This window comes from Carettochelys insculpta, chromosome 6, assembly GCF_033958435.1.
Source record: "Carettochelys insculpta isolate YL-2023 chromosome 6, ASM3395843v1, whole genome shotgun sequence".
Taxonomy (NCBI): Eukaryota; Metazoa; Chordata; order Testudines; family Carettochelyidae; genus Carettochelys; species Carettochelys insculpta.
Genome location: NC_134142.1, coordinates 124967501 through 125028187, shown reverse-complemented (window position 1 = coordinate 125028187; position 60687 = coordinate 124967501). Strand labels below are relative to the sequence as shown.

General features: G+C 58.8%; 4 protein-coding genes and 1 long non-coding RNA gene across 9 annotated transcripts in view; 3 read left to right on the top strand and 2 right to left on the bottom strand.

Moving 5' to 3' along the window:
* Positions 1-302: 302 nt before the first annotated feature.
* LOC142015203 (uncharacterized) lies at positions 303-23410 on the bottom strand. The gene is made up of 9 exons (XM_074998619.1): positions 23349-23410; positions 22817-22966; positions 22466-22536; positions 22045-22171; positions 21214-21303; positions 19698-20981; positions 10625-11729; positions 4597-4685; positions 303-3699 (listed from the first exon to the last, which is right to left on the bottom strand). The coding sequence occupies exons 2-9, from the start codon at positions 22905-22907 to the stop codon at positions 2174-2176; spliced, it is 4383 nt and encodes a 1460-aa protein (XP_074854720.1). The 5' UTR covers positions 22908-22966; positions 23349-23410; the 3' UTR covers positions 303-2173.
* Positions 23411-26910: 3500 nt separating this feature from the next.
* FBXL19 (F-box and leucine rich repeat protein 19) lies at positions 26911-40381 on the top strand. Of its 2 annotated transcripts, none has more exons than XM_074998316.1 (12): positions 26911-27082; positions 29174-29378; positions 29853-29996; positions 30369-30455; positions 30884-31084; positions 31422-31454; positions 31788-31928; positions 32213-32925; positions 36502-36665; positions 36784-36945; positions 37649-37867; positions 38356-40381. In XM_074998316.1, exons 2-12 carry the CDS (start codon positions 29205-29207, stop codon positions 38550-38552), a joined length of 2235 nt encoding a protein of 744 aa, XP_074854417.1. In that variant the 5' UTR covers positions 26911-27082; positions 29174-29204; the 3' UTR covers positions 38553-40381. The 2 variants fall into 2 exon arrangements, with proteins under 2 accessions (XP_074854417.1, XP_074854418.1); XM_074998317.1 differs by lacking the exon at positions 26911-27082 and adding an exon at positions 27526-27653.
* Positions 40382-45594: 5213 nt separating this feature from the next.
* Positions 45595-50620, top strand: ORAI3 (ORAI calcium release-activated calcium modulator 3). Its single transcript, XM_074998348.1, has 2 exons — positions 45595-46090; positions 48420-50620. The coding sequence occupies exons 1-2, from the start codon at positions 45842-45844 to the stop codon at positions 48963-48965; spliced, it is 795 nt and encodes a 264-aa protein (XP_074854449.1). The 5' UTR covers positions 45595-45841; the 3' UTR covers positions 48966-50620.
* Positions 50621-53422: 2802 nt separating this feature from the next.
* Positions 53423-55467, bottom strand: LOC142015017 (uncharacterized). Of its 2 annotated transcripts, none has more exons than XR_012646077.1 (3): positions 55228-55467; positions 54857-54949; positions 53423-53571 (listed from the first exon to the last, which is right to left on the bottom strand). It is a non-coding gene; the product is annotated as an uncharacterized LOC142015017 (long non-coding RNA). The 2 variants fall into 2 exon arrangements; XR_012646078.1 differs by having other exon boundaries at positions 55163-55274.
* Positions 55468-55536: 69 nt separating this feature from the next.
* Positions 55537-60687, top strand: part of SETD1A (SET domain containing 1A, histone lysine methyltransferase) — a 25677-nt gene continuing 20526 nt past the window's right edge. For all 3 annotated transcript variants that reach the window (XM_074998306.1, XM_074998305.1, XM_074998304.1), the window contains exons 1-3: positions 55537-55642; positions 57791-57921; positions 60549-60687. The exon at positions 60549-60687 is cut by the window's right edge and continues 14 nt beyond it. In XM_074998306.1, the coding sequence (XP_074854407.1) occupies positions 60564-60687 (124 nt within the window). In that variant the 5' untranslated portion in view covers positions 55537-55642; positions 57791-57921; positions 60549-60563. The remainder of the gene's footprint in view (positions 55643-57790; positions 57922-60548) is intronic.

The following is a 60687-nucleotide window of genomic DNA, read 5'->3' as shown; positions in this document are numbered from 1 at the left end:
CCCCATGCAAAGCAACACAGGAACTCCCATGAGACACTGCAGCGCATTTCCAAATTGAAATTGTTCCTTTTTCAATGGCAATATTTCAGTTTTCAGATGAAGTTATTCCGCATGCAAATGCCACTGGAAAAACCAAAAACCTAGCCTCCCCCGAAAATCCTGTATGTCAACTAGCTCCAGTTCTCGCACCTGCAATGAAAGCTGGTCTCACCTTCATGTGCTAGGTCTTTGACTCTGGGACGGCTTTAGACTTCAAAATAAACCAGTTTTAAGGAGTCTAAATAAAAATCACTCGGCTCTCCTTTTATTTTACAAGTTCCATTTATTAATAAACAATTGGATCTCTGTAAGACCTCATGGATTGTTGTACAGTCCTGACAGGCCAGTAACTGTGGCTTATAACCATCTAGAACATGTGCTGCACATGTAACATGCTTGTGAGTCATCAACCATTCGTTAGCCTTTGTAATATCAGCTCCCACCCGACATTCTCCTCTTCTCCAAGTTTCTCTTTACTGTACCTAGAATCCAGCCATTTCTGAAAGCACTGGTAAGACCAGGAGGTCCAGTCCTGTGGTCCCTCTATTTTTTTGCATCCATGGACAGCATAAATTTTGTTCTGTGCACCAAGGCCTGTGCTGTGCACCCTCAATAGAAACACACACTGCTGGCTGCGGGTGCTCTGCTAATGAGCTGGGTGGCACCTGAATCTCTCCTGGGTAGCTGCCCAAGGGCTCAGCTCACAGGGAACACCAGCCAACCACAGTCAGAGGGGAAGAGAAGTTAGACAAGACCTGAAGACAGCTCACTCAACCTAGGAAAGACCCCACCAACGGTTTCCTGGCCTGTTCAATCAAGGTTCTGGAGGAAAGCCCACAAAGGGTTCATTAGACCTGAGCGCTCATTAACTTAATGTGGGGGAAAAAGTGCTCTAAGGGTTAAAAGAGTTTTTTCCACACTAACCAGGCCTCACTCTGTAAGGGGATACTAGGGGGTCATCTGCACTTCCTTGAAGTCCCTACCTTGTCACCTAGAGACTGTAGGCTCCTCTGTCTGGGTTATCATGTTCCTTTGTCGTGTAAACTGGCCTCAAGCACAGCTGGTGCTTACAGACACATCTCAGGGCACTTCTGCTGAGACTTCCATATGTTAAAGAAGACAATTAATTACTAAACTGTCTAAACAAACTGTATAAAGAGTCATTGGAACTGGTCCTCAGGGCTCCCACGTCTTTAGAAGCTGGCAGCCTGCATGTATGCATGATAAAGTTTCCTTTTAGATCTCACTCTTGCCTCACTGCTTTGACCTCCAGCCTTGGACCTTTCAGGGACACTGTACCCCAGGGGAACAGGGTTCCCCAACAATAACAAGGATCTCCCTGACCAACTTAACCCCAGGCTAATGATGTAACAAGAAAAATATGATGGTAGCAAGGTGAGATGGTCCACACTGAGCCCAGACAGCGTCCCAACATACATCAAATGGAGCACACGTGCTGACAGGAGGGTATGTCTTCCCATGGGCCAGATCTTGACCAACAAGGAAACTTCCAGTGAGAACCACTTGAGGGGGCACTTCCCATGGAAAACAGAGTCCTCCAGGAGCAACTCCCCTAGATCAAGACTCACCCTTGAGGAGGCAACTTCCTCTCAGTCAGGCTTATATAGCAGGACAATTCTGTGCGACAGACCTGCCCTACAGGGGGCAACTTCCTGAACCAGACCTACCTGAGGACGTAACCCAACCTAGAGTGGGCGACTTCCTGGGAGCGGGATACAAAGGGGGTGTAATTTCCTGGAAGACCCGTTCTACAGGGGGCAACTTCATGACAGAGATCCCTGCAGGTGGGGATGACTTCCTGTGACCCACGGTCAGGGTGCAAATTCCCATGGGCAAGACCCATGCTAGACAGAGAGACTTCCTGTTAGTGGTACCCTACTCAACGGCACAACTTCCTGTGACTGGGACCTGCCTGGCAACCCAGCTTCCTGTGAGCAAGGCTCACTAGCTGGATCGACTTCCTATGAGCCAGACTCCACCGCAGCTGTCCCAGAGGGAGCAACATCCTGCAGGCTATCCCCATGCCACCCCTCCTGCTCCAGCTATCTCGTGTGGCTCTTCTGGTGCTGGTGACAGCAGAGATGTGAACAAAGCGCCGGCCGCACTTCCAGGACTATTTGCTGGTGTGGGTGCGCCGGTGAGCCACCATGTTGGACTTAAGGCTGAATCCCCGGCCGCAGTCGGGGCAGCGATACGGCCGCTCGCCGGTGTGGATCTGCTGGTGCTGGACATACGTGAAGCGTCGGGAGAAGCTCTTCCCACACTGGGCACAGTGGTACGGCCGCTCGCCGGTGTGGGTGCGCCGATGCGCAGCCAGGGATATCTGGCGGGTGAAGCCGCGGCCGCAGTCCCCACATTGGAAGGGCTTTTCCCCAGTGTGGATGATCTGGTGGGAAATGAGTGTGGTGGCCTGGATGAAGGCTTTGCCGCACTCCGGGCAGCGGTAGCGCTTTTCGCCGGTGTGGACCCGCCGGTGCCTGCGCAGGCAGGAGCCGTCGTTGAAGGTCTGGCCGCACTCCTCGCACCGGAAGGGGCGTTCCCCAGTGTGGATTCGCTGGTGCCGCACCAGCCTGGTGCTGCTCCCGAAGGCTTTGCCGCACTGCCCGCAGGTGTAGGGCCGACATCCGCCGTGGCTTTGCTGGTGCTTGGCCAGTGCTGCCTCCGCCAAGAAGCTCCGCCCACAGTCACAGCAGCGGTAGTGGGGCTCGCCCGTGTGGGTGCGCCGGTGGGCCACCAGGTTGCACTTCTGGGTGAAGCCGCGCCCGCAGTCCGGGCAGACGAATGGCTTCTCGCCCGTGTGGGTGCGCCGGTGCCTCCTCAGGTTCCCACTCTGGCTGAAGCTTTTGCCGCACTCAGGGCAGACAAAAGGACTCTTGCCACGGTGGACGCGGCGGTGCTGGGCCAGAGCTGAGCTCCAAGCGAAGCCTTTGCCGCACTCGGGACACTTGTACGGTTTTTCATCCATGTGCAAGCCCTGGTGCTGGATGAGGTGGGAGCTCTGCCCAAAGCTTTTATCACACACGGAGCACTTGTAAGGTTTCTCTGGAGCCGCTGCAGGAAGCCTGCGACGCAGGGCTGGCTTCCCCTGCCTCTTCCTTGGAGGATCCCCCCGCTCCTGCATGTCCACTTCTTCCGAGCCTCCAGAGAATGTCGCCTTCAGATCCACCTGGGGAACGTCCCCCGCAGATCCTCCAGGGAATGTCCCTCCCAAATCTGCCTGGGGAACATCTCCTCCAGAGAACATCCCTCGTGGATCCGCCTGGGGTACTTCTGCTTCAGATCCTCCAGAGAACATCCTCTGCAGATCTGCCTGGGGAACGTCCCCTCCAGAGCCAACCGAGAATGTCCCCTGAAGATCTGCTTGCGGAATGTCTCCTCCACACATCGATCCCTGCAGATCCACTTGGGGAACATCCCCTGCAGATCCTCCAGAGAGCATCCTATATGGATCCATTTGTGCACATGCTCCAGACAACATCGCCAGAGACCACCCTGAGCAGGCCAGCTTGGGGCACAGCTCCTCCAGACAGGGCCCCACCCAGCTCCACTTGGGGGGCATCTGCTGTTGGAGAGAGCTGGTGCAGTTCAGCCTTCTCCAGATGTCCCAGTGCAGGACCCATCCCCAAGTTTCACCGTCACCTGCCAGGAGAGAGAGAGAGAGAGAGAGAGAAAGAGGGAGATCCAATCTGGATTCTGAACCAAGGCTTGGAAGGCTGGTGGCACATCCAGGAGGTACCCAAAATCTCTGTCTATGACCAGTCCTGCTCCCATATCCAATCTAAGGGCTCACGTCTGCTCTCGAGCCCTGTGCTGGGGAAACCTTCCGCATCCCCAGCATCTTACCCATTCCCTGCTGGGACTCTGGCTCTCCCCTCATAGCTCTGAGCCAGTGCTCTGACGGGTCTCCTTATGGTCACTTCCCAGTCTCCCTCCGTCTCAAGGCTCTCCGCTTCCCAGCGCTGCAGGCCAGGCTCCGTGGGGTGTCCATTAGCCAGCATCGAGCTCAGGGAAACCCAACATAACCATCTGCCCATAGGGCTCAGGTGAACAGGTGTCACAGGGCAGTGTCTCTGGGGCAGAAGGCAGAGCCCGCAGGAAGCAATGACAGAGCTCCAAGGGGGCAGCAGGCGCTACCGGCCAGGACAGCAAACCACCACAAAGCACTGGGATGCACCTGCCTCAGTTTCCCCACCCAACGTTCTGTCGGTGCCCCGCACTCCCGACCCACAGCTCCTGCCAGCCCATCCCCCACCATCTCACCCCCAGCCCAGCTGTGCCCCACAGCGCAATGTGCACTGGGGTGTTTTACACGAAGGACTCGGGGATTCCCGCACTGGTTCACACCCAGGAAAACACCAGATTGCAGCAGCGGGGCTCGGAGGTTCCCATGTGCGCCCCGCAGCGGGGGGGGGGGGGGACCCAGCACCGCCCCGTGCGCCCCGCAGCGGAGTGGGGGGGACCCAGCGGGCCGGGCCGGGCCGGGGGGACGCGGCTGCGCTCGGCTCCCTCCCCGCAGCCCGGGCGGCCGCGACTCACCAGCGCGGGGCCCTGGGCCGGGCAGCCGGCACCGAGCTCGGGGCGGCGCTGGGAACAGGAAGGTCCCTTCGCTCCCCGGTCCCCGCTTCCTGCCCGCGGGGAGCCCGGGAGGCGGAGCTGGGCCGCCGGGGGCGGGCGGGGCGCTGCGGCCGCCCCTTGGGGGTGGGATCGGGGCGGCCTCCGGGCCAGCCAGTCCCCGCCCGGGCACGACGCCTCCCCCAGCGCCCCCCAGGGCACGGCCCCTCCCCCCAGGCACAGCCCCTCCCCTCAGCAGCCCCCCAGGACACGGCCCCTCCCCCAGCACCCCCCAGGACACAGCCCCTCCCCTAGCGCACCCCCAGGGTACAGCCCCTCCCCTCAGGCACAGCACCTCCCCTCAGCAGCCCCCTAGGCACAGCGCCCCCACTGGACACAGCCCCTCCCCCCAGCGACCCCCCCCCCGGCACAGCCCCTCACACCCAGAAACCACCCAGGACACAGCCCCTTCTCCCAGCCAGTCCCTGCAGATAGCGAATATCCTCTGGAGAGGAGAAAATCGAAGTGTTGAATTGTGACTGGTTGTCCTCCGCCCCAAGGACACTTCAGTGCAAGAGACAGTCTTGTGGATACTTTCCCTTGTGCGTGTTGGGGGGTCGTGCGGGGACTGTTGCTTGAGTTGTTCCAGTTGCTTATTTCTGTTGCCCTAATAATTAATAGTCCCGGGCTCTTTTCTGCCACTTATGGTCAGGACAATTGCAAAGGCCGCCAGGATCATTATCCCCAGGAAACTGAGGCACAGAGCAGCAGTGGCTGACCTAAATAACTCAGCAAGCAGGTTGCACAGGCAGGAACAGGAGCCCAAGTTTACAGCTGTCTAACCCAAAATGCCATGGAGCATAACCAGCTATCAGTCCCTGCACCTTCCAGAGTGACTCAAATCAATGGCATTGCTACGGAGGCACAAGTGTGGCCTCATTTAAAAAAAAAAATCACAGGATTGGTGAAAAGTCTTGCAATTTTTTATAAGTATCAGTGATGGGGGCAGCTTTACATGTGGCTACATTTGGGGTCGCTCTCGGGTCTTGGTTTGAACCTCTGGCCCGCATCCTGGTGAACTGGACGTTCTCTTCCAGTGGGAGGTAGATTTCACAGGACTCCCGGAGGTGGGAGTGAGGTCTGGAGCCTGATTTCCTTCAGCTGAAAGTGAATCCAGATTTTTTTAAAAACTGGTGGAGAAGTATCCGTATCTCAGTATCAGAGAGGCAGCCGAGTTAATCTGTATCTTGAAAAACAACGAGAAGTCCTGTGGCACCTTACAGACTAACAGATCATTGGGAGCAGTAACAGAGAGGCCGCTGGGTTAGTCTGTACTCCAACAAAACAAAGCAGCAGCAATGTAGCACTTTAAAGACTAACAAAATGATTTATTCGGTGATGAGCTTTCCCAGGACAGACTCACCTGAAACTGACCGGAAGAAGTGGGTCTGTCCCACCAAAGCTCAGCACCCAGTAAGTCATTTTGTTAGTCTTTAAAGTGCTACATTTCTGCTGCTTTGATCATTTGGAGCATAAGCTTTTGGGGGCAAAGACCCACTTCATCAGGTGCCATGTGATGACATGGGTCTTTGCCTAGGGACGCTTATGATCTGTATCTCATAGAGCTGGAAGGGCCCTCGAGTGGTTGTGAGTCCAGTCCCTGGCCCTCAGGCAGGACCAACCCTGACAGACTTTTTCTTTTTTCTTTTTTAAATCTAACCTGCTCCAGGCCCTGGATGAGCTCAGACCCTGGGTTTACCAGGCCGGAGCTCTAACCACTGAGCTATCACTCACCCACACAAAACTCCCCCTCACTCCGGACTGTATTGACACCTGCCCCCTTCCCCTTTTATACTGCCAGCCTGGGCTTGGGAGACACCATTCTCATGAGCAGGGGAGGTGGGAAATGATCCTCAGTCTCAAGGGATTTAACTTCCTGCCAGGACTAAAAGGGGGCCTGGAGAGGGAGAGATTTTTGTTGTGAATTTCCTGACCAAAAAAAAAAAAAATCTGGCTTAATCAAAAATTCTAACCACCCCCCTCCATGAGTGAAATGGTTCCTTCTAGGTGAGAAAGAGGCTACCTGATAATGACATGAACCATTTCACTCAGGAGGGATGGGTGGGAGTAAAATAACAAAGTTTCAAATTTGACCTCTTCCATTTTCATTTCTGCATCTGTGAGAAATCAAAGCTTTTTAGTTTTTTAAGTAAAAGGGGGATTCTTTTTTACCAAAGCATGGAATTTGCCTGAGGACACCAGTCTCTCCCCTACCCACGGGAAAATGGAACCTTCCAAAGCAGCAGTTAGGACAGTTGGTCACTTCTTTCTCCCACTGACAATGGAACCTGTCAAAGTGGCAGTTGCTCTGTTCCTCCCCCCACCCCCCCCCAGTGAGCTTGGAACCTTCCAAGGTGTCCGTTGTGGCAGTTGGGCAGGCTCCGCCCCTAGGCCTTGGCCACGCCCCTGGCAGGTGTTGGATGGGCTCAGATCCCCCACACTGGGCCCTAAGTGGATTCATAAACCATGGCAGGAAAGCACCTGCCGAGAATCCCTCTTCACCCAGCCCAGCAGGGTCACTTATGGGGCTACTGGCTCCTAGGACAGGCCCCACCCAACACCAGACACTGCCTGGCTGCCCGGGAGAAAGGGCCACCCCATGCAAAGCAACACGGGAACTCCCGTGAGACTGTTCCCAGACTTGCCTGTTACTCTGGGATACGCTCGTGCATTTGGGGGGCGGGGTGAATAATTCCGGCAGTGCACTGCTTGCACAACTAGAGATCCCAAGGAGCTTCACTTCGCCCTTCTGCCAGTTCCCTCCCAAGGGAGCTAACAGGGTTGGGTTCTTCCCACCCCGGACTCAAGTGGACACACATGCACACACTGCTGGAGGGCTTAATCAGCCCTTACACGCTGACACCTTAGATGTCTCTGTACGCAGCGGACTAGTTGCACAGCAGTGCCAAGCTGGGCCCTTATGTGCCCCTGGACTCAGTGGCTGGGTTAAACAATGCTCCAAGCTGCCACCCTATTTCAGCAACCCCATTCCCATTTTCACAGCACAACCGTTTGCCTAGTGACCCACTCGATGGGCAAACCCCACAGCAGTTCTGGCCACCACAGGGATCTTACAGCTTAGGTACAAGGAGCATTGCTGCACAGTGAATGGAAGCCAAAACAATGCCCCTGAGGACGAGTAAGCCAGCAGGGAAAAGAGAGAAGCAACCAGCTTTACAATCAAAGGTATTTATTCAGGGATAATGAATGTCTAGCTAACAGTTACAATAGTAAATCTAAATTGAAACTGATTACAAAGGTTGGGGCTCGCAACCTGCAGAACTGATTACATGAGGTCAGAAGGCTATGACGATAGAGAGAGATGGGGAGACAGAGATCTCACTACCCCACAGAGCTTGCACTGATCAGGGGTCCCTGATGATGGTGATGGGATCCAGAGGGCAGGAGGCCAGCAGAGCCCTCAGCATGATTGAGCAGGAAATGATGAAGTCTCGATGGAACTGATGGACAGTTTACATCCAGGCATCAGACCAGTTTGTTGAGCAAGGGTCAGTGTTTTTGTAGGGACAGGTCAAGGGTTCAAGGAGAACACTGAGGTTATTTATGGGTAAATAGAGGCGAGACTGATCATGCCTGGCTGGGGTGACGTTCCGTGAAGGAGCTCACAGTGCAGCTAGGCAGGTTCGGTATTTTGGATCTCAATGGGATCCATTACTAGACTTGGTCTGATAATGACTAATTTGGGGACGAACAGACCTGGCTGTATGAGCATCTGGAGCAGAGATTTCCCATCAGGCCGTGCTTCTATGCTTTCGGTATCCCAGAGTTCAGTGCGGTTCCTGCTTTGGCAGAGCTGTTCTCCATTCCGGATGCTAGAGGATGTCTCTCTGTTCTGTCTGCAATGCAGATGAGGCTGAGGGTGTTTCCTTAACCCTCTTAAGGGTCTTCCCCTGCCTTTTCATTGCGTTGTCTTTGACTCAAGCAAAGCCTGGAAGGAGGGGGCGTTTTTTTCCATGAGTGCCACTCCCTGGCTCCCCAAGAGCACAGCCATGCTCTGGTTCCCCAAGAACACAGAGCTGGCAGGTAACAAGACACTGCAGCACATTTCCAAATTCAAATTGTTCCTTTTTCAATGGCAATATTTCAGTTTTTAGCTGAAGTTATTCCATATGTAAATCCCACTGGAAAAATCAAAAATCTAGCCTCCCCCGAAAATCCTGTATTTCAACTAGCTCCAGTTCCTACACCTGCAATAAAAGCTGTTCTCCCCTTTGTGCGGTAGATGCAAGAGGTCTTCAGACTTCAAAATAAACCAATTTTAAGGAGTCTAAATTAAAATCACTCAGTTGTCCTTTTATATTCCATTTACTAATAAACATCGGATCTCTGGTTAGATCAAGAGCTCATTGATTGTTGTACAGTCTTGACAGGGCAACAACTGCAGCTTATAACCATCTATTATCACACACAGAGCACTGGCAAGGTTTCTAAAATGTGCTGCTTATGTCAGCAACAAGCTTATCCATCACGAATCACTTATTAGCCTTTTGTATATCAACCAACACCCTAGATTCTCCTCTTGGTCAAGTTTCTCTTTACAGTATCTAGAAACCAACTATATATCTTATAGCATTGGTAAGACTATAAGGTCCAGTCCAGGACTCCTTTCCATGGTCAGAATAAATTTTGTTATGTGCACCAAGGCTTGTGCAGATGTGCACCGCACCACCAATAGAAACACATGCTGCTGGCTGTGGGTGGTTGTGTGCGCTCCGCTATCAGTTGGGCAGCATCTGAATCTCTCCTGGTGGCTGCCCAAGTGCTCAGCTTACAGGGAACACTTGGTCCTGTCCTCCAGCCAACCATAGAATCAAAGAGGACAAGAGTGGCTAGACAAGACCTGAGGACAGCTCGCTGCAGAGTTGCAGTGTAACCTATGAAAGCCCCCACTCACGGCATCCTGGTCTGAGTGAACAAATTTCTTTCCTCCCATGCTGATGGACACTTTTTCAGTCAATAATCACATTAATATGACAACTGCAGAATGACCCTATTTTGGGCCATCAGGAAAAACTTTCATCAGGGTGTTTAAGCACTGGAATAAACTGCCTCGGATGTTGTGGAATCTCTGTCATTGGAGATATTTAAAAGCGGATTAGACAAACACCTGTAAGGGATGGTCTAGATGGAGCCTGGTCCTGCCATTAGGGCAGGGGACTGGACTTGATGACCTCTTGAGGTTCCTTCCAGTTCCAAGAATGAGAAGAAGTCTTGTGGCACCTTATAGACTAACAGACATTTTGGAGCATAAACTTTCGTGGGCAAACACCTGCTTTTTTGCCCACAAAAGCTTATGCTCCAAAATATCTGTTAGTCTATAAGATGCCACAAGACTTCTTGTTTTCGAAGCTACAGACTAACCTGGCTCCCTCTCTGATACAGTGTACCATGAGTCCATGATTCCATGGTCAGTAGGGTTTGAACACTGGGTCATCCAGTGACAAAAGCTAGATCCTCTAATTTAGCGGTCGGCAGGAAACCATCACCCAGCAGAGTCCGTCAAGCTCTCACCCAGAACCCACAAGGAAAACACAAAAGAGGAAGACCTTGGCCAACGTGGAGAAAGTCTACTGAGATTAAAAGCCAATGACTGGGGCACTCCTGGAGCCAGCTAGAAGTTTTGTCCCGAGACAGAGTGAAGTGGAGGAGGCTTGTACATGACCTCTGCTCCATGGGGAGTACAAGGGATGAGGAGCAGTCGGAGTAACCTGTGGTTGGCCCATCACAGTTCAACGTGTGGTCTGCGAGACATTTTGTTTGCCGTCGCCCATGTGCAGGGTTGCCAAATTCCGCTGGTTTCTGCTTGTGTGGGTGTTTTTTTCCCTACTGGCATGTAAAGCAAGGGCTCGTAATGGGGGGTGCGTGCTGAATGCACACAACATCGACCCTGAGAGCTGTGTGCTCCCTCTGCATCCACTCAAAGCACTGCTACGGTTCAATGGGCACCCTCTGCTTCCGGGGAGGGGCAGGTGTCCCAGACGGAGCCACGTCCTGCAGGCTGGCCCCATGCTGCCCCTCCTGCTCCAGCCCCTTCATGTGGGTCTTCTGGTGCTGGGTGACGGCAGAGATCTGGACAAAGCGCCGGCCGCACTGCCCACACTGGTAGGGTCGTTCACCGGTGTGGATGCGCCGGTGAGCCACCAGGTTGGACTTAAAGCTGAACCCCTTGCCGCAGTCGGTGCAGCGGTACGGCCGCTCGCCGGTGTGGATCTGCTGGTGCTGAGCATAGGTGGAGCGCCGGGAGAAGCGCCTCCCACACTGGGCGCACTGGTACGGCCGCTCGCCGGTGTGGGTAGCCCGGTGCGCAGCCAGGTGAGCCCGGCGGATGAAGCTACGCCCACAGTCCCCGCACTGGAAGGGCTTTTCCCCAGTGTGGGTGGTCTGGTGGGTGATGAGGTTGGAGGTCTGGCTGAAGGTTTTCCCACACTCCGGGCAGCGGTAGCACTTCTCGCCGGTGTGGACCCGCCGGTGCTTCACCAGGTAGGAGCCATCGTTGAAGCCTTTGCCACATTCCTCGCACTGGAAGGGCCGCTCCCCGCTGTGGATGCGCTGGTGCTGCGCCAGCCTGGTGCTCTGCCCGAAGGCTTTGCCGCACTGCTCACAGGTGTAGGGCCGACGTCCGGCGTGGCTCTGCTGGTGCTCGGCCAGGGCCACCCGCTCCAGGAAGCTCTGCCCGCAGTCGTAGCAGCGGTAGGTGCGCTCGCCCGTGTGGGTGCGCCGGTGGGCCACCAGGTTGGCGTTCTGGGTGAAGCCGCGCCCGCAGTCCGGGCAGACGAACGGCTTCTCGCCCGTGTGGGTGCGACGGTGCGTGCTCAGGTTCCCACTCTGGCTGAAGCTTTTGCCGCAGTCGGGGCAGACAAATGGTCTCTCGCCACGGTGGATGCGGCGGTGCTGGGCCAGAGCCGAGCTCCAAGTGAAGCCTTTGCCGCACTCGGGACACTTGTACGGTTTTTCGTCTGTGTGGGACACCTGGTGCTGGATGAGGTGGGAGCTCTGCCCAAAGCTTTTATCACACACGGAGCACTTGTAAGGTTTCTCTGGAGCCGCTGCAGGAAGCCTGCGACGCAGGGCTGGCTTCCCCTGCCTCTTCCTTGGAGGATCCCCCCGCTCCTGCATGTCCACTTCTTCCGAGCCTCCAGAGAATGTCCCCTTCAGATCCACCTGGGGAACATCCCCCGCAGATCCTCCAGGGAATGTCCCTCCCAAATCTGCCTGGGGAACATCTCCTCCAGAGAACATCCCTCGTGGATCCGCCTGGGGTACTTCTGCTTCAGATCCTCCAGAGAACGTCCTCTGCAGATCTGCCTGGGGAACGTCCCCTCCAGAGGCAACCGAGAATGGCTCCTGGAGGTCCACATGGGGAATGTCCCCTTTGAATTCCCCAGAGAACATGCCCCGCACATCTGCTTGGGGACTGTCCCCTCCAGCATCTCCAGAGAGCATCTCCTGCAGGTCCGCTTGGGGACCATCCCCTCCAAATTCTCCAGAGAATATCCTACATTGATCCATGTGGGAAACGTCCCTTGCACATGCCCCAGACAACATGCCACAGAGACCTACTGGGGCAACATGTCATTCAGTTCCTCCAGAGACCGCCCTGAGCAGGCCAGCTTGGGGCACAGCTCCTCCAGACAGGGCCCCACCCAGCTCCACTTGGGGGGCATCTGCTGTTGGAGAGAGCTGGTGCAGTTCAGCCTTCTCCAGACATGCCAGTGCGGGACCCAAGCCCAAGTTTCACCGTCACCTGCCAGGAGAGAGCGAGAGAGAGAGAGAAAGAGGGAGATCCAATCTGGATTCTGAACCAAGGCTTGGAAGGCTGGTGGCACATCCAGGAGGTACCCAAAATGTCTATCTATGACCAGTCCTGCTCCCATATCCAATCTAAGGGCTCACGTCTGCTCTCGAGCCCTGTGCTGGGGAAGCCTTCCGCATCCCCAGCATCTTACCCATTCCCTGCTGGGACTCTGGCTCTCCCCTCATAGCTGAGCCCTGTGTGCATGCAGCCGTGGGGCAGGGGTCATGGGGGGGCTCTGAGCCAGCACCCCAACAAGCCTACTTATGGTCACTTCCAATTCTCCCTCCGTCTTGAAGCTCTCCGCCGCCCAGCGCTGCAGGCCAGGCTCAATGGGGCACCGGTTAGCCAGCGCCAAGCTCAGAGTAACCCAACAAAACCCATCTGCCCATAGGGCTCAGGTGAACTGGCAAACCACCACAAAGCACTGGGATGTACCTGCCTCAGTTTCCCCACCCAAAGTTCTGTCGGTGCCCCGCACTCCCGACCCACAGCTCCTGCCAGCCCATCCCCCACCATCTCACCCCCAGCCCAGCTGTGCCCCACAGCGCAATGTGCACTGGGGTGTTTTACACGAAGGACTCGGGCATTCCCGCACTGGTTCACACCCAGGAAAACACCAGATTGCAGCAGCGGGGCTCGGAGGTTCCCATGTGCGCCCCGCAGCGGGGGGGGTGGGGGACCCAGCACCGCCCCGTGCGCCCCGCAGCGGAGTGGGGGGGACCCAGCGGGCCGGGCCGGGGGACGCGGCTGCGCTCGGCTCCCTCCCCGCAGCCCGGGCGGCCGCGACTCACCAGCGCGGGGCCCGAGCGCCGCAGCCGGGGCGGGGGCCCTGGGCCGGGCAGCCGGCACCGAGCCCGGGGCGGCGCTGGGAACAGGAAGGTCCCTTCGCTCCCCGGTCCCCGCTTCCTGCCCGCGGGGAGCCCGGGAGGCGGAGCTGGGCCGCCGGGGGCGGGCGGGGCGCTGCGGCCGCCCCTTGGGGGTGGGATCGGGGCGGCCTCCGGGCCAGCCAGTCCCTGCCCGGGCACGGCGCCTCCCTGAGCGCCCCCCAGTACACAGCCCCTCCCCCAGCGCCCCCAGCCCCTCCCTCAGCGCCCCCCCAGGGCACGGCCCCTCCCCCCAGGGACCATCCCCTCCCTCATCACCCCCAGGTCACAGTCCTTCCCCCTAGGTAGTCCCTGCCCCAGGAGCGTCCTCCCAGGGAACAGCCTTTCCCCCCAGCGGCCCCCCGGGGCAAAACCCCCTCCTCTCAGAGCCCCCGGGCACAGCCCCTCCCTCTGTGCCCCCCAGGGCAAAGCCCCTCCTCTCAGAGCCCCCGGGCACAGCCCCTCCCTCTGTGCCCCCCAGGGCAAAGCCCCTCCTCCAGTGCCCCCCGGGCACAGCCCCTGCCCCCAGCACCCCCAGGTCGCAGCCCCTCTGCCCCACCAGCCCCTTGCCTGGGGCTGATGTTCCTTGAAGGGTGGCCTAGGGCTGTGGGCAAGGGGCTGAGCCAGGTGCATTGCTGGTGCCAGGGGAACCGCCGGGTGCCCAGCTCCCAAAGCCCAGGCGCCCCAGAAGGGGATTTATTTCTCTTAGGTCAGAGCACAGGACTAGTGGAGCAGCCAGACACCTCAGCTGTGAGCGGCCCCATCACACCAGGCACTGCAGGCAGCCTCGCTCAGAGCAGGGGCAGGGTGCTGTCCGGCACCCACCAGGCCAGGCGCTGCCCAGGTCCCCGTTTGCACACCCAGCGAGAGACAGCCCCAGCCGGGAAACTGAAGGCAGCAGGACTCTGTCTCCTGGCTTCACGTGGGGAAACTGAGGCCCAAAGCAGAGCGTCTTGGCGAGAGCTGGGGATTGGAGCCCCAGGCCGCCCCCATCTTCTCTCTCCCACAGGACCCCACTGCCCTGGGCAGCAGGAGGTCGGTAGCCACCCTGCAAAAGCAGTTGCCCCACGCTTTGCCGGATGAAAGCTTCTGGTGGGCTGTATCCCTGCCCCCGGCGACACTCTTCCATTCCACCCATGGACCGGAGGAAGGGCCCCGGCGTCCAGGAGGCGGCCGAGTTCAGCGCAGACCAAGGACAAAACTGGCAGGTCACACAGCCAGGACCATGGGCAACCAGGCAGGAGCTTTCTTGTGTAGCCAGAGGCCCTCAGACACAAGGTGACCATCCATCCCATATTGGGCGGGACGCTCCCATATTTGGGAGGCCAAAAAGGCATCCTGACTTATTTTTTAAAAGGATGGATTGTCCCAGATTTGGACCATTGCCCCGCTGCCCACTCCTCTGAGCCTCGGGGAAGTAGGGAGTGTGGGCAGCTGCTGCACCGGGGTCTGCAGCGTAGACTTGGCCTGGTGCAGTTTCAGAATTTCTCGCTCAGGCTAATCCATCGCTCATCAGCACGTTCTCTGCCCCATCTCCACACAGTCTCCCTTCAGGGCAATGTCATTTTCATTCGAAGAGCAATTGTTTTGCAAGGCTATTTTGCAAAATATTTTTGCAGGTAGGAAATCCTGATTCAGGGAGTTTTTCTGCATTTTTGATTGAAACATTTTCACCATCAGCTGCTTTCGAAAACCATTTTTCACTTTTTAAAAGCATATTTTGAAACATTTCGGAGGAGGAGGAGCAGCCGGAATTCTGATTTGGGGGAGATTTTTCTTAAAATTTCAACACTGTTTTCATTCTCAGATCAACTTTTTCCCTGGGTCTCTCTCTTTTTTAGAAAGGCGTTACAAACTCATTTTGTTATTTGAAAACATTCAGTTTGAGTGTCACTCTGTTTCTCATTTTCTGCCACTGATTGCAACAAATGAATGATGGCCTATTATCTTTCCCCTGTTCCAGGTTTTCATTTCATTCCAAAATTCAACACCATCTTCTGTCCAAAATGAGATTTGCTTTGTTGTCAATATTTTGGATATTTTCCCTCATTATCACATTCCAGAATTTCAAAGCCCTTCTAATTCCAACAACAAGGTTTTATTTTTTTCCGTTAGGATATTTTCTAAAACTTTTGGCAAGAAAAAATTTGAGGGAAGGAATTTTCCTTCATTTTCCCTCATTCCAAAACATGATCATTTTGCTTTCAAAACCAAAAACTTGTTGGATTACAGTATTTAGGTGGTAACAGAGGAAGCCGTGCTAGTCTATACACCAGGCATGTCCAACCCGTGGCCCACGGGCCGCATGCAGCCCTGAACAGCTAGTAATGCGGCCCCACAAGATCGTAAACTTTTAACATTATTATGTGATTTATATACATTAACTATATTATATATTTTATATGCGGCCCAAGACAATTCCTCTTCACTCAATGCGGCCCAGGCAAGCCAAAAGGTTGGACACCCATGCTATACACTATCAAAACAAAAAGCAGTCAAGTAGCACTTTAAAGACTAGCAAAATAGTTTATTAGGTGAGCTTTCGTGGGACAGACCCACTGTCTGAAGAAGTGGGTCTGTCCCACGAAAGCTCACCTAATAAACTATTTTGCTAGTCCTTAAAGTGCTACTTGACTGCTTTTTGTTTTGATAGTATTCAGGTGCAATTTTTTAAAATGCTGGTCTTTTTTGTATTTTGACACATTTCTTCTTTCCAAAATTTCAGTCGTTCCCAGCCAGATTTTCTTTCTTGTTCCTTTTAGTTGTCTTACAAAACGTTTTTGTTCATTCATCCCTTGCACCTCTCTAATTTTTCACCCTTTCATTTTCTTTTCCTCTGTAACTTTCCCAAATTTCCTCCCACTTTGGAAAAATGATAGACCCAACAATATGGGAAAAAATTAAACTTGTTGATTCTGCCATTCTACAATTTTCCCCGCTTAGTGCTTTGTCGACATGGAAACATGGTACCAGTCACACAAGCATCGCTAGTCGGATAGTGCAGAATGGCCCTACATCCCAGTCTAGAAGTAGACTTTTTCAATCAGCTTCAACTCCCTCCCAAATGCCTAGCTCTGCACCAAAATCAGCTCTTACATCCGTGGGCTGTATCTACACTTGCATTCCTCTTTCGAAAGAGGCATGCAAATGAGGCAAATAGAAAATGCAAATTTGCATATCTGATGCACATTTGCATATTATTTCAAAATAGCTTCTTTTGAAAGAAGGAAAGCAGTGTAGATACTGCTCTTTGGAAAGTAAACCCCATCTTCGAAAGAATCCTTCCCTTTTTTATGGGAAGAAGGATTTTTTCGAAGATGGGGTTTACTTTCAAAGGAGCAGTGTCTACACTGCGTGTCTTCTTTTGAAAGAATATGCAAATGAGGTGCCAGATATATAAATCCACACCTCATTTGCATTTTGATTTCCCTCATTTGCATGCCTCTTTCAAAAGAGGAACTCAACTATGGACACAGCCAGAGTCAGCATAGGGATCGGCGACCTCCGGCACGGGAGCTGATTTTAAGCAGCATGCAGCAGGTGCTCAGCCTCACCTCTCCCCCGTGCAGCACAGCACGGGAACGGACCCGTCTCAGCTGCAGAGCCCCACCCCACGGGGGAAAGCACTTCAGAAAGCCCAGCATGCTGCCTCTTCTGTAAACAGCAGCGTGCAGAGGGGCAACACACCCCACCTGACCTTGGGCTGGGATGGTGGCAGCACTAGAGCAGGCCAGGGTACTAATGAGCTGTGCTACCATGGTCCCACTCTCCAGATGGGGAAACTGAGGCTTGCCTATGGGCATGTGGTGATTTTCCAGCACAGCCAGGTGCAGGGGGCAGCTTGCCTGGCCCTGTGCTTAGCCTGGTCTGATGAAGGAAAACTGCCCATTAAGGTAACGGCCCCTCTGCCTCCCGTAGCGTGGGGAATGCCCCCTCTCCTGCAACAGCCGCTTCAGCTGTCCGACCAAACCTCGTCTACTCAGCTGCCCCATGGCACAGGGGCACCAGCTGGGCTTGCCCATTCAGCATCCGCTGTGGCCGCCCAGCAGAGACCAGGCTGAGACCTGGCCCGCTCATTTCACACCTGGCTTTTTGACAGAACCCAGGGAGGCAGAGCAGCCACCAGCCATGGCATCCCTGTGCTGCCAGCGAGATGTTTGGAGGTCCTGCTTCACCAGAGCTGCCCAGTTCCAGTCCCCAGTCCTGCTTCTGCATGCCAGGGCTCCTCCTCCTGCCACCAGCCCCAGCTAATCTGGAGAGCTCTGCATGTGAATTTCTTTATCAATGAAGCTGCTGTAAGTAGGCCACAAGCAACTTTAAAAAGTATCACCTGCACTCAGCACCTGCAGAGCTGAGCTCAAGGTCAAATTTCAGCACTCTGCCTCTGAAAGGTTGCCGACCCCTGCGGACATGGATCAAGTGAACTTGCAGTGAGATAAAATAAAGCAGTAGAAACGTAGCACTTTAAAGACTAACTACATTCTGCTACCTTACTTTGTTGGAGTAACAGGCTCACACGGCAACCTCTCTGTTACCACTCTCTGTAAGATGCTACAGCAGAGTTTACATCTGCATATAGGGGAGTTTTGTGAGAAGTTTTGACTGACACTTTTCTTGGTGAAAACTGAGGATCTGCCTCAATTTCACCAACTTGTTCCAGGAAAGAAAAGAAGTCTAAAGAAAAGTGCCCCAAACCCGAATTTTTCGGACTGACTTTTCCTTTCTAAATCTTCTTTCCTTTTATTTTTTAAACAAGTAAAAAAAAATTAAATTGTGCCCCATATGGGTCATTTTGGATTAAACAAAACATTTTGCTCGACGCAAAATGATTTTTTTTCTGGTGTTATGATTCACCAAAAATTTGAGGAAAAAAATTAAATGTTTGGTCAATGCAAAACAACATTTTAAAATCGTGCAGCTTTGGCATGGAAACAAAGAAAAAAATTCCAACCTTCCCCCACATGTTGTCTAGGGTGTGACGGTGTCTTAATTCTGTAGAGGAATAGATTTAGCTTGAGAGAACAAACCAGCAGCACTGGAGCACTTCAATGATGAGCAAAATAACTTACTAGGCGATAAACTTTTGGGTCACAGACCCACTTCTTCTACTCTGGTAAAGTGGTAAATATTCCAGCTCTGAAGAAGTGGGTCTCTCCCACGAAAGCTCATCACCCAATCAATTGTTTTGTTAGTCTTTAAAGTGCTCCAGGACTGCTGGTTTATTTTGTGAAGATGCAGATTTAGCTTGAGTTAAACAAAACTGAGAACCACCGATGTGAACACGGTTGGGATAATGTGTACTGACGGACAATGATTTATTTTGCTGGGGCCCCATGGGACCACCACGCTGATCATTTAGTTTGGGCTGCTGCACAACAGAGGCCAGAGATCCCCCCCACAATAATCCTGAGGGCAGAGCATTTAAGAAAACACCCAACCGCGGTTTAAGCCCCGCCAGCGACGGGGAATCCGCCCTGGGCCAGGGGACGTCAGTTGTCCCAATGGTTAATTCCACTCAATGTGAAAAATCGACCCCCAATTTCCAGGCTGAATGTTTCTGGCTCCAACTTCCAGCCAGTGGCTCCCATTAGACCCTTGTCAGAAATCTGGGGTCCGCAGGTGCTTCTGCCTTTGAGAAGGCCCAAGAGCCCACCCTTCAACCAGAGCCAAAGGGCTTCGGCAACTTTTTCCTGGGTTGGGGACGGAGCCTGGGAGGGAAGGGGTGGAGCAGTGGGCATGGTGAGAGGCTGGGAGGAGGGGCCTGTCAGGGGGCGGGGACTAGGAGGGAGAGGCAGAACAAGGGGTGTGTGAGTGGGTGGGTAAAGAGGGGGCTAGCAGGGCAGGGACTGGGGGTGGGCAGAGCCTAGGAGGAGACTGTCAGGGTGGGACCTGGGAAGGAGGGTGCATCGCAGGGGGTGGGGCCTAGGAAAAGCGACTTCTCAGGGGGCGGAGCCAGAGCACCACCAGCTCTGAAGGTGCTGTAATTTATGCCAGGGCGTGCCCAAGCCAGGGACTGGCCAGCGGCGCAGCAGCAGGCTCAGGCTGGGAGCTGAGTCAGGCCCCGGTCCCCTCCTCCTTGCCCTGGAGTGGCCCAGCGGGGGTGAGGTGCCGCCGGCGGTGGGCCACCAGGCGGGCGAGCTGGACGAAGCTGCGCTGGCACTGCCCGCAGGGGAACGGCTTCTGCCCGGAGTGCAGCAGGCGGTGCTGCTGGAGGGTGGTGCTCCGGCGGAAGGCCCGGCCGCAGTCCCCGCAGCGGTGGGCCTTGGGGCCCGCGTGGGTGCGCAGGTGCTGCGCGAGGGCCGGGGCCCAGCCGAAGGCCCGGCCACAATCCCCGCAGTGGTAGGCGCGCGCGGTGGCGTGGGTGCGCCGGTGCTTGCAGAGGGTGGAGGTGTGGTTGAAGCCCCGCCCACACTCCTGGCAGCGGTAGGGCCGCTCGCCGGTGTGGACACGCTGGTGGTTGGCCAGGTGGGAGCTCCCTGCAAAGCTCTTGCCGCACTGGGGGCAATGGTAGGGCCGCTCGCCGGAGTGGGAGCGCTGGTGCTTCGTCAGGGTGGAGCGGAGGCTGAAGGCCTGGCCGCACTGAGGGCAACGGTAGGGCCGCTCACCAGAGTGGGTGCGCTGGTGCTTCGTCAGGGTGGAGCGGAGGCTGAAGGCCCGGCCGCACTGGGGGCAGCGGTAGGGCCGCTCGCCAGTGTGGGTGCGCCGGTGCTGTGCCAGCGAGGAGCTCTCTGAGAAGCACTTGCCGCACTGGGCGCAGGCATAGGGCCGCTCGCCCGTGTGGGTGCGCCGGTGCTGGGTCAGGCCCGAGCTCTGGGTGAAGCTCTTGCCGCACTGGGCACACTGGTAGGGCCGCTCGCCCGTGTGGGTGCGGAAGTGCTTCACCAGGTCCGAGTGCTGCAGGAAGCCTTTCCCGCATTCCTTGCAGACATTGGACCGCTCCCCACGGCCGGGGGCTCTGGGTGACCCCAGGCGGCCCTCCGCCTCTGGGGGCTGGATGGAGGATGGCCTGCCTGCATGCCCTTTAAAAAGACTCCGCGGTACGTCATCTTGGGAGGGCCCTGGAGATAGCCTGCACACATCTGCTCCTGCTGGATTCTGGGATACAGCCTCTTGGGTTTGCCATGGGAGCATCCCGGGCAGATCCAGCCCTGAAGGATTCTGGGATATGGACTCTTGGGATCGCGATGGTGGTGTCCTGTTCAGATCCACTCCTGAAGGATGCTGGGACGTGCCCTCGTGCGATCCCCGTTGGAACGCCCCGCCCTGCTGTGCTCCTGAAGGATGCCGGGATGTGCCCTTGTGTGATTCCCGTTGGAACACCCCACCCTGCCGTGCTCCTGAAGGATGCCGGGACGTGCCCTCTTGCAATCCCTTTTGGAACGCCCCACCCTGCCGTGCTCCTGAAGGATGCCGGGATGTTCCCTTGTGTGATTCCCGTTGGAACGCCCCACCCTGCCGTGCTCCTGAAGGATGCCGGGATGTGCCCTTGTGTGATTCCCGTTGGAACACCCCACCCTGCCGTGCTCCTGAAGGATGCCGGGACGTGCCCTCGTGCGATTCCCGTTGGAACGCCCCGCGCAGATCCACTCTCTGCTGGGGAGTTGCTGCGTTCTCACTCGCCGCCCTGGTGCCTGCAATGGGGGAGAAACTCCAGCCAGGGCTCACTCCTTGCACTGCAGAGAGAGGGGGCAGCCCAGAGGTCTGTGACTGAGTACAAAACCTAGGAATCGAGCCCCTGAGGGGAACGGAGGGTTTGGCTTTGCCCAGCCACCCAGCCGAGCCCCTCGAATCAGGCTGTGGGAGCGAAGGGCTCCTGCCATCGGGCTGGGGGATGACACTCCCGGACAATCACACATTCCTTACCTGGGATCTCCTGTTGCTGGCAATCCAACCTGTGGGGCTCTTCCCCTCGCTCCATGCGGGAGATCACAGGTGGCTTGGGGCCGGGGGATCCTGCCAGCGGGGGACAAGGCCAAGTGAGATGACAGACCAGCCTGGGGGGAGCAGGAAAGCGGGGAGGGAGGGGAGATCAGCTCTCTAGGGGACTGAGCTATTTCTGCTAAGGCACGTGTTTCTGGCGAGATTCGTCAGGGACATTAGAGAGAGGAAAACACAGAGAAATATATGGAGAGAGACAGAGAATCGGAGAAATACTTCTTACAGGGGATGGTCTGGGAGCCTTATGCAACCATTTTCTCAGGAATCTAACCACTGTTCTCCAATCTCCATCCCCTCAATGCCTGGAGCTTCAGGAGTCCCGTGAAAAAATTTTGTTTGCACTTAAAAATGCCAGGGAAGGGAGTCTAGTGGTTAGAGCAGTGGGGCTAGGAGCCAGGACTCCTGGGTTTTCTCCCCAGCTCTGGGAGGAGAACGGGATTTAGGGGAGTGAGGGGTGCCGGGACTCAGGACTCATGGCTGTTATCTGCAGCTGGGGGCAGGCAGCATGGTCTAGGGCATGGGTGTCCAACCTTTTGGCTTGCCTGGGCCGCACTGAGTGAAGGGGAATTGTCTTGGGCCGCATATAAAAAATATAATATAGTTAATGTATATAAATCACATAATAATGTTAAAAGTTTACGACCTTGTGCGGCTGCATTACTAGCTGTCCAGGGCCGCATGCAGCCCGTGGGTTGGACACGCCTGGTCTAGGGGATACAAGCACAGCTCCTGTGCCCGAGGGGAGCAGCCCCTCACCCAGCAAGCTGACGTTGGCGTAGTTCTCCAGCATGACGTCCCTGTAGAGCTGTCTCTGCCCTTTGTTTAAGAGGTGCCACTCCTCCTCGGTGAAATACACAGCCACCTCCTCAAACATCACCAGCACCTGCAACCACAGAGGACTGCTGCTGGCCAGGACCCCAGTGCATTGTTGGAATACCTGGGCCGACACTTTCATGCTGCCCAGAACTATGCACCAGTGCATGATGGGAATAGCCCAGAAGCTGCCCTGGCCCACGTGCCCCAGTGCATGATGGGAATATCCCAGCAGCAACAGCTCCCTACATCCCTCTGCCTTCGCACTTGGCCTCACTCTCCCACCCCACGTGAGCCCCATGCCAGGCATACACGGGGTTAGAGAGACCAGAATCTCACCCAGTCTCAACTTCCCAGGACCCACCTGGAGGCCAGGCTCCCAGGACGGCTCACACTTCTCTGAGCCAGGCAGGGACACTGGGGGGTGGATGAGATCTGAAGGGGAAGAGCCAGTCTGTTAGGAGACCTCCAGGGAACCAACCCTCCCTTTCTGTCCTGGGCTCCTGCCACAGCCCCCACCTGCCCTGGGGAGAGCGCCCCCTACTGGGGAGACACCACCCCATGTTCCCGACCATGGAGCTCCCCCAAGCCTGCCCTCCTGCTCCCAGGGCCCCCTATTCCTCTACTCTGCTGGGGAAACACCACCCCAAGCTCCCAGCTCTGGGGTCCCCACTTGCCGCTGATGGGGAAACACCTACCAAATTCTGAGCCCTACCTTGCCGCATGTGGGGCTCCTCTTTCCAGCTGCAGTGCAGGCAGGTCTGAGCTCCAGGGCCCTGCCTCCTCTTGGGGTGCAGCCTCCCCATCTCCCACTCTCCTCTTGGGGCTGGGAGTCCCCCTGCATGGCTCTCCTTTCCACCAGCACCTGTAGGGCACTCAAAGTAAGGGGCAGGGTTGGGGGGGAGGGGCTCCTTCCAGCTTCAGATGCACAGACATCCCCTCTCCCCACGCACCCGCAGAGCTGGCTGGGTTGGGGGTCCCGAGCTGAGGGGCCCTTCCATCCCCCTCCTCCCAGGCAGCCCCGTGGCTGTGGCACTGGGGCGACCGTGCTGGCCTTCGCTCCCTCCCCAGACATGCCGGAATCAGCAGCGCCGGGGGTGGGGGCTCGATCCCCCTTGCGGGGCCCCGATCCTGCGGGCAGCTCGGGGCCGGTCCTGCTCTAGCTGCACCGTGCACCGGAGCAGCCAAGCACCGCCCCGTGCGCCCGCCCCGGCTGCAGCCAGCCGCGCGGCTCCCGCCTCGAGTACCGGCTTGTGCAGCCAGGGCAGAGCAGGCTCGAACCCTGCCCCCCGCATCCGCTGGATGCCCCCGAGGCAATGGCTGGGGGCGGGGCGGGAGGAAGCGGAAGGTCCCTGCGTATTTCATTCCGCCCGGGCCGGTGTGAGCGCCGGGGAGCCCCGTGTTAACGTCTCGCTCAGGCGGAGCCAGCAGGGGGCGCTATGCTGCAGGGAGCAAGGCAGGGCCCAGCAGGGGGCGCTGCTCTGCAGGGAGCAAGGCAGGGGTCGCTCGGGGGCATTCTCATGGCCCTGTCGAAACTGACCATATGCTGCACATCAAAGCACAATTCTCCCCTTAGGACTAAGGCCATTTCTGCAGAGATTAGACCCACACTTTCCTCTGCCTCGGGGTCTAACTCCGGGGATAAAAGCACCAACTTGACTGGGGAAAGCAATCCAGTAGCACTTTAAAACAAAACAAAAAGCAGTCAAGTAGCACTTTAAAGACTAGCAAAATAGTTTATTAGGTGAGCTTCCGTGGGACAGACCCACTTCTTCAGACCATAGCCAGACCAGAACAGACTCAATATTTATGGCTATGGTCTGAAGAAGTGGGTCTGTCCCACGGAAGCTCACCTAATAAACTATTTTGCTAGTCTTTAAAGTGCTACTTGACTGCTTTTTGTTTTGATACTGTATAGACTAGCACGGCTTCCTCTCTGTTACACTTTAAAACAGTAGCTCTGCTTTGATAGTATATAGACTAGCACGGTTGTCTCTTGTTACTTTTCACCTTGTCCCCGTGTTACCTGAACGGTTCTGGGTCAGTGCGCTGGGAAGGCCTGGTGCCCATCTGCACTGAGTCCAAGGCAGATTTTCAGTAACATCACTGGCTCCAGCTCACAGAGATGAGAATCCATCCCTGACCCTGCTGCCATCAGCTGGCTTACTCCAGGTTTACACCATGGTCAGCAAGCTCAGAATCCAGCCTGACAATGGGGTCACTCCGGCTTGGATCAGAAGGGGACTTCCCTGTTGCTTTTGAAACCCAGGTGCTGCTGGGAAGAATTAGACGAAGAGGGTCTTTGCCCACGAAAGCTTATGCTCCAAAACCTCTGTTAGTCTATAAGGTGACTCGGATGTTTGTGCGGATACAGACTAGGAGGGCTGCCCCCGATACATCTTTCCATGCTTTCCCCCAAGAGCAGATCCTGAGCCAAGTGCAACCATTGTATCAGGATCACATTTCTCTATTCTCTGCCCATAATGCCTTGAGCTTCAGGAGTCATGTGAAAAACTCCACCGGGCTTTCCAAGTGCTTAGTTTGTGTGGCTGGAGAAAAACCTGTAATTCATCTCCGTGCTAAATCAAAGAAGCAACTAAAAAGCGTGGGAGATTTGCATGGGTTGGGTGTGCAATCTCATGATTTGCCTTGCCACGCCGGCGATTTTTGGAGGCATCAGGCATGATTTCTGAGCGCTTGAGGCGCACAAAGCTGTGGAAATTGTGGAGTAATATTACTCCCTGAGCCATTGAAGGAGGGAACCAGCATTTTGAGTCTTTGCCAATGCCAGGCAGAGTTTTGCCCATACAACAGTTGCGTAAGAGTAAGCGTCAGGCTCAGAGCTCCTCTGTCTGTTGGTCTGGAGAAAAAAGGTTAAGTCCCGATAGGAAGCCTGTCTGTGAAGGGAGGTGGAATCTAGTGAGGGTCGGGCTGGGGTTCCTGGGGTCTACCCTGGGGGTCAGCTGGGAGTGGATACACTTTGAGATGAATGAGGCAGAGGACCTGGACTACGTTTCCCATGAGGCGCTTTCATCCTACACCCTAGGCACGACTCAATGGCATATACTACAACTCCCAGGAAGTCTTGCGTGGAATTCGTCCCTCGCCTCTGAGCCTCCATGGTGCTTGTAGTCCAGTTTTCTTCTCCGCCCTCCCCAGTTGCAACAGGAGAAGAAGAAAGACTACAGATCCCAGGAGGCCATGCACGGACTGCACCGCCATATTAGTTGTAGTACAAGAGGGCATGAGGACCACATTTCCCAGGAGGCCTTGCCAGAGGTGAGCCCGGTCGCATGCAAGGGCAGTTGTAAGGTAAACATCTCCCACCTCCCTGTAAGACAATGGAGCTCCCTTGGGGGGGGTGTCAAAACTACATTACCCATGCGGCCTCCATGACACTTGTAGTCCAAACTGTCCGTTAATAATCCATGGACCTTGGGCATCTGGAGAACTACCATTCCCATGAGCCCTTGCTGCTTGCCGCCATGAAAGTTGTAGTCCAAACATGCCCTCCCGAGGGACATAAACGGGCTCGGTCGGGTGGGGAAATACAGCTCCCAAGAGGCAGTAGGCGCGCACCCCCGCGCTGCCATGACACTCACCGTCCAAACACCCGCTCCGTTTCCCTGGTAGGAAAAGAAGGGGGAGGTAAAAACAAACTACATCTCCCATGAGGCAGCACGAGCGCCCCGCCTCCCTGCGCCGCCATGACACTTGTAGTCCAAACATTCCCCCTTTCCCCATACACCTGAACGGGCCTCGGAGCACGGTTGGGTGGGGGAACTCCATCTCCCATGAGGCGCTGCGCGGGCCCGGCCGCCATACCGCTTGTAGTCCGGAGCGGCGGCGCCTGGCCCTGGTCGGGCCGACGGCCGTGCGGCCGGGGAACTACGTCTCCCAGGAGGCGGCGCGCGGGCCGGGGCTGGTGGAGGGCCGCCATGATGGGTTTTGTGTGTTTGCGGGGCCGGGCGGGGGAGGGGCAGGGGCTGAGCCCGGCTGCAGGAGGGGGCGGCAGCAGCGGTGGTGGCGGCGGCAGAGCAGCAGCCTCGGGGCCCAGCCCCCCCCTCCCCGGAGCAGCACCCCTCCCCCTCTCCGCGCTTTGGGGGCCGCCCCTCCCCCCAGCCCGAGCCAGCCCGAGCGGGGGGAGGGGAGAAGAGGCAGGCAGCCAAGGCCCCGCCCCCTTATGTGGGGGGGGGGGCTGGGGGCAGCCGGGGACCCCCCTCGGGCTAGAGCCCCAAGCTACAGGGGAGGGCGGGGGACGGAGCGGCCCCCGTCTGAATCTGGGGACGCCCACAGACACCCGAGCGGGCTAGGAAGGGGCCCCCTAAAAAGGGGGGTAACCGCATAACCGGGGGGGCAGCAGGGGGCGGGGCTGAGCCCTCCTGAGGGGCTACTGGCGGGGGGGAGGGCGCTGCTCCTGGCTGGGGGAGGGGCTTGGGAGGAGCAGGGACCTGACCTTCCCGGGGGGCTGCGCAGAGGGGGGCGAGTCTTGCTCGGGGGGCGTGGGACGGGGGGGCTGCTGCCCATTGGGTGGGTTGGAAAGGGGGGGACGAGCCCTGTCGGGGGGGAGCGGGTCTCGTGGGGGAGGGGCTGCGTGGCTCAGCGTGCCCCCACTCACGGCCCGGGGGGCGCCGAGGACTTGGGGTGTCCCCGGGGGCAGGGCACGGAGTGGGGGGCAGCGAACGGGGGGAGCTCGGGAGCTCAGCGCCCTCCCCCAGCCCCTGCTCCGCCAAGGACAAGGGAGCGGTGAAGGGTAAAGGGGGCTTGGCCAGCCGGGACTGGGGGTGGGGGTCAGGCTCAGGCCGGGGGGGCCCCACCGTGCACCTGAGCAGTCGCCTCCCAGCCCCCCCCCGTCCTGCCCCCCCTTGCTCTAGGGCGGAGGGAACGAGCAGTCTGGGCCGGCCGCAGTTCCCCTCCCGCGCCCCATGGCAGAGACGGGGGCCCCCGCCGGATCGCGCGCAGCCCCATGGCTCCCCAGCAGGTAAGCGCCCCCCGCGCGCACAGCACCCTTCGCCTGCACGGGCGCTGCCTGCCGGGCCTGGGGACCGCGGCTGCGCCCCTGCCTCCCGGCTGCGACCTGCCCGGGCCCCCGCGGCCTGTCGGGGAGCCCGGCGCGGCGCTGGGGGCTCAGACATCGGGGCGCCCCCCCGGACCGGCTCCCGCGGAGGCGCGTTGGGGGGCGGGAGATCAGGGCCCGGCGGGGGCCATGCGGGGACCCCCGGATCCCCCGCGCGGGGGGCTGGGGCCGGGCCCGTCCCACCCCCCGGGCCGGGCCCCTTTGTTGTGGGCCCCATTGCCCCGCCCCCCGCGGGCTGCTGGGGGGCGCGGGGCGGGGGGCGGGCGCGGGGCGGGGGGGCGCGGGGGCGACCAGGAACCAAACTTTGCCTGCGCGATTTCCCGGGGAAGCAGTTGCCGGTGGGGCAGCCGGGGTGGGGCCTGGCTCGCGTCTCCCTCTGGCCGGGGCGGGGGGCCCGGGGCCCCGATCCCCCAGCCCGGGGTCGGAGGCAGCCCAGCCCCCCGGCCCTGGGGCGCAGCCGCGGCGTGCGGGCCAGGTAGGCTGGGGGCGGGGGGGGCGCTGGGGGAGCCCTGCGGGGGTCCCCTCCCCGGTCCGCAGCCCCCGCCCCCAGCCCTTCGGGGGGTTCCCTCCTCTCTGCCGCCCCAGCCCCCCCCCAGCCCTGCGGGGGTCCCCTGCTATCTGCAGCCCCAGCCCTGCGGGGGTCCCTCCCCGGTCTACAGCACCAGGCACCTCGAGCCCTGCGGGGGTCCCCTCCCATCTGCAGCCCGGGCCTCCAGGATGTGGGGGTCCCCTCCCCGGTCTGCAGCCCCTGCCCCAAGACCTGCCAGCCCCTCCATCTGTAGCCCCTGCCCGCACTCCCGACCCACAGCCCTTGCCAGCTCTGTCCTGGGCTACCCCTATCAGTTCTGTGCTCTGGTCAGTTTCCTTTCTGTGCTCTGAGCGGACCCCGTGGAGTGGGGGTGGGCACTGGGGCAGTGGGGGAAAGCTGCTGCTGGCGGGAGCAGAGTCAAGGGCGCTTGGGGGGTTCCTGGCTGGCCCAGCACAGCTGTGTGGGGCCAAGACGTGCACAAGGGCCATCTGCCCCATGTCTCTGGACTTCAGCAGCTGCCTTGCAGCTGGGACCGGTGGTTAGAGCAAGTGGGGGCTGAGAGGCAGAACTCCTGGGTTCACTCCCGGCTCTTACAAGTTCCCTTTTGTGACCTTAGACAAGTTCTGGAATTTCTGTGGGTCTCAGTTTTCCTCTCTGTGATAAAGGCCAAGTTATTTGCCCCCAGCCAGTTAGACTGTGTGCTGCGAGGGGCATGGCATGTCTCTTACTGTGGTTTTGGGTGGCGCCCGTCCCGCCGGGGCCCCGATGTCGGCCGGGGCCCCGATGTCGGCCGGGGCCCCGATGTCGGCCGGGGCCCCGATGTCGGCCGGGGTCCGGGGGGGCGCCCGTCCCACCGGGGCCTCGATGTCGGCCGGGGTCCGGGGGGGCTCCCGTCCCGCCGGGGCCCTGATCTTGGCCGGGGTCTGGGCGGTGTCGATCCTGGCAGGGGAAGATGGTTCATAGCTTCTCTGCTGAGCGAACAGTTAATGGCTCCGGCTGGTGCCCCTGTGGTGCAGGTCACCCAGCAGTGTGGCTCTGCCTGGGGTGCGATCTTATTGTGGGGGGCCCCTTGTCCCCACCTCAGCGTATCCAGCTGGGGCCCCACATCACAGTCCCCTGCCCGGGGCTCTTCCAAGCAAGGCCCAGCACGTCCAGGCTGCCAGCTGTGCCCTGCTGGGCCGGATGCCTGGCTTCCCTCCCCTCAGCGCTCCTGGGTCTGATCCCTGTTCTGGGAAGGCAGTGGGGACTAGTGGCTAGAGCAGGGCTCTGCTCTGGGGCCGATCCCTGCTGTGGGAGGGGAGTGGAGACTCGTGGCTGGAGCGGGCGGTGGCGCCCGGACTCCTGAGTGTGTCTGTGCCCCTGAGCAGGGCCGCATGCCTCAGTTTCCCCTCCAGCGGGCGCTGATTGGGGGACAGCCCCAGGGCGGGGCCCGGCGCTCCCCTGACACTCCCCCTCCCCCCGCCCAGCCTGCAGAGTAGCTGAAGCGGGAGGTAGCCAATGTCGTCCAGCAAAGGGGCGGGGGCTGGATCTCGCCGGCGCCGGACGCGCTGCCGTAAGTGTCACGCCTGTCAGCGGAGCGAGTGCGGCGAGTGCCACTTCTGCAAGGACATGAAGAAGTTTGGGGGCCCCGGGCGCATGAAGCAGTCCTGCCTGATGCGGCAGTGCACGGCGGTGAGTGGGGCCCCGGGCCGGCCCCCAGAGCAGGCTGCGCCCCATCCTGCTACCGGGGGAGGGGTCCCTGCAGAACCAGCCCCCAGGCTCCACCCCAGAGGTGGCTGCATTTCCATGCTGGGGGAGGGGTCCCTCTATAACCAGCCCCAGCCCAGAGGCGGCTGCATCTCAGTGCCGGGGGAGGGGTCCCTCTATAACCAGCCCCAGCCCAGAGGCGGCTGCATCTCAGTTCTGGGAGAGGGGTCTGTGTAGAAACAGCCCCACCACAGAGGCGGCTGCATCTCAGTGCCGGGGGAGGGGTCCCTGTATCAGCAGCCCCACCCCAGAGGCGGCTGCATCTCAGTGCCGGGGGAGGGGTCGCTGCAGGCTCTATCCCTGCCCAGAGGCAACGACGTATCGCAGGGGGTGGTCCCCAGGGGTCCCAGAGCTCTCACCAGCCATGGACTGAGCCAGTGCTGGTCATTGTGCCTGCAGCCTGTCCTGCCTCACACGGCTGTGTGCCTGCTCTGCGGTGAGGCCGGGAAGGAGGACACGGTGGAGGGGGAGGAGGAGAAATTCAACCTGTCACTCATGGAGTGCTCCATCTGCAATGAGATTGTCCACCCTGCCTGCCTCAAGGTAAGTGCCGTGGCTGGGAAGGGCTTAACTCCCCCCTCCCCCACCCCGGGCCTGCTGGGAGCCCGGACTCCTGGGTTCTGTGCCCGGTTCCAGGTGGGGAAGGGGAGTCTAGTGGGGAGAGCAGCAGGGGCTGGGAGCCAGCATGTGTTGGACGTCGGAGCGGTTGCTGCCTGGCTGGGTGCCTCAGTTTCCCCAGTGGGGCACGATGTACGCAGCTGAGCATCGCTCCCCTGCCGTCTGGCAGACCCGACCAGCTGCATGGGGCTGGGGCTGGGGAGGGCTCGCAGGGCCCGCATTGCGCCCCTCCCCCGGGCCGGGCCTGGCTGGGGCGGGCGGCTCAGTGTCTGTCTGTCTGTCTGTCCGCCTGCCTAGATGGGGAAGGCCGAGGCCGTCATCAACAACGAGATTCCCAACTGCTGGGAGTGTCCCAAGTGCAAACGGGAGGGGAAGTCTAATAAGGTATGAACCTCCCCGGCAGGGCGGGGTGGGGGGCACGTTGGGAGCAGATCGGAGGCCTGGCCCCTCAGGGGGTGCTGGCTGGGTCCCAGGGGCTGGGAAGGGGCCCAGGGGGGTGCTGAGGACCAAGAGGTGCTGCTTCTCTGGCAAGGGGCCCTCTGACCCCTCTTATCTCAGTGTCAGTTGCAGGGGGCTGGAACGTGGGGGACCCTCACAGCACTGGGGGGCCTGGAAGGGGTCACAGGGTGTCTGGCTGGGGGGCCGGGGAGGTGCTGGCCCAGCTGGGGGCGGTGGCCGGATGGTGAGTGGGGACCGTTGGGGTGCCTGAAAGGGGCCATCTGGGGGCAGCCTGGGGCAGGGGCAGGCTGGAGGAGGGGGCAGGGCTGGGGCGTGCCGGGGGGGCACCCACACCCACCCAGCCTCACCCCCAGGACTCGAGCGGGGATGGGGCGGGGAAGCGCCGGGCGGACAACGGCGAGGACGGGGTGCGGTGGAAGCTGACGGACGAGCTGGCCCAGCACAAGAAGAAGCTGCTGCCGGCCCCACCCCTGGCTGAGGAGCCCCCTGCCAGCGCCCACAAGCGCAAGAAGGAGAAGGAGCTGCCGCCCCCCGACACGGGGCCCAAGAAAAAGGTCAGAGCCAGGGAGAGGACCCAGGAGTCCTGACTTGTATCCCCCCTCTATTCCATCCCACCAGACCCCATTCTTCCAGAGCTGGGGAGAAAACCCTGGAGTCCTGGCTCCTGGCACCTGCTACTCTAACCACTAGACCCCACTCGTCTCCCAGAGTCAAAGAGAGAACCCAGGAGTCCTGGCTCCCACCATCCCCTGGTTCTAACCACTAGACCCCACTCCCCTCCCCCCCAGCACCAAGGAGAGAACCCAGGAGTCCTGGCTGCCAGCCCCACCTCTGAAGCCAGTAGATCCCCTGCTCAGGATTTCTGCTTTTAACTGTGTCTGTCTCTTGCAGTTGAAAGGAGGGCGGGAAAAACACCTGAAGAAGGTGAGTGGCTCTGATCTCTCGGGCCAGGCCCCCACCCAGGCTGGGTCAGAGCTGGTTCCCGAGGGGACAGGGCTCCTTCTCCCCCCCCGCCCCAGGCTGGCCAGCGGCCCCCCCCCCCCAACCTCCCTGGGCTGGGATACTCTCATACTCTCCTTGCATTCCTCCTGCTGTGTGTGCCGCCAGCCCTCGCATCACAGTGCGCTCGGGCAGGGGCAGGCTCCCTGGGCGCTCACTGGCCGGGGGGGAGGGGGGCTGCCTGTCATGGGGGGTGTTTCCTGGTGGCCAGGAGCTGCCCGCCTGGCGCTGAGCCCAGCCCTGCCCGGTACCCTGCAGGCCTCTGAGCAGCCGTCAGACGGGAACAAGCTGCAGCCGCTGCCGGGCTGGGGTCGCGTGGGCACCGGCGACTTGGAGGTTAAAGGTTCCATCTCCCATGCGGCCATCCACCTGGGCCAGATCGGACCCAGCGACCTGGAGGTGAGTGCGGGGAGGGGAGCAGCCCCGGCCCCGGCCCCGGCAGGAGCGGCCCTGGCCCCAGTGTCCCTGGGGCAACGACCTTGGCCCCAGTGCCCCCGAGGGGAACGGCCCCTGCCTTGGTCCTGGCCCCTGGCCCTGAAGCTGGATCGCAGCCAGCACCCCCTATAGGGAATAGGTTCCCATCCCATTCCCTGGCCACGGCCCGCCCTGTCCCAGCTCAGCGCCCGGCAGGGAGCAGCGCCCAGAGGCGAGGGCCCCATCCGTAGCCCCTCTCCGCCCTGCAGAAAGCCAAGGCGGCCCCGGGGCTGCTGGAGCCCGCGGCCCAGGCCGACAAGTCCCACCAGCGGGAGAAGCTGGAGCGCTTCAAGCAGATGTGCCAGATGCTGGAGCGGGTGAAGAACAGCAGCAGCTCAAGTTCCAGCTCCGACTCGGACTCGGACACGGACTCGCGGGCTTCCGAGGGCTCGGGCGGGGGCTCCAGCCGGGCCGCCTCCCCCGCCTCCCGGGCCCAGCGCCTGGCCGCCCTGGGCTTCAGCGCTAGTGAGGAGGAGGATGAGGAGGAGGACGAGGAGGAGGAGGAGGAAGGCCGCAACGGGGGCTCGGAGGCGGCCCGCAATGGCAAGCAGCCCAAGGGGCCGCGGGCGAACTGTCAGGAGAAGGAGAACCACCACCGGGCGGGCAGCAGGGGCCCCGAGCGCTCCAAGCCGCAGGCCGGGGGCCGCAAGGGGGCGCGGCCGGCCGGGCAGACGGGCCTGCACATGGTGGCCCGGACTCAGTTCCTCCAGTGGCCCCTGGTGCCCTCGCCCCCCAAGCCGCTGCTGCAGCTGGAGCGGCACGTGGTGCGCCCGCCCCCCGACAGCCCCGAGCCGGACTCGCTGCCCCTGGACGGCGGCTCGGAGCACGTCATGCAGCGCGACGTCTGGCTGGCCGTCTTCCAGCACCTCAGCTACCGCGAGCTCTGCGTCTGCATGCGGGTGTGCCGCACCTGGAGCCGCTGGTGAGTGCTGGCGGGGGGGGGCCCACAGGGCTGTGGGAACGTTGTGGGATGTCCGGGTGCTGACACGCTCTGGGGGCTGCAGTACCGAGCCGGGCCACTAGGGGGCCCAGGGGCGAAGGGTGGAGGCTGGTGGGCTGTAGGATTTCCATGCACCACAAGGGGGCGCTGTGCTTGCGGGGAGGGGGCTGGGCCCAGCAGGGTGCGCTGTGCTGCAGGGAGGGGGACAAGGCCCAGCAGGGGGCGCTGTGCTGCAGGGAGGGGGACAAGGCCCAGCAGGGGGCGCTGTGCTGCAGGGGGCAGGTCAGGGCACAGCAGGGGGCGCTGTGCTGTGGGAAGGGGGGGGACAGGGCCCAGCAGGGGGCGCTGTGCTGCAGGGGGCAGGTCAGGGCACAGCAGGGGGCGCTGTGCTGTGGGAAGGGGGGGGACAGGGCCCAGCAGGGGGCGCTGTGCTGCAGGGGGCAGGTCAGGGCACAGCAGGGGGCGCTGTCCTGCGGGGGGCAGGTCAGGGCACAGCAGAGGGCGCTGTGCTGCGGGGAGGGAGGGGGACAGGGCCCAGCAGGGGGCGCTTTCTCCTTGCTGGCTTGGCTGGTTCCGGTGCTGGGGGTGCTGCTAGGGGGCGCTGTGGTTGACTCCTCCAGCAGTCCCCTGAGCCTGACTGCAGTGGGGCTGTCGGACTTGCGCAGCGGCTGGGTTGGGGGCTGTGGGGCTGGGGCGAGGAGTGTGGGGCTGTGAATTCGGTGCCTTGGCCCATGGGAGTCACTGCAGGCTGGATGTAGCTGTGCTGTGGGGCAGGATGTTTGGCTATAGGGCGGGGGGTGGGGCGCACAGCTGTCCTGGGCAATCTGCTGGGCTGTGGATGCCATGGGGGGAAGGAGAGGCAGTGGGCCCTGGTGATCTGTGGGGTGCAGGTCTCACAGGGCAAGAGGAGGGAGTCCTAGGGCAAGATGTGGGGCACTAGGTGCTTGGGGGGTGGTGGGGATAGTGCTGTGGTTCCTGTGGGGTGGGAGGAGAGGATCCCATGGGGGCTGGGGCCTGGTGGGTGGGTCCCCTGGGGCAGGAGCGGGATCCCATGGGGATAAGGGGCTGGTGGGGGTCCCATGGGGCAGGAGTGGGGTCCCATGGGGCAGGGGGGGGATCCCTTGGGGGCTGGGCTGGTGGGGGTCTCATGGGGCAGGAGCGGGATCCCATGGGGATAAGGGGCTGGTGGGGGTCCCATGGGGCAAGAGGGGGGAGCGCATGCAGGGGTGGGGGACTGGGGGTTCCCTGGGGCAGGAGGGGGATCCCATGGGGGGCTGGTGCCGCCTGATGGGTTCTGGGGGCGCACAGGGGAGCTTTGGTGTCGAGCTTTGCCACCCAGGAAGAAAGAGCAGGGCTGTACCGTATTGACTGTAATAGCATACTGCCGAGAATCTAGAGCCTTTACCGCATCGATAGTATTAGAAGTGGTGTTGCTTGGTAGCTTATCGTATTGACCGCAGGAGCACCGCCCTCTCTGACCGACGGGCTGCTTGTCGGGTGAATGAGGCTGAGATGCGGACAAGAGGCGGAAAAGTACCAATGGGCCGTTTGAGCCGCCAGAGTGTGGGAAGCAGAGAATTTGCCTGAGACTTAACCCTCAGCTCTTCTGTGATGCTGGCTGGGGGCTTTCCCAGAACCCGCTCTTTCTCTGAGCCTCTATTACAGGCATTAACGCAGGGGGTTGGGAGCGGGAGCCCCGCCCCTGCTGACCTAATTGCCGTGGGAGCTAATAATGCAGGGTGCACTGGAGAGAAGCTGGTACCCTTACCGTATTGGTTGTATTAGCAGAGCTGGTGGCTGGTACGGTGTTGATTGTAGTAGCAGAGGTCATGCTCAGTACTGTGTGAGAAGCAGCAGCACAGCGTTGGGTGTTGTAGAAGAGGCAATATGTGGTGCTGTTACTGTGGGGGACACTGGCGGGAATTCTGCATCACTGCACGTGCCCGTAATTAGCAAGTCCTCTGTATTTTACAGTTTTTGTGCAAAAAACCCAGCTGGGGAGCTGTTGCTGCAGTTTTGCTGTTGCCCACTAGGAGGCGCTCTGGCGCCAGCCCAGAGCAGCCCCTCCCTGACAGCTGGGGAGGAGAAAGGCCCGGGGCAGGAGCTCTGCAGGCTGTCAGGCCAGGGCAGGAGCTGGGGGAGTCAGTGCAGGGTCATGTGGGGATAGGGGAGTGCGTGTTGGGGGATGGTTTTGGTTGTCTGCTGGGGGGGGAACCCTCCTTCCCTAACACTGGCCCTTGCTTTTCCAAACAGCCCTCCAGGTTCGCACCTAGCTGCCTTCTCAGACCTGCTTCCTCTTCCTTAGCTCCCCCCCTTACCCTGATGTCCCCCCAGCCTTTGCATTGCTGCTGGGGCGGCAGCTTTAGGGGTCTGTGGTGCGGGCTGGTCTCTGAAAACACCCACTTGCTGTGCAGCCGCACTCCAGAATGCAGCGGCGCACCAGGAGCCCTTACAAGAGAGACGGAGAACTTCTCGCCACCTCTGTAAACCACGGGGTGCCTAGGACTGGAATACTGCATGTGTATGGGCTGGCGGGGGGCGTCGTCTCATCTCCAGAGCCAGGTCCTGGCACTGGAAGAGGTTCAGAAAAGGGCACCAAAAATGAGGGGTTTGGAGCAGGTCCCGCGTCAGGAGAGACCCATAAAACTGGGACTTGTCTGTTCGGAAAAGAGACGACCACAGGCGATACAACAGAGCTCTGTTAACTCATGACTGGTGTGGAAAAAGCGAATAAGCAAAAGTTATTGATTTTCTTTCATAGCACAAGAATCGTGGGTCACCGAATGACATTAATGGGTAGCAGCTGTGAAACAAAAGGAAGCTTTTTTCACCCAATCAACCTGTGAAACTTCTTGCCACAGGCTGCTGTGAAAGCCAGGACATTAACATGTTCTCAGTAAAGAGCTAGATCAATAGGAGGAGGGCAGGTCCATCTCTGGCCAGGATTGGGGTCCCAGCCTCAGTTGTCAGAAGCTAGGGATGCGTGAAGGGTGAATCCCCTAACGATTCCCTGTTTTTTTCACTCTCTCTGGTGCACCTGGCGTCGGTCAGCACCAGAGGGCAGGCCCTGGGTGCGGCTGGCCCTTGCTATGCCCTGGCCCGGCTGTCCATAAATGAATTCTTCCTCTGGGTTGTGGATCGCTAGGCCTAGTGAGGTGTCGACCTGTTAAAATCCCAGTTCTGAGTCGCCTTCACCTCCTGCATGGCGAGATTTCCCGCCCGGCTGAGCAGAACGCGGCGTGAGTCTGGTGGGAGGCGAGGAGCGAGGCGGAGTTTGGAAATTCCTCGCCTGGGATTTGCAACTTTTTGTTGCTGGCCCCCAGGAGAGAGCTGGGGTGGGGGTGGTGCTGGTCCCGTTACCGTATCAGTGGGGTGGCAGTGGCTACTATTACCGTATTGATTGTATTACTGTTCTGGCTGGAAGATGCCTTGGAGGGGATGACTGCTGCTCCTGTTACCGTATTGATTGTCTCAGAGCGCAGCTGGGAGGTTGATGTTGGTACCGTACTCACTGAAGTAGGGGTGCCCTCTGATTTTTTTCATGCCCGCCTCCCCCAGGTGCTGTGATAAGCGCCTGTGGACCCGCATTGACTTGAGCCGCCGGAAGTCGATCACCCCGTCCATGCTGAGCGGCATCATCCGCCGGCAGCCGGCCAGCCTGGACCTCAGCTGGACCAACATCTCCAAGAAGCAACTCATGTGGCTCCTCAACAGGCTACAGGGTAGGGGGGCTGGGGCCAGGACTCCTGGGTTCCTTTCTCTGCTCTGGGAGGGGAGTGGGGCCCATGGGCAGCTGGGTTCTCTTCCTGACTCTGCTGCTTCCCTCTGCCCCGTGCCCAGGCCTGCGGGAGCTGGTCCTGACGGGCTGCTCCTGGTGTTCCGTCTCGGCGCTGAGCACTGCCAGCTTCCCCTCGCTGCGGCTGCTGGACCTGCGCTGGATCGAGGACATTAAGGACTCCCACCTCCGAGAGCTGCTGCTGCCTCCCACAGACAGCAAACCAGGTGGGGGCTGCGGGGCCCTGTGCTGCAGGGAGAGAGGTTCAGTGGTGTTGCAATGCCCCAGGGCAGGACCGGGGGTGCCATGCTGCAGGGAGAGGGATTCAGCAGGGTTGCAGCAGCTCCAGGGGGTGCTGTGCCATAGAGGAGGGGCTTGGCGGGATTGGGTGGCCCCAGGGGGCGCCATGCCGGAGGGGAGGGGCTTGGCGGGGTTGGGGCGCCCCAGGGTGGCCCCAGGGGCGCTGTGCCGTAGGGGAGGGGCTCGGCGGGGTTGGGGCGCTCCAGGGGTGCTGTGCCATAGGGGAGGGGCTCGGTGGGGTTGGGGCGCCCCAGGGGTGCTGTGCCATAGGGGAGGGGCTCGGCGGGGTTGGGGCGCCCCAGGGGTGCTGTGCCGTAGGGGAGGGGCTCGGCGGGGTTGGGGTGCTCCAGGGGGTGCTGTGCCGTAGGGGAGGGGCTTGGCGGGGTTGGGGCGCCCCAGGGGGCTCTGTGCTGTAGGAGAGGGACTCGGGGGTAGTGGTGCCCCAGGGCAGCCCCAGGGGGTGCTGTGCCATAGAGGAGGGGCTTGGCGGGATTGGGGCGCCCCAGGGGTGCTGTGCCGTAGGGGAGGGGCTCGGCGGGGTTGTGGCGCCCCAGGGGTGCTCCAGGAGCGCTGTACCGTAGGGGAGGGGGCGCTGTGCTGCCGGGCGCTGACCTGGCCCTGCTCCCCCAGGTCAGACGGAGAGCCGGGGCCGGCTGCAGAACCTGTCCGAGCTGCGGCTGTCAGGGCTGGACATCACAGACTCCTCCCTGCGCCTCGTCGTGCGCCACACGCCCCAGCTCGCCAAGCTGGACCTGAGCCACTGCAACCACGTGGGCGACCAGTCTGTGAACCTGCTGACCGCTGCTAACTCCCCCCTCCGCGACAGCCTGGCCGAGATCAACCTCTCTGGTGAGCCCTGGCCTCCCCTGCCGCCTGCCCGGCCACCCCTGCTGCCCCCCGGCCGCCCCCGCTGCCCCCCCCGCCGGCCTGCCCCACCCCCCGCTGCCAGCTTGCCCCCCGCCGCCGACCCTGCCTCTGCCCTCACTACCCCCACTGGCATGGGCCCCCCAGTGCTGCCCTGGCTCCCTTCAGCCCCCCCACAGGCCCTCGCCGCCTGTGGCCCGCAGCCCTGCCCTGGCTCTGCCCTCACTCCCCCCACCAGTGTTGGCCCCCCCCACTGCCCTCGCCCCCCCTGCAGCCCCCGCCGGTCCTCCCCCCACAGTCCTGCTGTGGCTCCTCGCTGCGACCCACAGCCCCCCCGACTGACATGCGCCCAAGTCCAGCAGCACCTCCCCCCGCCCCGCCCCGCCCCGCTGGGCCTGCCAGTCCCGCCCTGAGGCCGGGGCGGTGGGAGGGGGCAATGCCCGCTGTGTCTCACCCCCCCCCCCCGCCCGCAGGGTGCAACCGCCTGACGGATCAGTGTCTGCCTCTCTTCCGACGCTGCCCGCACCTCGCCCGCATCGACCTGCGCGCCTGCCGCCACGTCACGCCCGAGGGCTGTGCCCGCCTCTGCGAGGACGCTGGGCCCCCGGCGCCGCCCCCCGGGCCGCCCTTCCGCTGCCCCGAGGAGAAATTGCTGCTCAGAGACAGCTAATAGCTGGGCGGGCCAGAGACTCGAGGGACCTTTACTAAAGCCATGCACTGAATCACGGGCCGGGGCTGCTCCCTGGCCCGGCCCGGCCCGGCTCGGGGGGCTGGTCTGTGCTCGCTCTGCTGGGTGAGGCGGGGGTGACGGGCGTTGGTACTGCCCGGGGGGGGCAATGGAAGCCGGGGGGTACTGGTACGGGGGGGCCATATCCCTTCCTTAAAACTCGTAATCCCCCCACCCCCCCGGCGCTGGCTGCTGCCTTTGGCATTGGTTGTGTTAGTTGCCAAGTGTCTGGTGACTGCATCTGGCCCCCCCCAGCTGCTGGGGGGCCCTCGCACTGATGGTTTAACCCCCCCCACTCACACTCACTGGGGAGGTCCCCCCCGAGCCGTCAGCTTTACATAACCACTTGGGGGGGGCGATAAGCGGCACCTGGCCCCTCCCCTGAAACTTGAACCTCTTTTTCCAAAACGGTTACGCTCCCCTGGCTCCTCCCATGTGGAGAAGGGGCGGGGCTTTGCTTGTCCCCTCCCACCCCTCCCCTCCCCAGGGCAGGGCAGTGGTTCTACCTGTGGACTGGGGGAGGGGGAAGGGCCCCTCCCTTTTGGGGGGTGGTGGGGAGAGCCCCTGGCCCAGATGTTGGCAGCTGTGGGAGGGGGGCTGCGGCACCCTCTCTCCCGGGGGGGGCAGCCACCTCTCTACGCATCCGTGGGGGGGGAGGGGTGTCCTTTCTTCTGATACTTGAAACCCCCCAGCTGATGTTACTTGAATTGTAGCTCTAGGTTCTGCCCCTGTCGGAGGCGAAAGACACAAAGAAAAAGGTATTTCCCCCCCCCGCCGCTTCTGTCTCTGTTCAGTGTTGCAAGGGGAAGTCGGGGAGTTGCCCCTCCCCCAGCAGGCCTTCTGGACTTTGCCTTCCCAGTTGGGGGGGCAGCGGGGGGTGGGTCGATTTGGCGTCCCTCGGGGTCTGTGGAGCTTGAGGGGGTCCCTCACGTCTGCATCGGGTTTGGGGGTCTCCCCCAGAGCTGGGGCTCCGTTTCTGAGAGGTGCGTGCTCCATGCGGAGCCAGGTGTCCGGGCCGCCTCCTCTGCGGACAGGATCGGCCAAGGGGCTCTCCCCAGAGCTGTTCCCTCCTTCTCAGCCGGGCTTGGGCCGGGAGACGCCTCAGGGTTAAAACCAAACCAGAGTGGGGTTCCTCCCCGGGCGCTGAGCTGAGCAGGTTGCTGCTGGGATGGGGGCAGGTGGACAGGGCTGAGGGACAGTTGGGGCGATCCCCCGGACGGACTCTCCCGGACGGACCCGCTGCGGTTTCCCCAGTGTGGGAGCCCTCCCCTGCACAGCCATGAACCCGTCTTCCTAGGGAAACCCGACCCCACCGATCTCCCTGCACTCCCCTGGCAGCCGAACACCCGGCTCTGCCTGCGGAGGAGCCTCCCATGGCTGTGCCAGCAACTGCCTCGTGCGAGCAGCTGGCACTAGATGGTGACACCGTTTGCACGTTTCCTCATATGCCCTTTGCTCCCCCCCCCTCCCAATTTCCTTCTCGACTGACACCCACCCAGCCAAGGACCAAAGCTTCTCCCTGCTCCCTGGGCTCCAGTCATACCCCTCCCCCTGAGTTCCCCTTGGGGCCCCGCTCTTGGGGCATGCCCGTCCTGTCCCGCGCCAGGCCAGCCGCTCAGAGCCCGGGCGCCGGGGCTGCGCTGTACTATACTGTTTGCGATATAAAAAACCAACAAAACTCAAAAAAAAGACATTGTGGTTTTGGTCTTAGGCCTGTTTCTATCCCCACCCCCTTCCGTTTTCTTCCAAAAGCGCAAAATAAACTTGTTGGGTTTTTTTATTATTTTATTTTAATTTTATGTTTTTTTTCTTTTTGTTGGTGGAGAAAAGACGGGGGTTGATTGGCCGGAGGTGGGGGGCTTTCTGCAGGTTTGGTTGTATTTTTGGTTTTCGGTTCTCTGGTTGCTTGGGCTTGGCACTCGCAGGTAGGAGTGGGTCTGGCAGGCTGTGGGCCTGGGGCTCCCGGGGGGCAGCTGCTGTACTGCCAGGCTGGGGTCTCTGCCCCAAGAGGCTCCCAGCCAGCCAAAGTTCAGTCTGGTAGGACGATGCTTCCAGGCCCTCGTAATTATAGCCTGTCTCGTTAATCAGACACATCCCTGAGAGACCCACCCATCCCCATGTCCGTCCATCCATCTGTCCATCCCTGAAGGTGCCTCCCATCTGTGTCCATCTGTCCACCCCTCCCCCATGGAGATCGCCACCCATCCCCGTGTCTGTCCGTCCCTCCCTGAAGGTACCTCTTATCTGTGTCCATCTGTCCACCCATCCCTGTATCTGTCTGTCCGTCCCTCCCTGAAGGTTTCCCGTCTGTGTCCATCTGTCCACACCTCCCCTGTAGAGATAGCCACCTATCCCTGTGTCTGTCTGTCCACCAGTGCCTCCCTCCCCTGAGGTACATACCCATCCCTGTATCCGTCTGTCCCTTAATTTATCCATCCATCCCTGTGTCCGTCCGTCCATTCTTCCCTGTTTCTTGTCGTGGGGAGTGGGCTTGTGTGTTCCAGTGAACCCGAGAGTGATGCTGCAGGGAGTCTCGAGCTCACGGCGGGGTCGCCTGTGGCGGCAAGATCAAGGGGCAGGGTCCAGACAAATGATGTTAAATGTCCTCACTGGCAGGCCGGGGGGAGGACAGCCGGGGTCCTGCTATAGCGGCTGTGCAGGCAGAGGAAGGCTGCAGCAGACGGGAGACTCCCAGTGGTGGTGGACCCCATGCCTTGGCCTGGGCCATCTGTCCATCAAGGACCATGTGAGGGCTGTGGTGCAGCAGTGCCCCCACGTTAAAAGACGTCACACACCAGGCGTCTTTCTCTGCGTACGACTCGCCTAGACTTAAGCCCCACAGCGACTGGCGAACGGCGATGGGAGCCGGATTGTGAAATCTGGAAGCTGTCAGTCCTGGACCAGCGTGCAGGCGGTGGATGTACGTATCGGTTGTTCCCTTCTGAGGTCTGAGGCAGTAGAATGGTCCAGCTGCTCCATCTGCAACTGAGCAGCCCAATTTAGGAGCTGTTCTGCTCACCCCACATGGGGTGGGGGCTAGAAAAGGTGCCCGAAACATAGTCCAGCTCAACTCCCCAACTGGATAACCACACTCAGTGGGTTCACTTCTGTGTGGTCGAAATCCAGGACTAAACTCTGGAACGCGGAATATTTGGACTCTAATGGAGAACCCAGACAGTGAGCGACCCAAAAGACACACAGCAGTTACTGCCTGCAAGCTGCAATGTTCAACATCACTGCCCTCGCAGAAACACGCAGACCAGGACGGCTAAGAGGAGGTGGCGGAGGGTACGTGTTTTTCTGGTCAGGTACCTCACAGGAAGAAGAAAGAATTCGTGGAGGAGGATTTGCCATCAAGAAGAAACTGACAAAGATCCTGTCAGCGTCAATGAGCGTCTCCTGACTCTATTTGAAGCTTGCCAAAAACCAAGAGGCAACCGTCCTCAGGGCTTAGGCACCAACTCCAGACGCTGAAGATGATGTGAAGGAGAAGTTCTACACCCAACTGGACACAGTTCTGAAAGACATCCCAAAAGTAGACAAGACTATTCTCTTGGGGGATTTCAGTGCCAGGGTTGGAAGAGACACGGATCTCTGGCAGACTACCATTGGGAAAGGAGGAATCATCAACAGCCACTCCAGTGGAGTGCTGCTTAGGAAAGATGCAGAACACGAGCTCGTCATCACGGACACCCTGTTCCACCAGCAAAACAAATTTAAGACCTCCTGGCAACGTCATCGGTCAAAGCACCAGCACCTTGTAGACTGTCCTCATCCACGCCTCGCGCTCAGCAGGGTGTCCTCCTCACACGTGCAGTGACCACTGCTGACCAGTCGCTGGACTGATCACTGCCTCATTCGATCCACAATGGCGAGTAGGATTGTCACCCAAGGAGGTCAGAGGAAGCAGATCTGATGAAAGGTCAATGTGCCCAGACTTGAAGGACCCCATCAGATGAAGGGACTGCCAGATAGTGCTCCGAAGGGAGCTGCCGACAGTACACCCTGAAGATGTGGAAGAGCACTGGTGTCAATTGAAAAATGCCATTGTTGGAGCTTGGGGAGAAATCACTGGCTGCCAGACCAGGAAGCAGCAGGACTGGTTTGATGAAAACCATATGGAAATTGAATGCCTGAGCAAGGCGAGAAGGAAATCCTTTAGGGCCTGGCAAAGCAACGACAGTTGCATGATGAAGAGAGAAGCGCAGGTCCAGGCAAAAGTGCATTGTAAAATAAGGACTCGGAAAAACCAGTGGTGTACTGAGAAGGCGCGAGAACTCCAGCATCTCGCAGATGTCAATGATACCAGATGTTTCTTCAATGCCACCAAAGCTGTTTATGGATCGACAAACCATGGAATCAGTCCCTGGAGATCGAGGGGTGGCACACAACTCTTGAAAGACAATGAGGCCATTGCTTCTCGCTGGAGGGAGCACTAGAATGAGCGGTTGAACTGCCCCTCCACCGTGGTCCTAGAATCCCTTGACCAAATCCCTCAGCAGCCGCCGAGAGACGATCTTGCAACGCTTCCTACCCTGCCTGAGCTCCAAGCTGCCATCAAAGCGATGAAGTGCAACAAGGCAACCAGATTAGATGGACTCCCTGCTGAAGTCTTCAAAGAAGGTGGGCCAGAGCTCCACAAACAACTCCACCTCTTGATTGTCAAGCTCCGAGGCCGGGAGCAGATGCCATAAGATTTCAGAGAGACACTGATCATCAGCTGTTTCAGGAAGGGTGGTAAGCTGGACTGTGGAAACTATCATGGCGTCACTCTTTTGGGAACAGCAGGGAAAATCTTAGCTGGAGACCTCACAAACCAGCTCTGGCCCCTTTCAGAAGAAATTCCCCCAGAATCGCAGTGTGGCTTCCGACCATTCCTAGGAACAGCAGACGTGATTTTCACTGCCCGGCAACTGCAGGAAAAAATGTTGTGAACACAGGCAAACCTCATATATGATTTTCATCGACCTGTCCAAAACCTTTGACTCAGTCAGTCATAGCGCCCCTTGGAGCATGCTCTCAAAGATGAGCTGCCCCAAAAAATTCATTAGCATTTTAAGGCTGCTTCACGACAACATGACTGCCACAGCATTGAGCAACGACGGACCCCACAATGACCCCTTTGAGGTCAAAACGGGAGTCAAGCCAGACTACCTCATTGTCCCATCTCTCTTCTGCATCTTCATTGCCATGACCCTTCACCTCATTGATGGCAAGTTTCCAGAAGGCGTGAAGATTGTCTACAGAACGAACAGGAAGCTTTTCAATCTCAGGAGTCTGAAGGCTAAAATCAAGACCTCCACAACCTTGATCATGGAGCTCCAGTGTGCAGATGACAACATGTTGTTGCTCTTTCTCCCCCAGCCCTTCAGACCATCTTAAGTGCCTTTGCTGAAGCATACAACAATCTGGGTCACACAGTGAACGTCGAAAAGATGAAGGTGCCCCACCAACTCTTGTGGATGGAACGATCTCATGGGCCTACTGAAGTCAATGGAGAGCGGTTAGAAAATCTGGAGCATTTCCCAGACTTTGGAAGTCGTCTTTCCACTAAAGCAACGTTACTGCAGAATTCCAGCATCACCTGAGCCGTGCAAACTGCTTTCGGCTGCCTGAGACAAAGGCTCTGCGAGAGCCAGAACATCTCTCCCAAGACGCATCTCCTTGTACACCGGCGAGTGGTTGTTCCAACGCTACCGTGCGCATGTGACACCTGGACAACACACCAGCGACATTGTCATCAACGCTGCCTCAGGAGAATCCTAAATACCTCTGGGGAGGACAGGGGCACGAACACGAGCCTCTTGGAAGAGTCCAACGTGACCAGCATTGAAGCCATTGTCATTCACCGACGACTTCACTGGACTGGTCCCATGGTTCGGATGTCGGATCAGCCCCTCCCCCAACAGATTGTTTCCAAGTTGGAGGAAGGACAGTGGCACCTTGGGGGCCAGCGGACGTGCTGAAGGCACACAGGGAGAAGTGCACCGTCCATGGCCACCTGTGGGAGAACCTTGCCCAAGCTCTTCCCCCGAGGAGAGCGGTGATCCGGAGGGGTTGGTGCAATCTGAGAGGCCCTGCAGCAGCGGAGACAAGGAGAGGTTAGAAAGAAGAAAAGAGCTTCCACCCTGCCCTGTGGCCCTCCAGCGGTGCCCACCACCTGCCCCGGCCGTGCCAAGGCCTGCGGCTCCCGCTGCTCAGCCACCCACGGACTTACCGAGCGACCGCCGGGCGAGCGTCGCCCCCAGGCCTTGGGTGTGTCCGTTGGTCCGTCCTTTCCTGGGGGCAGCTGCCCAGCGCGCCCTGTACATCCCCTCCCCCCGCACCGTTAGATGCTTCCCCACTTCGCCCCCCAGCTGCCCGTCCATCCACCCACCCTGCGATGGATCTGAGCCTCCCCAGCTGCCCCCACCCAGCGGGGAGCTCCCCTCCCGGGCCTGGGGAACACCCTGGAGCGCTGGCTCCCAGCCCTGCCCCCGCTGCCTGCCCGGGACTGGGCTGCACCCTCCCATCTGCCCCGGCGCTAGCCCGCCCCTCTCTCGGCCTCGGGCCCCCGGCCGGGGGCGGGGGCCGCGTGTGCGGAGCGCCTGGGATCCTCCAAGGGGGCTGTGGGGAGCAGGAGCCGGGCTGCGGTGCTGGGTGTGGGGGGCGGGGATGGGGCCCGGGCTGCAGGCGCTGGTGGCTGGATGAAGCTTCCAACTGCCGCTTCTGCGGCCGCGGCCCCTTTAAAAACTCCGCCCGGGACACCCGAGCCCGCCCCGCGGCGCTGCCGGAGCCGCGCACTCAGCAGCCGCCGGAGCGTCCCGGGTTCTAGTCCCGCGCGTCCCGGGCCCCTCCTCCGCAGGTCCCCCCGCCCCCCACCGCGTCCCTCCTCTGCCCCCCCGGCCCCTCCCCCGCGCCCCGCACCCCACCGCGTCCCTCCCCTGCCCCCCGCAGGTCCCCCCGCTCCACCGGGCCCCTCCGGCCCCCCCCGGCTCCTCCTCCGCCCCCCCCGGGGCCCCTCCGCGCCTCCCTTGCAGGTCCTTCCGCCCGCGCCCCCCCGGGCCCCTTCTCTGTCTCTGCTCCCCCAGGACATCTCCTCTGGGCCCCTCCTGCCCCCCAGGCAGTGCCCCTCGGGTAACTTCCCTCCCCCCACTGCTCCGCCTGGGCAGCTCCAGACACCCCCTCCCGGGGTCCCCCCCGCTTGGCCAGGGGCCTCGGGCTCCGCGACTGGCCTGGCCTGGCCAGCCCCCATGAAGGCTGGGGGGGGCGCCGCGGGGGAGGCGGGGGGCGAGGGGGAGCGGGAGCCCCTGAACCCGGAGGCGGGCGAGGCGCTGGGGGGCTCCCCCACCTACCGCGAGTTCGTGCGGCACAGCTACCTGGAGCTGATGGGCGCCAACCAGCACTCGCTGCATGCCCTCAACTGGCGCCGCCTCTACCTCAGCCGGGCCAAGCTCAAAGCCTCCAGCCGCACCTCCGCCCTGCTCTCCGGCTTCGCCATGGTGAGCGAACCCAGGCGTCCGGGCTGCCCAGCCCCGCTCCCCTGGAGAGGACCCAGGCGTCCGGGCTGCCCAGCCCACCCGGCCCAGCTCCCCTGCCAGAGAACCCAGGCGGCCGGGCCACCCAGCCCACCCGGCCCAGCTCCCCTGTAGGGAATCCAAGCTGCCCAGCCCACCCCGGCCCGCTCCCCTGTAGAGAACCCAGGCGTGCGGGCCGCCCAGCCCTGCTCCCCTGTAGAGAACCCAGGTGTCCGGGCCGCCCAGACCCCCACTGTGCGGAGCAGGAGTCCTGCCTTGCTGTAGTGGTGTTAGGGGTCAGGGTATTTAGCAAGGGGTGATGAGGTCTGTCTCTGGGACCCAGGCACCAGGTCGGGGCCAATTTCCTGAAGGTGGAGAGCCAGGACTCATGGGTTCCATCCCTGGCTCTGGGAGGGGAGTGTCTCCCCGTGGTTAGAGCAGGTGGCCGGCAGCCAGGACTGTCTCAGAGGCTGGCAGCTGCCCTTTATCCTGTAACCTCTTTCCCTTCTCCCTCCTTCAGGGCGGGGTCACGTGTGGCCCTGTGGTTAATGGGCACCCGGGCGGGGGCCTGTGCTAACGGATGTGGGTATCACAGCTCTGGTGCTGAGCTGAGACAGGCCTTCCCCTTCCGTTTTGCTGGGGGCCTCTGTTCTGGCCTGTGGGCCTTGCCCCACTCCCTGCCAGCCCGCAGCCCCAGCCCTGCTGGTGCCCCTCCCTGCCAGCCCACAGGCCCACCCCTGCTCTTTCCCTGGCAATCTCCCTCCCCAGCAGCCCATGGAGATTCGAGGACTGGGGGGAACTCCTACTACATGGGAATGACTCTGGGAGCCTCTTCTCTCTGGGTCCCAGCTCCCGCCCCGCCCCTGCCAGTGGCCTTGGCAGCTCTGGGGCTGGGGGTCAGGCCCTGTCCCTTCCCAGCCAGGGCCACCTGGGCTGATCCCAGCATGGGGACTGCAGAGTGGGGGCTGATCCCCAGCTGGGGCCTATGCTGCCCCCACAAGCCCCCCTGCCAGCACTGGGGAGAGATCCCAGGAGTCCTGCCGCCCAGCCCCCCTGCTCTAACCACTAGACCCCACTCCCCTGCCAGCACTGGGGAGGGAACCTAGGAGTCCTGCCTCCCAGGCCTAGTTCTAGTTTTCTATTTCCTCTGCATGGGCCCCAGGGTAGGGGTGGGCGGGTTGGCTCGGTGAGGGACACCTCTGGCACTGTGAGGGTTAACTGTCCCCCTCCCTTTGGGGCTGGCCTGAGGGGTACAGGGTGGTGGACCCTTCCCCCAGCACCTGCCCACTGCCCCGGCCTCATGGGCTGAATCCCAGCATCTCTGTCGGGCTATGACTGGCAGCCAGGTCCCAGGGCAGCCGCCTGGCTCCTAGCCACCCCGGGCTGCGCTCTGCGCCCTCCTGCCTCTGCTCGCCCGCCCCGGAGTGCATGAAACACGAGCACCAGCGGTCTGAGCCCTGGGACGGAGAGAGGCTGTTTGTCGAGCCCGCCCTGTGCTCCTGCAGTGGGGCGAGGGCAGGGCTGGAGCTGGGTTGCGGGTGTGACTGGTTCGAGGCCTGCGGCAGGGGGCACCGGCTCCGAGCCGGTCCCAGCACAGGGACAGGCCGACGCCCGGGGGCAAGGAGGGTTGCCAGCCCCCTGATTGCACAGAACCCCAGGTGTGCCCCCTACTTGGGGCCCCTGCCCCTTTTCAGAGACACCGCCCCTCCCACGAGGCCCCACCCCTTCTCTGAGGGCTCTGGGCTGGGATGTGGGGTTTGGGGGGGCGGGAGGGGGCCGGGGGTTTGGGAGGCAGGACGGGGCTCTGGGTTGGGATGTGGGATTTGGGGGGTCAGGAGGGGGCTCTGGGCTGGGAGTTGGGGGGGTCGGGAGGGGGCTCGGCTGGGATGTGGGGGTCGGGAGGGGACTCTGGGCTGGGATGTGGGGCTTGGGGGTGGGAGGGGGCTCTGGGCTGGGAGTTGGGATTTGGGGGGTCGGGAGGGGGCTCTGGGCTGGGGATGTGGGATTTGGGGGGTTGGGAGGGAGCTCTGGGCTGGGAGTTGGGGGAGTTGGGAGGGGGCTCTGGGCTGGGGCCGGGGTTCCAGGTGTGGGTGGGAATTCAGGGTCCCGGTGGCACTTACCACAGCCCCCAGGTCCCTGCAGCCCTATGTGTTCAGGCTACCGTGGAGGCTCCACGTGCTGCCCTAAAGCCCACAGACGCCGCCCCCACAGCTCCTATTGGTTGTAGCTCCCAGCCAATCGGAACCGCGGAGCCGGTGCTCGGAGCCCTTCCAGGAGCCTGGGAGGCTCATGGTGTATGCGGTGCCCCCTGCAGGTGGCCATGGTGGAGGTGCAGCTGGAGAAGTATGACTACCCGCCAGGGCTGCTGGTGGCCTTCAGTGCCTGCACCACGGTCCTGGTGGCTGTGCATCTCTTCGCCCTCATGGTCAGCACCTGCATCCTGCCCAATATCGAGGCCGTCAGCAACATCCACAACCTCAACTCGGTCAATGAGTCGCCCCACGAGCGCCTGCACCGCTACATCGAGCTGGCCTGGGGCTTCTCCACCGCCCTGGGCATCTTCCTTTTCCTGACCGAGGTGGTGCTCATCTGCTGGGTCAAGTTCCTGCCCGTGGGCCCTGTGGCCGCCACCGCCCCCCCGGCCACCGCCAGCCCCCTGCAGCACGCCGCCAGCTGGAACGCCGCCATGGCCGCCACCATCATCATGGTGCCCGTGGGCGTGGTCTTCGTGGTCTTCGCCCTGCACTTCTACCGCTCCCTGGTGGGCCACAAGACCGACCGGCACCAGCAGGAGCTGGAGGAGCTCAGCAAGATCAAGCACGAGCTGGACGGGGAGGCAGGGGCCGTGCAAACCGTGTGAGGCTGGAGAACCAGCCTGTCCCCCCGCCCGGCTCCTGCCCGCAGGGGGGTCCTGTCCCGGCGGCGTGAGCTGGACGGTGCTCCTGGCTTGCACACTCCGCCCTGGCTGCACTGGGCGGCAATCGGTCACTCGGGTGGGGTGGGGTGTGGCCAAGCTGGGAGGCAGATGGGGGATGTACCAGAGCCGGGGCTGTTCCCAGCCCTCTCCTGCCTCTGCTGCTTTCGGGCGTGGGCTCCCATGCCTCGCACGTCAGGGAAGAGGGGCGGGTTTCTCCGGCCCCGCGGGCACTGCCTGGCGCTGCCAGCTGGGCACAGCTCCCCGGCCCTCCTGCTACCCCCGCTGTGCTCCGACTGGCGCAGTGCTGCCCGCCAGGGGCTTACTGGGGTGTCCTGCGGGTGGCGCTCGGTGGGTACACACCCAAATGGGTCTGCCCAGGCTGGGCAGCCGCACAGCACAGGGTCTGGCCGCCTTTCAGGTACAAGGGCTGCCATGCACGTGAAGCTGGGAAGATGCCACCTGGCCTCTGCACTGCCCCCTCCCGGGGCTGTGGGAGATCTCCGCACCAATGGCCTCTCCAGCCTTCAGCAGCTGCAGGCTCAGGGCAACTGCCCCATAGGTCCCTGGGCTGAGAACCGGCAAATTCCTGTCATACCAGCCCCCGAGCCCTGCCCAGGAGGGGAAAGGCCCTGTGACCCCTAAGCCAGCCAGTCCCCTGGCCTGTGCCACACCCTTTGTTGCAGGAAATGAATTACTGACTAGCTGCTACACCCACCTTTGCCCCAGCAGCCTGGGCTGCAGAGAACCAGACAGGGGCTAGTGGTACTCTAGGTCCTCTAATAATATGGGCCAGGCCCTATTCCTAAAGGAGCCAGCAGAGGGCAGCACCCTGGTGAAACCAAACCAAAACCCACCCTCAAGTGCCTTGCACTTGGCTTTGGTCCAGCATGAACAGGTGCCTCAGCCGAGGAAAACACACTGTATTTTTGTAGGACCTACAATAGATAGCATTAGCTGCATCTGCAGGGGAGCACATATTGCTTTGCTGAACCAGTGTTTTTGGTAGGACCTGTAATAATGTGTTGCGGGTCCAGCCAGCTACTTAACTGAAACAGCCGGCCAGTGTTTTATCGTAGGCCCTATAATATGTTGTTGGAGGTTCAGCCAACATGCAGGCAAGCAGTGAAATGGAAACAAGCTGCCCGTAGTTTGTGTAGGGCCTACAATAACGCATAGTCTGCCATGCCGGCAGGCCACCAGGAATCGGTATTCAGCTGGAAGGACAGACCCGTGTGCAAGGGAGACTGAGAAATGAACATACGCAGAGCAATTCACAGCCGTGCTGCAGTGCCTTACAAGCAGAGCTGCTGGGAGAGGACGGAGGCCCTAGTGGCTGGAGCTGGGAGCCAGAACTGGGGTCTGTCCTCAGTGGGGGCAGAGACGCACAGCTGCTGCAGAAAGCTGCCTGGGGAGCTGGTCCCCCAGGTGGGACTTCAGGGCACCTTTGACCCCGGGACCAGCCGGAGCCGAGCACCTCAGTCGCTCCTCTGCCAGTCCAGCATTGGATTGCTGCTCGCTGGCTGGCCTCTGCAGCTGCATTCTCTGGGCCTTTCTGGGCCTGCAGTTTTCTCCCTTTGGTAAATAAATGGTTGTCTTCGGCAAAGGCCCTGCCTGGGGACTGTGATTTACCAGGTCTGCTCTTGGGCAGCTGGGGATGGGGGTGGTTCTCTGGCAGCTAAATGGCCTCTGGCCAGCAGCTAGATCCACATGCATGACCCCAGCTGCCTTCACCGGGGGAGATGAGGCTGGGAGCCAGGACTCCTGGGTTCTCTCCTTGCCTCTGGGAGGGACTCGAGCAGGGGCAGCTGGATTGGGACAGACTCCACTGACCCCGCCACACCATACCTGATCCAGAGTAAACATTTACCCTGCCTGGGAATAGACACGGCTGGCCCGAGGAGGAGGAGGGATGCTGGGCTCCAGGCCAGGGCGAGCCAGGGAGCCTGGGAAACGTTGAGTTGTGTGGCTGGCGTCCCTCTGCCTCCGCCAGCAAGGGGTGGTGTCGGGGGGGGCGGCTCCCAGAGCAGCGGGGAGGTTGAGGGTGTGTGCTGGTTTTAGGGACGCCATGCACTGAAACCCCCAGGGCCGAACTCAGGTCTGGACTAGTCAGGGGTGGAGAAAACAAAGGAACAGCTTGTCTCTGTGGAACTCCAGCAGAGGACGGGACAGGGGTCCGTCCCCCTGGTTCCAGGGGCTGAGAAATGGGGCCTGTCCCCTCTGGTGAGACCAGCTACCATCCTGCCCTCTGCCTGGGAACCAGCTGGCTCGGGGCAGAGGTGACCCCAAGGGGCAGGAAAGTTTGTACACAGGAGCCAGGTCTGAAATGGCTGGGTAACCGCTGCCCTCTGGTGGGCGCATGAGTCAGTTGCACTAGGAGACCAAGGCACCGACCCACAAGGAAAACAGGACGCAGCCCCGCAGGAATTGGCTACTTCTATGTCAGCGCCTTTGGGGTGCCCCATGTTTCCTGCCAGCCCTGAGCGAGAGCTGGAGGAGCCCAGTTGTACCCCAGAGAGCCCCTGTCCCACGCCGCTCGGGTTCTCCACAGACAACGGCAAGATCACACTTCCCACGCAAGGAAGGGAAACTGAGCCCCAGAGCGAGTCAGTAATTGCCCCCAAGGTTCTGGGGGCTGTGACTGAGCTGGGCACAGAACCCAGCAGTTCCGACCCTGTCCAGTGTCTTCACCACGTGAACGACCGTCAGAACGTGCTGGTGCTGCTCTTTCTGCTTCTTTACTCTGTGCACCCAAGTGCCAGGCGAGTTTTGCCTTTAGTCTTGGAACAAGCAGTGCTTTACCCGCTTCTGGAGGCTGGGAATCTCCTAGGTCCCTAGGGCTTGTCTACATTAACTCCCTACTCGGAAGGGAGCATGGTGAGTAGCAGGTCGGGAGTTTATTAACGAAGTGCTGCCCTGCATACCCAGCAAATTCCCCCCCCCGCGTGGCAACTGCGAAGTGTTAAACTGTGAAGTACCAGCTCAAGTCTAATTTTGAGGAGTAAAGGGACTTCGAAGTATCCCGGGCACTTCGAAGTACCAGCGGGTGAGCCACAGCTAGACGCAAGCCGGCACTTCGGAGTTGCCACAGGGGGTGGGGGGGTCTGCTTAATGAAATGCTGCATATGCACCGCAGCACTTCCTTAATAAACTCCCACCACCCTATGTACCGTGCTTCCTTTGCAGCAGGGAGCTACTGCAGACAAGCCCGATGTAATCAACACACCAAGGTGTGGTTAACTGTCCCATGTGGTGGTACCTGGACTACATCCCAGAGAAAGAGTACATATCCTCCATGACCTAGAGTGAGAGGCAGCTGGCCTTTAGCTCCAGCTGTAGAGGCACCTGCACTGGGGTCCCAGGTGTGAGTCTGCCTAGAGATGTGGATTGGGCCTCAGCCTTAAACTGTAAACCATCTTGGCTATTTCATATAATCAACTTTTCTCCCCAGTAGTTGGCAGGTGTTTGAGTTAAATAGGGAGGCTAGTAAAGGACCATTCAATGGCCATTATCATTATATTAGGGTCGGTAGCTGGTGGAGAGGGGTTAGGAGAGTTCTTGTTAAATTTCCATCTGTTCACCGCCCACCTGTATGCGGCAATGACATTCATTCATACACGCCCCACTTCTGACATGGCTGAGTCTGCCAGGGGGAGTATCTCTGGGTGCTGTCTATCTGCACACTGTCCCCACATGATGTTCGTCTGCCTCTTGGTGGCAGATCTTAACTACAATGGATTTATTAGCCCCACAACCTAAATAAAGATGGGTTGGAAGCAGAATGTGGCTTTCTGTCTGTAGTACCCAGAGGTACTGAGACCTCATCTGGGGTGAGCAAAGTCTCTGCTCTACAGCCATGGCTGAGAGCCAGCTGCCTTTTAGCTCATGTGGTAGAGTGCAGGGCTTTAGACCCTATGCTTGCAGGTTCTATCCCTGGGGCTGGCTACCTGGGGCTGTCGGTGTTACATGTCTTTCAGTAACTGGGCCATCCAGGGAGACTGATACAGTGTGTACTTTAAGGGGGAGACTATCTGGGGACACCTCATGTGTCCCCTTGCGTTAACTCCTTGTGGCAATGCCACAACAGGTGTGTGAATTGATGTCAGGAGATTCAACACTTGTGAAAACCACCCAGGGAAGTATATTGAACCATTTCTAATTAAAAGCTTCCTCCTCCTCCGAATGCAAATTAGTTGGTAGGATTTGAAAGTCAGGGAGAATCTGTGGTAATTAATTATTGCTTAGAAAGTGCTTCCAGCTATCAAAAGGTTGGCCAGAGGATGCAAAATTGTAATTGAGCCTATGGTATGGCAGTGTCAGATTCAACATGCATACCCATCTCCTCTGTGAAGTAAACGGGGGGGAAATCAGCCTTGATGAATTAGCATTTTATTTGATTTCTCGTGAAATTATAGATGCTTTTACTGTTTACTTACATATATTTCCATTTACTATCATCTTCTACAATGCAGAAAGTGTACAGGTGGTGCCACTAGCTTTTTAGGGTCTTTTAGTAGGTGAGTGATTAGTCCAGTAGATTCCACACACTTTGCTGATGACAAAAAAAAAAAAAATCAGTGAAGTTATGATGGACTTTCTTCTCTCCGATGTTATTTAATTTACTTACGTAATTTAGATAATTCGTCTACCCTCTGACGAAAGTGCGGGCAGAGGAGGAGACTATTTTTTCTACTGTTTCTCGTATCTAATTGGCTCTAGGTGTAATTGCACATTCACCATAATCCTAACATTCACAATAATCCTTAAAATAAAATATTTATGTTAATTGGGGCGCAGATTCCTCTCCTACTTGTGACTTTTTAAAGAGAGGAAGTTGTTTTAATATATCGTAATTTATTGCAACCTATAGCAAAAGTGCGGCTAGGAAATAAACCCTAGGATTCCCCTTACCCACTGGAACTAGTGGTGATTTCGCAAAGCAGATTCAATCCTGACATTGGTAATTACTTCCTTTCAAATAATATATAGTTAATGGATTCATTTGTCTCCCACTAATTCTGCTTTAGCATTGTGGTTTGTTACTAAATTATATTTGAATTTATTTCATTTCACAGTGAAAGTGCAACGTTTGAATAATCAACTCCCTTTTACCACCCTCCCTGTCAATGCAATTAACTGGAATTTGCACTCGCAGATTCCACACGTCGGCCTACAGTTTTCTTCTCTACAGATAATGATTTTTAGAAGACAGAATTATATTCGTCTTCTTGGTTCTGTTACTGCGATGCGAACAATCTTTAGAAGTAATTTAGACGATCGCGTGACGAAAGTGTTAGCTGTAAATAAACTATTGCGTTCCTCCTCTCTTGATAATAGATACGATTTTGCCAAAGCAGATACGATGTTTCAACCCTCTATTTCCCCTCTGATGAAGTGAGTCTGTGCTCACGAAAGCTCATGCTCAAAACTTTTCTGTTAGTCTATAGGGTGCCCCAGGACCCTTCGTTGCTGTTACAGATCCAGATTAACACGGCTACCCCTCCGATACTTTATTTCCCCTGTGTAACATAACTCTGCATTGTGGCTCTCATTCTTCTTATTGGCTTTACTACAGTTGAGTAATATATTATTAATATTATATGTGATTTCCACACACATACACCCTCTCATGGCGAAAGTGTAGTACTTGAATAATGCCTCATTCGTGTTTTTAGGAAGAATTTATGAATTCACTAAAGTAGATTCAGTTCCTGCCTCTATAAAACTAATATGATGCGATGACGGTGGGGGCAGAGCTGGATTTATTTGCCTTCCGTTGGCTTTTTATATTAACATAAGCGAATATTTATGTTCATTTAAATATAATACACACTCACCCTTGGCAAAAGTGCTGGAGTCAAATAAAACATCCCCTGGTTGCGATTTCACCATACTACATCCGATTCGTTCTCTCAAGCCATCATTAGACCCTTTAAAATTAATACCAGTGAGTCTTGCCTTCTGCTTAACTTTATGTTGTTTTAAATAATTATTTAAACATATTTAAATTTATTCCATCCCATGGCGAAAGTGCTGAGTTGTTTTACTCCCCCAGAAACTAGCTGCGATTTCACCACAGCTGAGTCAACCCCTGTCTCCAATTAGACCCTTTAAACAATAGCAGAATCATCCGAATGACTCACATTCTTCATTTAGAATCTTAGCTCCTTAGCAACTTGTTAGATAAATTGATTTAAATATATGGCACCTCGTGGCGAAAGTGCGCACCTCGTCCTTCCCTTTGGTGAAGTTAGCGGCGGTTTGGCATCAGCGGACTCGTCACATTTTCCCAAGCTTAGTGGGAGAGTGAAGAAATGGTTCCGGGGAGGGATGAGAGAGAAGGAGGAGGATGGCGTGGCAGTGCGGCTCCACCCGAAACGACGACGAGTCCGGATTATTTTCTTTGTCGAAACGGCGGACGTGAAACCAAAGAGCTAGAGAAAGCAATGGGAGGGAGGGGAGCGGGCCGGACGGCGGGAAGTCTCGCGCGAGCAGGCGGGACGTCGGCCGTTGGCCCCGCCCCTCTCCCTGTCTGCGGCGGCGGCGGCGGCAGTAGCGGGCCCCCCCGGTCGCCGAGCGAGGAGGCCGCGCGCGCGGGGGGGGGAGGGGCCGGGAGTAGCGAGGTGAGAGCGGCGGGCGCGCGCGCGCGCGGGGGGCGCGAGGCGGGGGCGGGGCCGGCGGGTGAGGCGCGCGCGGGGACGGTTACCCGGCGGGAGGATGCCGGGGAGGGGGGTTCTCGGAGTGTGGGGGAGGGGGAGATGGGGGCTGAGGGAAGGGGGCTCTGGGAGTGTGGGGGAGGGGGAGATGGGGGCTGAGGGAAGGGGGCTCTGGGAGTGTGGGGGAGGGGGAGATGGGGGCTGAGGGAAAGGGGCTCTGGGAGTGTGGGGGAGCGGAGAATTCAGGTCTGTGAGGGGACTGGACATCCTCTGGAGAGGGAGGGCTGTAAGGTCGGGGAGGGGAGCTGAGGTCTGGGGGGGACCCATGCTGGGTGGGGGGGTCTCAGGGAAGAAGGGCACTTGGAGTGTGGGGGTCGGGGGAAAGCTGGGGTCTCTGGGGGGTGCTCAGGTGAGGGCTCTAGGAGTCTGGGGGAGGGGGAGAACTGAAGTCTGTGAGGGGGTTGGGTGTTCTCTGGAGAGTCAGGGCTCTGGGTGGGAGCTGGGGGGGGAGGGAGCTGCGGGAGGTCTGGGGTGTTTTGAGTGGGGCAGAGTTGAGGCCTTTCAGATGGGGCTGGGGGGCTGGGAGGCCAAAATGGGGATTATATGGGAGATTAAGTCATGGGGGATGTTCTCTGGAGGGGGTCCTGAGTGGTAAAGATCTGGGGCAGAGGGAGGGGAAGCTGCAGAGAGAACTGGTGGGGGCAGGTGCTGATGTGGTGGGCACAGGCTGCTGAATTGGGGAAGGGCCTGCGTCAGCAGGAGGGAGCTGCACCTTGCTCGTGGTGGGCCAGGGTGAGGCTCTGCTTTGTCACCAACGACATGGGATGTGGTGTTCTGTAGGGAGAGCTGCAGGCACTGGAGAGCTTGGAGGTGGGGTGATTTGGAGTTACAGCTGCTACATAGCTTTGCCTCTTTGCTGCTGTGCCTCAGATCCTTAACATCTAAAGTGGGGTTGATAATGGAGCGGGCTAGATTACGCATTTATATGAAAGGGGCTGCAGAAGCATGCATTGTTCCCTGTAAGGGGACCCTCTCGTGCCCACCTTTTGGCTGGAAAGAGGCCCCATGTTGCCCTGCATTACAGCCTCCAGGCTTTGGTAGTACTCCCTTCTCTCTGGGAGTGGCTGCTTTGCAGAACTCAGAGCTGGACTCTGAGGCTCTCTTGTGTCAGAGGCCTGTTTTGGAGATTCATGATGCAGCCCATCACCATAGTCTCTGAACATAACTTAACAGCTCTCTGCTATCTGATCTTATTTATCGGTCTGTGCTTCTCAGTGTCTGGCTTGGAAGGGTGAGATCAGAGGCCAGATTGTGATATAACTTGTAACCTGGATTTAATTTTTATTTTTTGAATCTCTACATTTTTCATCTTGTGGTGATTCTAGTCTTGTGGGGAGGGGTAGCTCAGTGGTTTGAGTATTGGTCTGCTAAATCCAAGGTTTTGAGTTCAGTCATTGCGGAGACCATTTAGGGGCCTGGGGCAAATAGATTAATTAAAAAAAAAAATCTGTCGGGGTGGAGCTTGGTCCTTCTGTGAGGGCAGAAGACTGGACTCAATGACTTCCCAAGGTCCTTCCAGTTCTATGAGTTGTGTATCTCCAAAAATTATAATCTGTTTTGCTGGATACATGGATACAGCTAGCAGAGGAGAAGCGAGCACACAGAAAGCACACTAAGGACTTGCCAGACACCCACTACATCTGCAAGAGATGCAGCAAGGACTGTCACTCTCGTGTGGGTCTTCATAGTCACAGTAGACGCTGTAAATGAAGTCCTAAATTGAAACTATAAAGGGCGCGATCCATAGTCTACGTAGACTGAAGGATGCCTACTACTACTTTGCTGGTAGACAGGTGGGATGGACACTAGTATTCAGGAGCATGGAATGGAACTGAGGATCGCTGCTCCCAGCTCTCCCTGCTCTAACCTCACTCCCCTTCAAGGCCTGGGGCAGGATCCAGGGGAGTCCTGACTCCAGTACATTTGCCCTCTAAGAGGGTAGGGCACCCCTCTTCGTATGTTCCGGATGCAATACACAGCATAATCCCCACCACCATCTCCTTAACCCTTTATTCCTCTGATGCTTAGCCCCTGCTTCCTTTCTTTCCCTCCCAGTTCTTTGAGATCCTGCTCTGCACTATGGACTAGGCGCCTGCCCCGTTGCCTTGGAAAGACGCATACTGCGTTTGCAGATACACATCTGCTTTCGTCGCTATCAACAGCACAAAACAAATCATCCATCACAGGTACGACTTCATTCTGATCGCCCACCGATCCGGATTCTATTTTCAGGGCTGGATAGGGGTACATGGGTAGGGTCATGTGCATGGGGTGGGGGGTGGGGGGCAGAGGAATTTTGTGCTCCGTGCTGGAGGGAATCGGTGTGGTTGGTGTCATGGCCTCTGCTGTAGAAATTGGAAGCCAGCGGGTGGGTGAATGGGTGGGTCTGTAGCTCTGCTGTCTGTTGGAGGGAATTGGGATTCTGTGTGCATGTGTGGGTGGTGTTGCCCTCTGCTGGCACTGTACCTGTGCACTTTCTCTCCCTGTCCCCTCTAGGGATGTACAGACACCTTTGTTCCCAAGGGGCAGGTGTGCGTGTTGCTCTTTCCGATCATGCCTAGCACTTCGGACAAGGTGCTCTCTGTGAAGGCAGCTTGTGGTGCCAGACTGGTGTGGCTTATCTGCATTCCTGTAGCACTGCCCCCTGGGATCAGGGTGGGGGTATCTGTGTGGCACACAGCACAATGGAGAGGTCGCTCGCTGTCTTATCGAGGAAGGGATCTTTGAGGTGCCCAGCACAACAATAGCCTTCCATCACGGCCTTGTCTAGTTAGGGTGTGAGCTGTTTGGGGCCAGGACTGTCTCTACCTGTGTGTCTGCATGGCACCTGGTGCAGTGGGAGTCCCTGGATCTTCACTGGGGTTTGGAGACCATGCAACAATCTGTCTGGGGCAGAGAGACGCCCCCATCCTTCTGCATGTTACCTCAGTATAACCCATAAAGCTTCTACCAGCAATGCTCTGGGCTGCTACATCAGGTTGCGTCCCTTGATAAAGCTAACATGGAATTTCCGGGCTCTGTTGATGGCTTCTTGCAGCTCTGAGAGATTCCCCAGGGGTACCCCTCGGCCCAGCCTTCCAGGGGAAGTCTGCAGAGGTAGCATTATAGTGCTGGGCATATTTAATACATGTAGTATGGTCTGGGTAATGCCATTAAGAACAACTGAGTTGTTTCAGTGTGAGCTTTGGGAGAGGCAGAAAATCAACCGAAGATGCGAATCGTGGTGTGAATCAGGGAAGTGAGAGGTTCAAGGTGAAAGTCAGAGCACAGCACTAGCTACACACATTGAAAATGAAGAAGCGCTGCTCTTCGTATGATACCCACCCAGCACTTGGTGCACTGGTAACACAATACGCCAGATTGGGCATTTGGGTTGTCTTACCTTGCCAGAGCCCAGATTATACCTACTGTGGGCAGTCAGCCCCAAGATCTGACGTATGGATTTGTATGTGACTCAGTACAGCTGCTGGAAGGGCAGGGCTCAGCTCGGCTCATTGAGGAGGGAAAAAGCAGGGTGATCTACTTCTTTTGAGCGCCCACTGTTCCCCTCAACACCTACGTAACCCATTAACTCTGCCTTGGTGAGATGGGAACAGACTGAAGGACTCATCCCCCTTTCATTGGTATTTTCAGCCTCATGGCCAGGTTGGCCGCCAAGAGTGCAGCATGCTTGGGTATCTGTGTCACGACTTTCCTGGGCAAATTTTAACAGGTCTGCTTACCTTTTGCCCTCCTAACAGCCCTTTCAATTCAGGAGGACAAGGAACTTCTCTTCACTTCCTGTCCTAAGTTACGTACAGTTACCCCCCTGCTCTGCCCCAGATATGTCTGCAATTTGACACCAGACAAGTGATCTGTACATGGTGTGATTTATCCAGGTGCCCCACCCCAGAGGTGGCTGCATCTCAGTCAGCTGAGCCATCTCTGTGGGGCTGTATAGCTACTTCTGGGCTGAGTTAGTAAGGTTTCTCAATGTTAGGCTAGAGCTCACCATGTGGCTTTTTCTGTGCAGCTGTTCCTCAGCTGCCTTGCCCCAGAGGTGGCTGCGTTTCAATACCAGATGAGGCATCACTGTGCAGCTGTTACTTAGCTACTTCTCCCCAGAGGCAGCTGCATCTCAGTGCCAGGCAATGCTTGTATAGGCAAACCCTTTGTGGTGAAACTTAAGGCATTAATAGGCATGTTTATAACCCACTCACCAATTCTAAGTTAGGCAGTTGCTGTAACTGGCTCTACTCCCAGGGGCCCAGCTTTCCTGGTACAGGAAAGGGACTGAATTCTCCTGGCTCCTGCAAGACAGCTGATGTCACGTGGGCCAGGCAAGGGAAGTTAGAGAGTCTGTGCTCTTCCATGCTAGGCTTTCAGCCAGAGACTAGGAACAACCTATCCTGATATGTTGACCCACCTCATTCATCTCCTCCTGGGGCAGGATCATCCCTGACTGGCTGTTCCCACAGCAGAGATGGAATCACCTTATCTGGACCCACCTCACCTGGGACAGGATTGTCCCCAAGAGATTATTACCCAAGGCTCTTTATTTCTGAGCTCCAAAGTGAGAAGGCTCCTGCTCTTTGCTACGAGGGAGATGAGAACGTCAGATACTAGATCAAGGGCCTGGCCTGGTGGGTGTGTGCACGCAGGAATTGGGGTGTGGGGGTGTCTGGTGGGGAGCACAGAGAGAAGCTGTCTTCTCTGAACCTGGAGACTCCTGGGCCTGAGGGAACTCAGAGCGGTGCTAGAGGTGGCCAGCAGGGGATGTGTGTGTCTGTCTGCATTACGTGGCTGACGGTAGCTTTTTCTTCTGTCTCCTCAGTTTAAATGAGTCACAATGGATCAGGAAAGTGGGGGTGACACACAGAAAGCCCCCAACTTCCAGTGGAGAAGCTACAAGCTCGTCATTGACCCAGCACTGAGGCGGGCCCCACAGAAAGTCTACCGCTACGATGGAGTCC

Excerpts from the sequence above, each read along its gene's own strand:
- LOC142015203 (XM_074998619.1), bottom strand. The coding sequence starts at position 22,907 with ATGGGGAGGCTGCACCCCAAGAGGAGGCAGGGCCCTGGAGCTCAGACC. Across the intron at positions 11,730-19,697 it reads GCGCACCCACGCCACCGCGC|AGAAACCTTACAAGTGCTCC; the intron begins GCGCCTACCACT and ends CAGCGGCTCCAG. Across the intron at positions 4,686-10,624 it reads CAGAGGGTGCCCATTGAACC|GAAGCGGGGACCGGGGAGCG; the intron begins GTAGCAGTGCTT and ends CCCCGCGGGCAG.
- FBXL19 (XM_074998316.1), top strand. The coding sequence starts at position 29,205 with ATGTCGTCCAGCAAAGGGGCGGGGGCTGGATCTCGCCGGCGCCGGACG. Across the intron at positions 29,997-30,368 it reads TCCACCCTGCCTGCCTCAAG|ATGGGGAAGGCCGAGGCCGT; the intron begins GTAAGTGCCGTG and ends CCGCCTGCCTAG. Across the intron at positions 37,868-38,355 it reads GGCCGAGATCAACCTCTCTG|GGTGCAACCGCCTGACGGAT; the intron begins GTGAGCCCTGGC and ends CCCCGCCCGCAG.
- ORAI3 (XM_074998348.1), top strand. The coding sequence starts at position 45,842 with ATGAAGGCTGGGGGGGGCGCCGCGGGGGAGGCGGGGGGCGAGGGGGAG. Across the intron at positions 46,091-48,419 it reads TGCTCTCCGGCTTCGCCATG|GTGGCCATGGTGGAGGTGCA; the intron begins GTGAGCGAACCC and ends TGCCCCCTGCAG.